This window comes from Symphodus melops (genome assembly GCF_947650265.1).
Source record: "Symphodus melops genome assembly, chromosome: 17".
Lineage (NCBI taxonomy): Eukaryota > Metazoa > Chordata > Actinopteri > Labriformes > Labridae > Symphodus > Symphodus melops.
Window position 1 is genome coordinate 16,469,102 of NC_136707.1, and position 63,949 is coordinate 16,533,050.

Consider the following 63,949-nt stretch of genomic DNA (forward strand, 5'->3'; position numbering starts at 1 on the left):
AGTTTATATTATTTGCCTGTGGTGGTTACTTTGTTGAGCAGTCAGCCCATGTCTTAAGCTTTATAGTTTAATGTCATCTTGATATGAGTTGTGGATATTATTCTTTCCACTCTTTACTTGTCTGCCACCGCACACAATAAATGCAATTGAATTTCAACTTCAAATGATTATTTTCTCTCAGGGCAGCTGGACTAAAGTACATTCAGTGCTGTTTCCTTGAGAGACAATTGCCAGTAGTACACGGCCTTAGAAAATGAAAATAATAAAAATGAAGAATCTGTCTGAAACTGGCTATAGAAAGAGTGTGTGTGTGTGTGTGTGTGTGTGTGTGTGTGTGTGTGTGTGTGTGTGTGTGCGCGTGTGTGTGTGTGTGTGTGTGTCTGTGTCTGTGTGTGTGTATGTGGAGGGCTGGTGTTAATGAAACAATGGGGTTATATTAAAAAGCTATTCTGGGTCCAGTGTAAGTCCAGAAACACTCTTAAAGGGAAACTCAGGGCTGTTTGTGAGAATTAAAGACTACCATATTGTTTCTCTGGGAAAGAAAAAAAGGCTTTTAGAATAAAACAATATGACATTTCAGTTGAGTTGAAACGCCTGTAATGGGATTCTTCTTTAAAGCAATTTCAGCACGTTGAAGCATGATTTAGAGGCTTCAGAAGAACACGAAAAAGCAAAAAATCCAGCTGCAGGTTTTTTTTTTTTTCCGTTCTTAGTTCGAGCACACCAACAAAAGAATCTTTGCTTTCGTTTTATCTCCAAAGAACCTTGACCAAATCCACAGGAAAGTATGCCCACACACTTTTAATAAATACCCAAGCTTTTGTTGACCTTCATGTGCCCAAAACCTTGACCAAAAAAAAAAAACAAGAACGCAGACCATTGGAATGTAACACTGGGTGACATTTTTCTGTTGAGGCACATTTTTTTCCCACTCTTCATGCAAGGCATTAATTATTCTGGTAACATCCGAGCAATTCACAACAGTACCAATAATTGAATATAAAATGACACTGGAAGGGAAATGAATGTTAATATGTTCCTTTTCTGTCTAAAGTAGTCCCTTAATGACAGAGAAAATGTGACGGTGACAAATCCTCATGCATTTATGATGTATTATGCATTTTAATTTATTTTAATGATCCCTGAATAGAAAAGTAATGGCAGGGGGGAAAGGTTGGTGGATGAAATGAACGCGGCCCACTGAGGGGAGCAGAGTGCTCCTTTGTGGTGTGGAGAGTTCTTCTCTCTTGAGTCAGCTGCACACTTCATTTCATGGGCATCTGATTTATTGGGACCAAGCTCGCCCAATGGCTCTGCACGTTATATCCATTCACATTGTGAGGAATAATTGAAATGCCATGCAGTTGTACTAACTCAGTATGTGTGGATGAGAGAGTTGTGCAGGCCGTGGAAAATGCAAATGCATGCTGCTTTCCTTCCATTTCGATTTGAAAGTTGGAGTGTTGAAAAGTGAGGACGCTGAAGAAATGTGTAGCTTAAAATGAGCTGGATTTCAGCTCACAGTCAATCACTGAAGGCATCAAACTGTGCATGCCAAGCAGAAAGAGCGTCAGAGGCCAGACAGGCTGCCGCTGGCCTACACTGAGGCTACACATCGGGCGTCAGGGATGCCGGGAAACGGATCCACTTTCTGCCATGAAATTGTAATCAACTGCTCTTTCCTGACAGTGAGCAATGTTCTGGCGGCCAATAGGACTGCGTGTGACTGCACGAGTGTGTCCAGCTTGTGTTTACACTCATGGAAGACAATGACAAGTAAGCAGCATGTGCAGAAATGTGGGGGTGTGAGATATAGCCATGCTCACACGTGTTTGAGTTCATATGTAAAACAGTGTTTCTCAGGCTATTGGTTCATATACTGTACATGAAGGGTCTCTGATTGTGTTTGTTTCTGTGGGGAGGTGCAGCTGTGTGGGTGGACAGTCCTTCTGTCCATGCTGTGAGTACATCAGCGTAAACAGTCACACACACTGGTTAATGTTGGAGTCTGGAGCTGCAGAGATCCCCACACATACTGAACAGCACGACCGTTCAGGAGTGACTCTGAGATGTGCTCACGATCAGCGGAGCGAGCAAACACTTTTTTTTTTACCAAAGTGTTTTTGCTCCAAACAAATCTTAACTCGCTGATAAGTCTGTATGCTTGGAGGCGAAGAGGCGGAGTTAGATTGGAAAGGATGTAATGCTGCATCAGGAAGGTAATGTTTCACTTTAGAGACGAGTTGAAGACCAGTGAGACCTCAAATGATGCAATAAGTAGATTTCAGAGCTTTAAAGCTTCTGATAATGACATCTGAGAGCTCTAATGGAAACTGCAGATAGGAATCAAGTGTCAGAATGACCGCATGGCTGTTCCCCATGTGATTCTGCATACACTCACTGTGGAACATATAAATTGTTTCAATTTTTCTCATTCGCTATGGCTCATTTATCAAGAAAGCATTTTTCAAAACATTAAGCTCAAACCTCTGAACAATTAGTTTGTCGTTCACAACAGATTAGAAATTCTCATTCATTCAAGCAGATTGTATTTTTTTTTGGTTTATGTGTGCAAAAGAGTAAGTGCAATTGTCTACAAGTCTAAAAAAAAGTGTTTTTTATGACTCACTGATCAACCCTGATAGCCTAACTTCTTTCTCAATTAAACTGTCAAACTCTTCAAAACCTCTAAACTTTCTTTCATCATTTGAGCCGTCACAAGCTAAATGATCAATTCAGTTTTCAAAATGGGTCAGACGTACAAAATATATTCCATAAATATCCATAACATTAGAGGTTTCTGTCTGCTAAATTAGCCAATGAGCTGCCAGCTGACTAATGAACATGGGAATACATGGGTGTCTGTATATGGCTTTACGCAAAAGACTAAAGGTGAATTCTCTTTAAACTGTTTATTTACCACTTTATTACACAAACACATACAGATCTTTTATGCTGCATATTTCAGAGTAAACTTTTACCCAATGTTGGAATCTGAATCTAAAAAGCTCAGTGAGATACAGAATAAAGGAGCATTCAGCGAGTTGAAAAAGAATTGGATAGTACAGTTAGCGCCTAAAGAGGAGATTTTGATAGAAGAAATGTCAGTCATGGTTGACTGACAAAAACATCAAAAAGCTGAATGTTGAAACATTTTGACCAGCACAGCTCACATGAAGACAAACAACTTTTCATTTTAGTGGAAGTGACCAATAAACTGACACAGGAACTACTGTGGGCTTTGAAGCAGAAATTAAATGTTCTGCGTGACTTACTACCTTAAAGAGTTTTGATGTATTTTTTATTTTTCATTTATTTTTTCATTTAACCAGGTTGGTCCCATTGAGATTAAGAACCTTTTTTTCCAAGGGAGAGCTGGCCCAATCAGTCAGCAGCAGAAAACACAAAGTTACAGAGACACAAAGGGACACAAATTACAAAACACTACATTTTGGATTTAAAATGTAAACATTCACAAGTCAAATCTGGGGGTCAGTAGTTCAAGTAGTCACGCTCAAAACATCAACATCTCATAGAATCTGCTTCCAGGTCTATCAGAATCTGCTGTACCATGAAACTGTTTGCACCGATTGCATTTACAGTTTAGAAAATGTTCAGACTGTTTAGAAAAAAAGAAGAGGGAAAAAACGATTGAGAAAAACTGCAAATGAGATGAGCAGTTAAACTACTAGGAAAAAAACTGCATTTCACAGGCACTTAAGGACAAACCTTTTTGTATCCACTTTAGTTATGTATTATTAAGAAATCCTATCAGGGAATGTGATCTTTAAAAAAAGGTATGTTATCGCTTCACAAGGGGTCAAAATAAATCCATAACAAGGTCAGAAAACAATCAAAAATAACATTCAGTCATGAGGCACTTCTCAAGATCTGCCTATTAATTTTGGGGTTTCTTATCCACTGTCTTCAGTATTTATATATCATCTTTTTTTAAACATTGTCTAAATGTACACTTTTTCATAGTGTTTAATGGAATGCTAATTTTTGGGTCAAAAATGGATCGGAAGAAGGAGCACTGGTTGGAGGTATTGTCCAAACGATGTCTTCACATGCACCATGCCAGCATAGAAAAAAACAAAGATGGCTGCACTTCAAAAGTGTCTGCTTTTGAATGGTGAGGAGGTGGATGTATGACAGGGGAGCTGATTCAATAGGAGAGATGAGGACAAGAGCTCTTTCTTGAGGAGTGTTTCAGGGTTTGTTTGTTTGTTTATGAAGATTTCCAGACTGTCATATATATCACATCAATGCCGTCCTTTTTTAATTATAAAAAAAAAAACAAAAAAAAACTCTCAGCCACATAGATGGTTCAAGTCAGGTTAATCTCCCTGCAAGGGGCCTGTGTCTGGGTTACATCTGCATGCTGGAGATGTTGACTAAATGTTAAGACGGATTCTTAGTATCTCTACGTTTCCATAAAAGAGACTTATTGTGAGTATACTGCTTCTAAAAATGTTTGTTAATGAGCCTCTTCTCATCTCACATCAGGTCAGGTGTGTTTCTCTGTGTCACACCTATAAGACCGCACAGAGACACACTGCTTTTTATTCCCATTATCTCAGTTATATACAGTTACACAGAGGATCGTCTGAGATGAAAAAAAGGAGCGTAACAATACCTGAGCTTATTTCAGGGGGATAAGGGTTCATGTTCGGGCTTGGAATTGAAATCCCTGCTGTAATATAATCTTGTTTGGCTGTTTAAGCAGGAGCACCGTTCAGGCTGAGTGGCTTCCTCTCCTCTCCTCTCCTGAAGCGAAAGGCAGACCAGTAGCTTTCTCCTGGGCTATCGAGATGTTCTCCTCTTTTATAGACTGTTTGTCACCGCGGGGAGTGGGCTGCTTTCTATGACTAATCCCGCTATAAACAGCTCTTGTGACATCCTCTATTTGGTTCCATTTTCTTGCTGGTACACTGAAATAAAGGCGTAATAAATCATGGCACCTGTGAATTCAGTGTTTTACATGTTTTGGGTTTTTTTTTCCATTGAAACCGTATATGTAAAAAGCACTATTCCTATTCACGTGAAGTAAAGAGAGAGGGGGTAGTTACATGTTCCGCTTTACAACACACATTCAGACAGAAGTGGAAAAAGACGTTCGTGTTCGTTTTATGTGCTTGTAAGTTGTGATAAAATGATGCTGCAGTTATCTGCATCAGAGCCAGTCCTTCTTCCTCTGTGTATTTGGGGAGAAAAAAAAAATCACAGGTTTCAGCAGCATTCACCAGCAACTGTGCGGGATGACTGAGTGGGTGGAGAAATGAAAGGCAGAATTCTAAATGTGTCTGACACAGCGTCAACTGAGCCTCTGTGGTTCTCTCTCTGGGAGAACTCTGGGTAGACTGGCTGCAGGTATATGAACATAATTCAGGGGTGCATGAAGCATTGCAGACAAATAAATGGGCATGAATTAAACCCTGTGGCTTGAAAGGACAAATTAACATAATGGTGTTTAAAAAAAGGATCCCATCGTTTATCACAATGTTTCATTATCCTTTGTCTTTGCATAAATGGTTTTCTGTGTTTACGTCCTTACAGACCAAAAAAAAACCTATTAATTTTCTGCTCGCCTGCAAAATGTGACAAACTATATCAGTGTTTAAAATGCAAGTTTTTCTTGACCGGTGTTTCAGAGTCTTGTTTTTTCCATCAGGGGAAACCTCCATCAGCAGCTCGACTCCTTCAGGCTCGCTGGGACCACAAGAATAACATTCAATCAAAATATTTCAACCTGATGGCGGCCAAAGTGGGGAAGAGGAGCTCTCTTCACCGCTTCTTGCCTCCTAGCACCTGATTCTGAAGGGTGACAGGCAGGGATGCAAAGGGCTCAGTACTGCCACACAGCCAATCTCCTGGGTACAAGAGTAAAAGCTCAATTTCTGCCTGATAAAAGCTCAATTGACCTGCTGATTCCTTCAGATTCTACCCAGCACAGAGGCTCCTATCCTGTCAAGTCATTCTTCTTTTTCTTATTTTTATAAATTTAGCATGGATGCCATCATGCCAGGCTTTGTATCCAGACTTCAAAGTAAAACCAGTTTTTTTTTTTTGTTAACCCCTCAGCTCGACATATTTCTTGGCTTGTTTCCCATGTCTTCAGGAGCCTGTTATCAACCTTTACAGCTGATAACTGACTGAGTTGGATGATTAATAATTATTCATCAGTGAGCAGAAATTATCCTCTTAGCAATTACCTGCTTAACATTCAGACAGGTCATATTCACGGCGTTCAGGGAGCTTACGCCCTTGGCTTCCTCCTGATAACACGCTGTAGTTGAAGTGAACAGATAAAGTGTGTGCTGAGGCGGGTTCATTAACACTCATTAGCCATTATGTACATCACCAAACACATTGTCATTGTGGGAAGAGGTTTTCTCTCCTAGTTTTGTTATTAATTAAAAAAAGATCTCAATTATTACTTTTACTGTTAATTTTGGGCATTTTTGCTTTTATTGTATAGGACAGCTGAGGAGAGACAGGAACTGTTTGGATGACCTGTAGCAAAAGATCAAGGTCAGATTCAAACCAACAGTCTCTGCACATGGGGAATGCAATATAACTATTGACATTAATTTGTCTTTGGCATATTAATGCCAAAATAAGTGTATTGAATTGAATCGTGCAGTCCAGTTTATGAGCAGGAGTTGGATTAGCAGATGTCTTATACATTGCTTATACAAGCAGATGTTTTTGACACGTTCTCCCCTTTGTTCACTTTTATTTCTCTGTTGATACCCACTCAAGCTCAGTCTAAAACGAGCAGAAACATTTTCACGGTTGGTTTCCGATGCAATGAAGCAAAGCATGAACTCGCAGTGAGTGCACTCATTGAATGAGAAGAATCACATCAGGTTTTACTTTTTTTTTTTTTTTTTTACATGAAAGATAATCACTGATGTTCCTCGATTCCTCTGGCTTTATATCTTCCAGCAATCTCTTCAATAAAAAGATTTTAAGTTGCAGTGCATCTTTTGGTTTTTAAGGAGTACAGAAATACTTTTTTAAATGATTAGTTTAATGCCAGAATCAAACAGATTTTTCAACAAAAACGGACTTAATTTAACTGATCATCCGGCTCGATTCAAACTTTCCTATTTATATTGTAACTACTCTTGACAGTAATTTAAATACCTTTTATTCTTAGTGCACATTGCTGACAGCGAGATGGCTCCAGAAACATTTTCAATTGAGGGACGTTATAGGTTATTGTTGACAATTCCCAAAATGTCACCTACAGATTTAATAGAGCCCGACCGATTCCACTGCTGGCCAGTAATGTTGGCTGATATTAGCATATCATGTCACTGTGTCATTACCAGCTAATTTTATTGCAGATATACCCCGATTGTACTAGATTTATTCACCAGAGCATTTCAGTGTGCTTTAAAGATTACAAAAAGTGTCATCATTGACCAGTGTCAAGTGGTAATGCATGTACATGTGCAGTTATTTTCTAGTTAAGTGTCCGTCTTATTATACTTTTTTTTTTTGACAAGAGCATGAGGGAACTCCTAATATCAAAGTCGGACATATTTGATCCTGTAGCAGTCAGGTTCTTGTTAAAACCATGATTGGTTTAAAAGACGAGTTTACAACAGTGTAAGTTTAAATAACATTTACTTGCTCACATCACACACATACAGACAACCATGGCGGTACAGATGTGAAGATAGCAGTTAGAAACCAATCAATTCAAATAGATGACTGTAGTACAGTACAGCTGCATCTCTTGGTCCATACACAACATGAGCAGTCTGCTGTGGCACCACTCTTTGTCACATCAGATTCAAACAAACGGGCAAAGAACAACGAAAACAAGAGGAGCAGCAAATTCATTCAAAACACCAGACCAGAGGCAGGTATGATTAAGAAAACGAAACACAGCTGGACTCGAGAAAACAATCAAGTCTTCAGCTCTTTACACAGCAAAGAACACAGAAATGGTAAATGTTGATGGATGCAAAGCACAGTTCAGGCTCAAGTGTAGCTGCACTTTCCTAGCAGAAGTCAGAGGTAATGGGTTTTCACAATCAAACTGTCAATCAGATAATTATATTAAAAGGAAAAAAAGAAAAAACAAAACAGGACAGTCATGTCACTGACCAATCACCTGCCACAAGCTTCCATTTATACCTAAACTCCCACCGGGACTGAAACCTTTGAACACAGTCCGTCTCTCACTCCAGCTGCTCTCTGCTCGCCTGGAGACAGTCAGGCCTCTTTGGATGAGAGAGAGATGCTTCATGTTCCTGTCTTCACCCCCTGCTGGCAGCTTGAGAGATAGCACACAGCACATTTCCAGCACCCCATCCAACCAACTCAACAATCCAGGTGTGGTGTTTGGACTTCCAAAAAAGACGTTCAAATGCACATTTTGAAAACTGAACTCACACAGACAATATTTAACACAAACGAGTAGTGAAAACGGCAGTGCAAACCGATGAGTTGTGACATGTGCCCTCCAAGTGCATCAATCGACAACTAATATAGTGAACAGACTCCATTAACATGGCGGAGGCTGTGGCTCAAAGGACAAACGGTGTTCAACAGGTAGGTCTTAAGACAAATATGCCAGAATTATAAGATAAAATCCACGACATAACAAATATGCAGGTACGTACAGCTGTCATTGGTGGATGGAAAGCTGCATGTGACCAATAAGAAGAGGCCTGAACCCTGTGGAAAGGAAAGGGGAACACACCATCACATTAAAACAAACTACTGAACCTTTTAACAGGAAATAAGGAAGGCTTTTATATTGGAAAAAAAAGAGCCTTCAAAGTAAAGCTTGTTTTTACACTACACAAGTCCCTTTGGCTGAAATTACAGACCGCATCACTGAAGTGAGTTGTCAAACACAGAGCAGCCTCAGGCTGCCACTAAAAACTGGCCAAACCATCTGTAGCTCTGCAGACACCACACACACACACACTGGAGTTAAAAAACGCTTAAAAGATAAGACTTCATTAGCTAATTAACCATTTTTTTCTCACTGTACAAGTTTCTCAACAAGAAATAAAAGTCTGATAAAAATTGGGAAAAGAGTAAAAACTTATTTTAACACACTAAATCATATACACAGAAAAAAAAAAAAAAACAACCACCAAGAATTCCCATGGAGTAACAAACTGTCCAGATAACAGGCCACACTCCCTAGCGCCCTCCAGGGGCCACTCACAGAAATACACGAGACAAATCCATAGACCACCAAAGCTAGACAGTTCACTGGAGGAGGCCGGAGGAGGTGTCGCTGTGTCTTGGCTGTTGAATGGCTCATGCATAGAGGATGCATTGGGCTGTCATCAGAATATACGCTTTCGCTTCAGGTAGGAGTCTGCGTAGTGGCCGCCAAGGCCCTGGGAGTGCTGGCCCACGTAGCTGCCTTCAGGACTTGGCTCTGGAGATGGAATCAGTCGGGAGAACACGCGCTTGTGGCTGCCAATGGGGGTCTGTTATTGGTTAAAAGTTAAAGATGAATTCAATAAACAGCATCTCAGTCTTAAAACAAAAGCATACATGTGAAATGCTGAAAATCGCAGAGGGGATAGTTTGTAAATTACCTTCCCAGCGTTCCCAAGACCTGGGGGGTAGTGGACAGCGTGGCTTACAGGAGGCATGCCAACCGCCTGAGGAAAAACGAGAAACTCTCAGTGACCCCGGACTCCTCTACAGAAGCTCATGCACTCGCCGCTCTACATCAATTATTGAGCGTGGGGTTATTCTTAGCCCTGACCCTCCACTTTTTATCTCTTCCATGCTGTTGAGATGGGTGTGCACTGACAAAGAATCAATAGTTTGAAACCAAAACAGAAGTTAATTGCGAGAAAAAGGGCTTACCCTGTTGAGCTGAGTGGCAGGAAGGCTGCTGCAGGCCTCGGGCCCTGAGCTGAAGTAAGACATGGGCGGGCTGGGAGGGTAACCGCAGTGGGAAAACTGCTCACTGAAGTCCTGGTGACGAGAGAGCTGCAGACACAACCAAACGAGAAATTAAATTTCACCCCCAAAAGCTGCGACGAGGACAGGAAGTGTGACAGTCAGGCCCCGTGTCCACCTAGTGTTTTTTTTTTCTGTGCAGAAAAGTGCTGGCTGTGCGCTAGAATAGTTGTCTATGGGTAACCCCTTGACTCCTCCTGACGAAAGTTAGTGATTGGTGTATCATATGCACGCAAAATTGCAATTTGGCATATGCATTGCACGACATTTCAATGTTGTGTTCTTCTTATTCGCCTTGTCCAGGATGTTGCTAATGGAGGTAGCCTGGTTCCAGTCATATTTCAGGCTTACTAAAATTAAATAAATATTAAACAGACGGTCAGACCAACTTCTCCTCTATTGTTTTTGGTTGCCCAAGGTGACGAGTACCGGCCTTTAACCTTGTGATTGGTAGGTTTAAAAAAAAACAAACAAAAAAAACACGGGCGCTGAGAAAAAACAAAACGCTAGGTGGACACGGGGTCCAAGTGAGTTTCAAGATCAGGACATTAGCAGTTCTTCTATCAAGAGACGTCACTGCTCATCTTCTCTGGGCTGGTTCTTTTACTTCCTGGTGGATTGGGACAGGACAGTGTGGTTGGTGTGGACGGAGGATGTGACGCGTGTGAAATCCACTCCCGTCTCATGATCAGATTCATCGTGGCACATAAGAAGCATTTTTAAGGTTCACTCATGCAGTCTGTGACAGTTCACTGAACGGTACCTGGTGGCCGAACCCTGCCAAGGCTCCAGTGTCGATGTTCTCCTGCTGTTCATACAAGTGAGCCAGAGGATCCTGGAGAGAAACGCCACACGGATATCAGATTAGTGAGCACCCTACAGCAGCAGTGAGTTCGCGCAGGCGTCATGAAGCTAACCTAATGAGGCTGACAGCTAATAAGATGTGCATAAACTTTTTTCTTTTTTTAATGGACAAATCAACAGGTTACCTGGTGAAGGGGAGGATATTCTGGGCTGTAGGAGTCCTGGTAGCGCAGGTTATAATTTGGCTGGATGCTCTGGTGGGTGTGCTGGTTAGACACATTACTGAGAGTGGGCCTCTTTCTGTAAGGGTGAGGTCTGCAGCTGCCTCCTGTGGGGGGTGGGCAGTCACACGTTATACACACACGCATTAACTTGATCCCCTACCTGGTACAGCAAATACAAAATGATTCCAAGCAGGAACATCAGAAAAGACTTTAAATTTTTATTTTTTTATTTTTTAAAACCTCACCTGAAGGAAAAGCATTGTTGACACTGAGAAAGGCACCGTGAGGATGGTTCACATCTTTGGGAGGATCTCCGAGAATGGATACCTGACGGTGCGGGGACACTTGTAAACGTTCACACACCAAGCTGAACCAAATTCAAGATGCAGAGAGTACGCCGCGCACGGTACCGAGGAAACTCACCCCCTGTGCTGTGAGGCCATCTGCCCCCATCATGCCACCCATCAGAGGCACGGAGATGCCCTGCAGGGTGGGAGAGGAAGTCTGTGGGAAGGTGCAAGCTGCTGTTGGGGACTCCTGCTCCCTCGCCAGGGCTCTGCCAAGCGGCATCGACTTTAAAGGATCCGTTTGAAGACCGAGACCTGAGAGCACGCCACCATGGGGGAATAAGACAGAAATGACAAATCAACAGAATCTTGCTCAGCTGCTTGGTGTTTACATTTAACATATCTCTGCGTAATCTAAAAATGTTTATTCATCTAATAAACGTATGCAAGTATAAAACAGTTCACGTCCGAAATAGGAGGTGAAAGCATGCTTTAAAAGGCAATGAGGACTACAGATGTTGCGCATCAAAAGCAAAGTGAAAACATGCTAAAGAGGCTAACGCTAGGCTCAGACGGATGGATGCCAAACCTTGGGGCAGGTCTCCGAGCAGATGGGCTCCCTGCTGGATAGGCAGAGCAGCCAGAGGATTCTCCCCAATGAGTCCTGCCTGCGGGCCAAAGGAGCGAGGGGAGAGTTCAGGGTCACACAGCCTGGGCTTCAAAACTTCTCGACTCAAAATTTAAGCACATTTAAGTCGCACCGGGACTCACTCACCGCGTGTTAAACTACGTCTGAACAGAACAAGAGCAACCACTGCATCACTCACAGAGAAAAAAAACACTCTTTCAGCCAGAGCTTACCTACCCAGGCATTGCAATTTTTTTAAATTAACCAATCAAATAAAAAAAGACCAGGATCCACTCACGTTGCTCCCGCCGCTCACACACACACACAGAGCCAAACAAAATCACCAATACCACTCACACAAGGAACAAGAGGGTTCTCTTTATTGTGCAGCACCTGAGCCCACAGAAGATGATTTCCCAGAAAGGCTTGCTAATGGTCAAGAAGGAAGGAAAGGAGTAGGAGAGGGTGAATCAAAAAAAAAAAAAAAAAAAAAAAAAAAAAAGTGCTCAGCTGTGAAAATGGGCTGCGCGTAAACACGCGTGCGTCAGGGACGAAGCAGAAAGAGGTGGCAGTACCTGCTGGGCCTTGGCCTGGTTCTGAAGGAGCAGCTGGAGCAGAGCAGCGGAGAGGGCGGGGTTGGCCAGCAGAGGCATGGTAGGGGCAGCGCCGAGCAGGCCTGCACGATGTTGGTGGGGAAAAAAATGAGATTACTCGTCTTTCTGCGAAAAAACAATTCTTTAGGAAAAATAGGGAGAAGAGGTTTTATCGTCTGTATAGATGGGGTGGGAGGTTACTGAGGGGTAGGTGTGTTTATCTTGTGTGGGAGGAAAAGTAAAATGTATGTAACATATGATTACGATGGCAATGTGATGCATTATTGTTAATAAAAATATTCAAAAAAGAAATAGGGAGAAGATTTTATTTTTTTTTAAAGATTTTTGGCGTTTTTATGCCTTTATTATAGAGGGAGGAAAGTGGATAGAGTCGGAAAGGTGGAGAGAGTGGGGAGAGACATGCGGGAAATAGGCCACAGGCCGGACGCGAACCCGGGCCGCCCGCGTGCGAGGACCGAGCCTCAATACGTGGGATTGCGCGCACTGCCGCTGCGCCACCGGCGACCCGATATTTTTATCACGATATCTGACCTAAATGATCTCAAGCTTACAAAACATTTCGAACACAAACAGGTGTAGCAGTTCTTCTAGCATTTACATTGCTGTCGAGTAGCATGACCGTAACTTTAGGAGACCAAACATGAAAGACAGTGCAAAATGAAAATCTCAAAAGGTTGATTAAGCACCAAAAAAAACAAAAGCATGAATTGTTTTGACATTGCACGTCCTGTGATGCGACTTTGGCGCATGCACGCTTTAGCAGCAACAATGACATTGAACTTATACGACGCAGCATGATTGACAATGTACATAATCCTTCATTAAAAGCATTAATCCAGCGGGGAAGTGACTCCTCACCTTGTTTGTGTCCCTGTGAGAGCGGGTTGAGCAGCATCTTCAGAGTGGCCGGGTTATTGAGGCCCGTCAGTATCTGCATGGCTGTGGGGTCAGGGAGGAGACCTTTCCCCCTATTCACAGCCTTGAAGAAAAAAAGGGACGAGAGAGAGCGAGGTATGAAGAACGAAAGAGAGGACAAGATGGAAGTGTGAATTCAGTGAATGAACTTGACTAAACACCATGGTTTGAGCAGCGATCAGAGCGGCCAACATGCTCCTTCCAGGGGGGCCGGGGGCACAGAAGGACACCCGGATGTGCGTCCCGCCCAGCAGCCGGCCGTCGGCGAGCCGCTGAGCGTCCTCGGCCATTTCGCTTGTGGCGAACTCCAACACGGCAAACCGCCGAAAACTTCCATCTTGTCCCTGCGCCAACTGTGGAGGGGAAAGAAAAAATTTGGTTCAGCTACCGAGAGAAACCGTGACGTAACTTTTTCCACTCACGCTCAGCGGAGGGACAGAACATGTTTGACACCTTTATCTCATCACACACGTACGGCTGGAAGTGCTCCGTCACAAAAGCTCCGGAACAACTGATCAAACTATGTTAAAGGGGAAAAGCTGTTAACATTGATCACACAGCATGTGGTTGGAAACATAGAGTGTCATTTAGTAGCCTCTCATATTTCTAAAATAAAACCCTGTGAGAGCAGGTTGAGCAGCATCTTCAGAGTGGCCGGGTTATTGAGGCCCGTCAGTATCTGCATGGCTGTGGGGTCAGGGAATTGGAATTTTCTGAATTGGAGTTTTATTATTTTGCTGACTTTGCAAGTTTTGAATTTTAACGCCCCTCACTGAGCGGTCAGTGGACGTGGCCCTCAGATTTACTCTGGCAGTGTTTTTCATTGGCCGGCCTGTTAAAACAAACTGTTTCCTGCTCAGCCCCACATGACCGTCAAACATCAGCGCCTTTCAGCCTGAAAGCAGCAGGAAAAAAAAAAGTACCACTGTGGTGGGCTAAAGGACGTCCCTTTCTCTCATTCCAGAAACAGCGGCTGAATGACACTACCCGGGAGAGCCAGCTGGTCATCGCCATAGAAACCAGTAATGCTCACGAGCGTAGATATTTTGAGTGGCCGTCGAAATCTGGGGTAAAGGTCAAAGGGACTGAAAGCTCCAAATAGGGAATACAATTTCACAAAAAAAAAAAAAAAACGGTTCGTTGCCACAAGTCGCCCTTTAGTGTCGCCTTCTCTGAACACAAATAGATAACCAATAAGTCATAGGAAGCTCAAAGAAAAAAGGGCCAAGCTAAAACCTCTTCTCATCTGGGTTAACCTGCCAGATATTTGATCTATAGCATCGTATGAATTGCTCAAACGTGAAGTTGATCTGCGAGCAGTATTAAATATCTTTTTACATGTCCAATCACTTACTAAAATGATGGACGGCTTAACGGATGTTGGTCATCTTTGTTTCAGAGTAATAATTTAAACAAAACAAAACTTTTAAAATGACTTCTTGAGTCCTTGATCTGTCTGCCAGCAAACTCCAGTGAAAGCGCGTCAGAAGTGAAGTGCAGCGAGACTGCGTAATGTCGAAATTCAAAATAAAATATTGGGTTTAGATTTACATTTGGATACTAGTCCGAGACTTTTTTTTTGTTGCTTCTACCACATCATTAAAAGTTTGTTTTTTTCCCCTCAGCTTGACTTGTGCTAAAAGTCTTCTTTGCGCCACTAGAAATGCACGCCAAGTCTATTTCCAGCATGGAGTGGTGCTTCTGGGTCACCTCTGAGTCTGGCTAAAGATTTGGAGTTTCAGATCCAATCAGGAAGGCGAATCATTAGGCCTGGAAGAAATACTGTTTTGGAGTAAGAGCATGTTGTGTTGTTTTATGTTTGTGTGAGGTGAAGATGACCTGGCAGAAGACTGGTGCGTGGATGTCAGCGAGGGCGTTGCGGAGGTCGATGGCTGTGAGCAGGCTCGGGGGCAGGCGGTCCACACACAGGCATTTGGAGTGCAGCAGCGGGTATGTGAGGGAGCCCACCTCGGTCCAGTGAACATAGAGCATGCGGGAGCCCAGCTGCTTCCCTAAAAGCTCAGACTTGGCCCTGGCTGCAGAGTCCTTCTTCATGTACTCCACAAAGCCGTAGCCTTTGGAGTGGCCTGTGGAGGCGCTATAAACCAGAAAGCAGCGCTCCAGGTTACCAAAGGGTCTCACCAACTCCTCGAACTGCTGCTGGGTGAACGCACAGGGCAAGTTGGCAATGCACAGCAGAGCGTCTGTTGGCTGCAGCTGCACAGAGATCTCCCTGTCCCGGAGCATATGCTGGTGGAACTCTTTGATGGCAGACTGTGCCTGTTCCCCATTGAGCAGAGTCACAAACGCTGAGGGTGCAGGGAGGGAGAGGGAGACAATGACAACAATTCAGGGGAAAGGGTTAGGGGGGGAAAAAAAAAAAAATCGTATTATCTTTCACAGCATGTCTCATGTGGTTGTGATATCATTTCTCCGTGAGTGCGTCTGATAAAAGGCAATGCCGGCACAGTGTCACATCACAACAGCTTTAAACAAATCCTGCTAATGGGGCAGCAATGGCTGTCACCAAGCCTGGAAAAAAAAAATAAAAAAAATTAAGAGGCATTCTAAGTGGCCGAGCTTCGTTTTTAAGAACAGAGAGCGCCACTGCTGTATGCTCAAACAAAAAGTGTAGATATATTTTTTAGTTAAATCGTATTTAAAGCCATTTTTGTCTACAAGCATGACAGACTGGTATACTTTTCTGCCCCGTAACCTCTGACCCCGTGTTGTAACGGCATGAGAGCGTTGCATCGTGCATGCTGCCTGTCCACACTGCATCAGTTGACCCATTACATTTAGAATTATTTTCTCCCAGATGTCAGTTTCCCCTTGCAAACAATATGACATCTAGCTTTTGTAGTGAAGGCTTTGCATTCAGGAGCAACACACTGCTCCCTTTCGATCACGCATGTGAATATCATTCATGCGCCATTATCCCTTCTATGGACAACTTGCTCTTTTTGACTGAGGTAAGAGAGTGTGAGTGCTGTTTAGAGCCCCCTCGTTCGCCTATTTGAGCTACAGGGAGGAAAATAGAAACATGATGACGGGGTAAAAAACTGTTTGCTGCGTCACTCGTGGGAAGTTCACACTCCAAATGTAAACAATAGAATCAGGCTGATTTTGTCACTGACGTTTGTGCCGCGTGCCGTAGCATAAACTGTGAGTCATAAAGTCCATTGAAAAGAACATTGGATTATGACTGGTTATCTGGTAGATAGACTCCAAGCATATTCTCAAATTTAGCATCGAGACACTTTTAGCTAAAATATGTGTAAACCATTCTGAATTGATGAGTCAAAGCTGATATTTTATACACATCTGCTCTTCTTTTGAGGACTAAAACAGGAAGCTGATTCACTTAGAACTCAATGAACAGGCAATTGTTCCTCTAAAGTCAGAAACATTGTGCTAACAAGGTTGACTCAACACCCTTGGGATCATTTAACAAAAACAAAATTAGTTTGTTTACACATTTTAATTGCAAAAAATGGTGTCTCAATTCATACAAACGACGACTTTGTGCTGTGACAAGTCCCAATATTCTTCCAGATAAGACAATTAACAATATGCTTACTTTTCATAAGACTCTGCAAAGTGTATGAACGGCATGTGATTAAGGTTTTCTTTTTGAACATGTCAAGTGTGGTGTCATCTTGAGAAGGAATAGACATGATTTTTTTTTTTGGAGCGGTGGCAAATTAAGCATCGTCATTGGCTTCAAAGTTTGGCACCTGTTTTTTTGAAAATCTTGTTTATTAAAAAATCATTTGAAAATTAACATCAAATAAATGAACAGAATATACAACCATTAAGACCAACCTGTTCCCTTGTATTTGTCAACAAAGCAGTACTTCAAGTCATAGTTGCCGAGCAGTTCATGAACCTCCTGTAAAAATGAAAAGCCGACAATTATATGGAGACAGAAAATGCATCATTTCACATTATATCACAATGTAAAGGGTATATAATCAATTAGTGTGTTATGGTTTTATTCAATTCTATGTCTTTAATATTATCTATTGCTAATCAAACAATTAACTAATTCGTGTCCACTGGGACACTAGCAACAAGTGCACCTGTGGGGGGGTTGGGAGTTGTATAACTGACTCATTGTTGTAGGAAAAATTGTTCTGCGCTGCTTTTGACCAGTCACGAACGAATGGCGATGCTGTCTAGCATTTTCTGAAACGTTTTGTCCCCCACACCTTCCACCTTTTGTTATAGTCCAACTCACATCTCGAATCCCCCTCCCCTCCCCCTCCCCACACACTGAACAATGGTACGGCCCGCAGGCCAGGCTCTCCCAACGAGTCAGGCACGTTCCAATGTGGCATCATGTGTAAATCAATGTTGACACGACCAGCTGAAACTAATAGAGCCCACAAAATTTGCACCTGTAATACATGTTTTTAAATTTAATCTTCATGCTGTTTAAAGTTTAGTGCCAATGCCTGAAAAGTGAAAAGAAAATCGAAAGATTTAGAGCTTTTTAAACCTACTACAAGGCCAGACTTGCAGGTCATCCAGGCCACAGAGACCATTATTGACAGTTATCTGACCACCTGGCACTCCAACACACTCCAGTGATTGTCAGTTCAAACACGTATTTTAACAATACACGTTTGTTTCAGTGAATGCCACTAAACATTGGGTTAGCTTCAAGTAAAAACAATTGAATTTAGAATTTACTGCAAATTAAATCAAGTTAAACAGCTGCCGAGTTTAATGGATAGCATGCTAACATTGGTAGCATGGCAGGCACACTGGGGCTAGGCTAGAGTTAGCCCAGCAAGCCTGTCAATCAATCAATCAATAATTTAGCTATTTAAACTTTAATGTAAACACGTCCTTACCTGATTACTAACGTCGGATGGGAGGTTTTTAATTATGATTTTTCGACGGTTATAAAACTCCCGGCGGGTTCTCTCTAAGCGACTCTGGATTTCTTCGGGGCTCACTGAGACCAGGTCCTCGTCCACCCGTCGCTGACACTCGCGTTCACAAGTCAAGTCCTCTCCATCGGCCTCGAGCTCGGGATGCCGGTGGCCTCCGGGCATCCAGTTCTCGTGGTCCTCAACGGGGTCGTAATTATCGTGAAGTGGACGAGTGTCGAAACTGAAGCCAGTATCTGTGTTTTCATCGCTGGCAGCGGTGCTCACAGACACGACGGCCGCCATCACTGAGTTAGGTGGAAGTTTTATCGCTCTGGACACACTGAGCTGGATTTGAGCAGTTTAAACAATACACACATGGCCCCAGCGCCGCTTCTCATTGGACGAGAGGAGGACGCATTCTCCACGACTACGACGTAACGGACAGCGTGGGCGGGGCTAAATCTGTTCTACTTGAAACTAGATTTAAACCTAAAAACCTTTTTACAGTCTATGATTTAAACCTATAAAGTAAATCTTTTACAGTCTATGATTTAAACCATTTTACAGTCTATGATTTAAACCTTTTTACAGTCTATGATTTAAACATATAAAGTAAATCTTTTACAGTCTATGATTTAAACCTTTTTACAGTCTATGATTTAAACTTTTGATTTCATGGATTCGTTGTCATCAGTTTTTGTGCGACTATAGAGGTGGCTGGAATAATTGTAAAGACACAGCAAAACCATTTTAAAACATTAAAAAAAATACAATTAAAAAGACACTGATATTAATAATTTTCTACTAAATGCATCCACCAACATTCCTGGTATAGTTAATATTTCTTTAAGTGTATAGTTGATTAAAACATGTAATTACTTGATTTGTTTAAAGGTTTTCTTTTTAATAATACAAAAGAAAGACAATTCTAGATCTGTTATGCATTATAGTTAGAGATAGAGATGCTTAGTTGTCGATAGGAGTCTTGAAGTGTTGCACATAGGATGTTTGGCAACACAAATCTGTACAGCCAACTCTGAACAACACTGTAAGACTCTGTTTAAGTATTAAATAATGCAAAGAAATAACATTTCAAAGGACTGTTATGTTGTTGTTTTGATATATATAAAATAAAACCAAATTAAACATGTGATTAAGAAACATATTTACAAAGATAAACATAAACATTTAAGACATTCCTACAAGCAGAGAAATTATTAATACATACGACTTTCAAAAGACAGGCTGACACTTAATCTTATATAATCCCCGGTAAACTCATCAACCAAGAAATTATTTACATAGAGTTCATCAACATCACATACGAGAGGAGAGTTGTGTGCTTTTATCAAAAAGGAACCTGCAGTTTAAGATAACTATTCAAATGAAGGCAGCAGGCAAACACATTATTAGCTACCCTATATTCATATATAGCTGCTACAGTGGTGATCACAAGAGACCAGGGAGTCCCGATCAGCAAATCTGAGCCGAAGAAAAGTCATATTTTTGACGAATACTCCCAAACTTCTCAATGAGGGATCCAAAGGATGGCCGTTGGGCAGGATCTGCGGCCCAACACTGCTCCATTAACACCTTCACCTGTTGGAAACCATTAAAAAAGGTCACACAACACGTAATGCAAAAGTGAATTTCACTGACGCGGCTTGTTATATTACCTCATGTGGGCAGTCTTTGGGACAAGTCAATCGCCGCTGTTTCTCCAAGAGCTTTATGAGTAGCATCACCGTCATCTGTCCATGTGTTTCCATCATTTCCATCATTTCAAAGAACTTCTACAATAAAACAACAAAAAAGGGTAAATAAACATTCAATCAATCAATCTTATAGCCTCAATTCAACAAGCGTAATCTCAAGTCACTTTACAAAAAACAGGTAAAGGACTTTACGCTTTGTTAACATTGCAAAAGAGCAGGTAAAAAGATTGTTAAGTTTACAAAAAGCAGGTAAAAGACCTTACTCGTTGCTATATTACAAGGGCCCAGCTTAATCCATCATTAAGCTGCACTTTAACAGGCAGATATCTTCAGCACACCCGGGCTCATGACGGAACAGCCGTCTGCTAAAGCTAAAGGCCATCCTCACATTGACCAACACACTGAGGCGAGGACTGTAGAAATACCCAACACATTTCCGATACAGATATGTGCAGTTTTGACGTACTGTTGGAGGGCTCTGGCGAGAATCACAGCGGGTAAAGATCTCATACAGCGTGACGCCAAACGACCAAATGTCCGAGGAAAAAGAAAATTTGCTCTCCTTCAAGCACTCAATGGCATACCTGTAGAGTACAGACAAAAACATGCAGTTAAATGGCAATAGTTATGGAGCGAAGCATTGCACAACACTGTCTTCTGCCTTGTGAGCTTACCAGAACACTGGACTGTCTCCATCCTCACGCACGCGGTAGTAGATCTCCCCTTCAGGGATGTATTTGGTCAAGCCAAAATCTCCAATCTTTACCAAACCGTCATTTTCTACTAGGACATTACGGGCAGCTAGGTCTCGATGGATGTATCGCTTCGAGTGCAAGTACTCCATTCCCTGGAGAAGAAACAACAGAGAGCTGAATTAGAGAGTCATTGTCCTCACAGCTTCACCCAGCTGCTGACATGGCTGTTGACCCCCCCCCCCCCCCCCCTTTAACCCAGACCTTTAAATACACGTTCCAAATTCTGTTCATTTGACGGATAGCCCCTTGAGATGGCCCATCTCGTTTTCAATACAAAAACACAATCAGTACAAGTGAATACAGACACAGTTACATACAATATACGCACATAAAGGCTCTTGCTCACCCTTCCGCCCACAGCAACCTCACAAAACCATCAAAGGTACATTATACATTATATACAATCAACAGGATAAATATATATTGTTAAGGTAGCAAGAGGGCGTTAGAAGCAGGAGCATGATTTTGTAAAACACAGAGTAGTGCTTTCTTAAAAAGGTAAAGTGAGTTTATTGTTCTTATGTTTATACTGAAGGTAAGATTGTTCCAGTCCGAAGGAGCTTCATACTTGAATGTCCATCTGCCCATTTCTTTGTTGGTTATGGGAAAAAGGAAAAAAAGGCTGCTGAGTATGTCTTAAAGAGTATGAGGGATTGTATGGTCTTAAATATTGTTTTAAAAAAAGAGGAAAATTGAAGTGGAAACATTTAGAAGATGAATTGGAGCCATGTCTGTTTGGAGCAACACCCGGAAATGTGGATGATAATCAACACTTTACTCACCTGACAGATCTGCTGAGCAAACATGAGACACTGCGGCACACCCAGTTTACGCTTGGGTAGATACTCTCGCAGACTCCCCAGAGGAAGGTACTCCATTATTAGCTGCACCACTTGTCCGCCTGTCAACAGAGAGCGCAGAATGTCTCAATCTTTTTAATTCTCATCCCTTTCTGAAGGCAACAGTGGCCTGTTGTCTGACCCGGTGCTGATCCGGCTGTGGTGCGCAGCATGCCGTGTGTTGAAAGCTCAAAATATTGACACACAATGGAAGCAGAGTTGCACTTTGGATAGATTTTCAATATCTACAGAGAAACTGCAGGGAGCGAAAATCAATTCCCTGAATCATCCTCCAGAGCGCTGCAAGCTGAGCAAGTATTGAGTGAGTACTCCTTTGCACACGTAAGCACGGCATGTCAATAAATATGTTTGAAGCAAATAGATGACAGCTGAGGACTCACCCAGTTCAGTACAACAGCCCTTGTACTTGACAATGTTGCTGTGATAAAGGGACTTCAGGATCTCGATCTCCTTCATCCAGCCGTCAAGCACCTGGCCGTTCTCTTGTTTCAGTGCCTTCACCGCCACACGCTCTCCCGTCCCGTCGTTGGCAGGGTCATACAGGTAAAGAGTCACCTTTCCAAAGTGACCCTGCAGAAATAACATGAGGATAAAGATTACTCTCCAGGATTCATTAAAAAAAAAAAATAATAATAATCAAACTTGTTATGTGTGAATCTCACCTCCCCTAAGACCCTCATCTTCTTTAGGTAGCGTTTATGGAACATGCTGGGGTCTGCATCAGGAAGAGTTTCACTTGGAGAGATATCAGGATCTGTGTGCAAGAGCAAAAAAGAAAAAAACATTGAAAAGCCACAAAATGCAATGACATCAGTCGAAAGAGTTCTGCGAAGCAAGTTCGGACTCACTTTTGATCATAATTTCCGTCAGCTTTCTGAGCACGGTGCGGAACGAAGGCCTCTCGACAGGCTCGTAGGTCAAACACATGCTGATGAAGCTGGCCAGCTCCTGGGAGGACGGCTCAGCTAGTCGGCCCTTTTGTTGATAAAAGCGCTCTTTCTGTTTGGGGGGGGTCAGATATTCAATTCAAAGTTGGAGAGACCAAACAGGCTGCTGCAGCTTGAGGTTGCTAGAAGGACATATAGTGCCTACCTCAGACAAGGTGCTGCCACTCATTGGGAGGTCGCCGTTGTTGCAGATTTCGAGCAGCGTGACACCGAAGCTCCACTGGTCTGAGGCATTGCCGACGGGTGTACCGCTGTCAATACACTCAGGGGCGATCCATGGAATACGGTCCAGACGCTCTGCAGTGTGCATAGAGCAGAAGTTAGCAAGCAGTTAGCTTTGTGTGAAAGGGAAGCATCTGAAGCTCTCCCTTTTTTCTTTTTTTTTTTAAGAAAATCTCAACTGAAAATATGCATTTGACAGGGTTCCTAAAACAACACTAAAATTACCTTGACTTGATAGAAAATGTTTACCCGATAAGCATCTGCATTTAATATTAGCAACCTTAAAAATAATCCAAACTTAACTGCATCAGCTCTGGGTTCTTATTTACTAATTGTTGTTTATAGACGAGAGATGACTGCTGACAGAAGATTTCGAAGCAGAGTTCGAACAGACTATGTTGAAACATTTTGAGAAAAAATTGTCAGACAACAGGAAATATGTCACCAGAAGTGGTCTTGCTGGATGTTTCCTGTTTCATATATCTGATGAAACTGAGGCAGAAGAGAACGAAAACTGCAAAAAAACAAAAAAACGACTAAAGTCTGCCTGAAGCTCGAGACTTTCACCTGGATTTACTGACCTTCTCGTGAGAGGACGCTCAGGACGATTCCCGGGTCACTCAACTTGACAAAGGGAGCGGTGCCCTCTTCCAGACCCCTTCTCGCCACCAGGATGTTCTTGGCACAGACGTTTCCATGAACCAGACGTTTGGTCTCCTACGATGATGACAATGACATTTGTGTTTTTATGATCTTGTTTGGTGACTCTGTCCATGACATTATGCATCAAGATAAAAATGAACTTTGACGTTTGATCTGAACATAAGTTTATTTAATATCATTTCTGCAAGCAACTCAAACTAAAGCCTTGTTATGCAACGCTGCACTACCCATTTCTGTTATTCTAAACGTGTCATCCCTTCATACTGTAGCTGCAGGCAGCTGACTGTGAATGTAAGGCCTCGTCTACACGCAGGCGGCTATGAAAACAGAGGCTACTCTTTTGTTTTTTGGCCGCTGGCGTTTTAGGTCACTGAAAACTCCTTCCTGTAGGAAAGATTTTCAGAAACTTCGTTTAAGGTGTTGATGTGCGGAAGGGGAAAACAGATTTTTGGACGTGTGACGTCACACTGTGCGCAGGTTTCACGTAACCAAACGAGTACTGGTGTTAACGTCTGCTAACTGTGTATGTACTGCATGTGTTGGCATTTTAAAAGTCCAGTGACTCTCCCACGATGTTGACGAGCAGAAACGCCTGAATGGACTACTTTGTAAGTGAAATGGTCATTTGAAGACATTTTTGAGAATGTGTACGGGATTATTTTTTAAATAGGAGGTTTGAGAAAAAAAACCTGCCTATATATGGACCAGGCATAAGACTATCAGGACACGCATTGTGCTATACTGTAATGACCTCAGTGTCAATTCATTTTAAAGACCTGGCTGCTGTCTCTCAAAATAAGTTGCGTAACAGAAAAAGCAGTACTTAAACTCACAAGATAATTGAGGGCAGTGGCAAGTTGTATTGCCACGATGAATTTCCACTTAGGAGTCACGGATGCCTTTTCCTTGCGTAGAAAAACATCCAAAGGCCCGTACTCCACAAACTCTTCCACCATGATATCTGTAAAGTAAACACAGGGCCAAATCTGAGATTTCCAGAGAGCGGTGTTGCTAACACTCAACATCCTGTTTAAAACAGAGCATGGTTTAGCATTTGGTCTGCGGTTCACTTGGTACCAGTTTCTGGTGTTTAACAACAATCACTGTTCGTGAGAGTGAGGAAGAAGTTGAAAAATGTGGAAGTTGGGGGCGCTTACTTTCAGATCCTTTGACCGACACGCCGTGTACAAACACCAGGTGACTGTGGGACACCTGGCTCATGAGACTCGCAGTTTCAAAAAACGCCTAAAGTAACAGGGACATGAGATAGAAGTGGTCAAATACATGAACACGGTTGACATGGTTGCTTTTCAACAATTCAAAGACGTGAAGGCTTACGAATGCAATATCTTTATGGCTTTGGTCGAGAATCTTCAGCACCACTTGAATGCCTTTGCGGTCAGCCGAGTTGTTGTTGAACTCGTCATCGTTGTCGTCATCTTCTCCCCCGCCTCGCACAAGCAGACGCCCTGAGTAGATGTTAGTTCTGGTCCCACGTCCCAAATGCTGTTGCTGTTTTATAGACACGAAGCCCAGAGGTGAGTCACAGAGGTGAGAACAGAACACTTGTCAGGTAAAGCAGACGGAGGGGGGCAAGCGCGTCTCATCGTCACCTGTACAAAGTCTCCGTCCTTGATCCAATAGAAGCGCAGCTGGGTCAGGTCCAGGGACAGGGATTCAGCGGTAACATTATGATCCATACCTTCTCTCACTACCAGGAGGTTGGAACGCTCTGCGTCATAAACGAGAACGACACATGTTTCACAACACAGAGTCAAAATACAGCGGCGGCAACACATGTCGTGAATAAGAAGCTGCACGAAACACAAACCTGCTTGTCTTGGAAAACAGCATTTCTTAACCATAAAGCTATCGGAACCAGACTTGAGTACAAAGGTCTTGAGGCTCTCTGTGAGTTCTCTCAAACTGGAGAACTCTTTGTCCCAGCCCTCCAGACAGAACATGGAACCCTTGAGCTGAATACGGAACTGCTTGTGGCTCAGCGTGGATCCGTTCTGTGAGCCAGAAGTATAAAAAAAAAAAAAAAAAAAAAACACAAACTGTAGCTGATCATTTTTTTGACATCACTGCACTGCAACACTTTACAGAGAGCGGCGTGGGTGTTATTTACCTCTTTCTTCTTCAGGACAGCTAGGATGATGCGCTGGTAGTCCAGAGCGCTCCAACGAACGAGGAAAGCTCCCTCTTCTGCTGCCTCCTTTTTCAGCTTCAGCAGCACAAAGTCATCACTGGAAACACACCAGAGTTTTTGATATCACACCCCGTGTTTCCCCAATAGCCTGCTTTTGTCTGTATGTGCATGTGTAAGAGGAGGGGGGGGGGGGGACTCACTGCAGAGGTCCGTGCAGTCCATTTGCTTCACTCAGCACTACCCTTGGGGGAGCCACTTCATGACAAAGATAGTGGTGGGCGTCTGCAGTCAGCCGGTAGTAACCATCCAGGAGGGAGATGAAAGAACGGGCCTCCTGGCTGGAGTTCATCTGAACCTCCTACATACACACACACAGAAACACCACTAGCTTACAATCAGAGCTCCCACCTACAGATGCATGCAAATTCAAAACATAATGTGCAAAACATACTGAAAGCTGAAGCCTTTATAGAGATAAACACATAGAATGGGAGAGTGTATGAGAATCTCAGCATATATGCCTTCTGTACAGTATGATTAGGCACTTCACACACGGTGGAATGACTGACGTACACTGTTACAATTGTCCTAATCCATCACAAGCACATTTACCAAACATGTTTATGCACTGGCGGCTTTCAGATAAAAGGATAAACAAGCACTCTCACCAAGCAGTGGTTGTCCTGAGTGCTAATGCACACATTAGCTCCAGCAATGGCTATGTGAGTTATTTCTGGGAAATCACAAAAGGGTGTCCATTTATTGGGAGCGTTTGCATTCTGCTCTGCTGGGCTGCACTGCTGCTTTGTTTTCCTCGTGTAGTTTGCAGAGTCATTCCTGAGGTAAGAGTTCGCCTGCGCCTAGGTAGGGAGACAGATTCGACGAAATGATTTCATCGGTAGCAGACGAGGCATGCGGCAAAAAGAAAGCAATCATAAAAATCAAAGTAGTGTTTTTTGGTTAACCTTTTTTCCGGACACCTTCCTCCACTTTATCCCTTTGGTGCCAGATACGTTTATTTCATGTGTGATGGGAGCTGGGAAGTTGTTTTTTGTGACACCCTGAGCATGGGTGGTGTTAGCGTAAGAGCCGCTTCCGTCCCCTTCCTCTCTCAGTTCCAGGCTACATACAGGGAAGGTCTCCGTGCCAAAGTGTGGCGCCAATTGTTCAAGAGTAGAAATGTATTTGTACATGATCTCCTGGGCACCCAGCCGGCCCTTATCCACAGTGTGCTGCTGGAAAGTCTGTACGAACTCCGCAAACACCCGCCGGATCCGGATTTTTGTCAGGAAGTTGTCTTTTGAAATGTGTTTCGCGAAGGACCGTGGAATGCAGCGCAGAAAACTGAAAAAAAGAAAACACTTTGTAAAAAAAACAGGATCCTAAAGTGAGGTAAGATAAAATAAGATAGGATAATCCAAAGGAGAAACTGGATAAGACTGTAGCAAAAAAAAAAAAAGGTTCACCAAACAACTTAAGCCACCAAGTTTTTTTTTTTTTTCCCAGTTGTTTTCAATGGCCTGGATTAAAAGAGCAGTGCCCTATAAGTTCTATAAGCGCTCTGTCGTTTTTTTTGTGCGGCCGCTCCGAGTGCTAAAGTTGAAAATCTTTTCACGTTTCAGAAACGCGCTCCTGACTTCACTGGCATTCTTTTCAAAATATATCCCATCTTGTACTCACATTCTCTCCGTGTCTGTTTGGGAAATAAACTCATTTAAAAAAAAAAAATAAAAAAAAAAACATGCAGTGAAACATTAACAGAGCTGTGTTGGTCATACAAACTGTTGTCATAGAGACAGGACGGAAGTGCAGCGCTTCTCTTCTCACGAAAAAACAAACGCATCACTTCCTGAACACACAGCCAGTGCTTTTCTGCTCAGAAAAAAATATGAGGTGGACACAAGTCCTAAAGAGCTAATTCCACACAAATACAATAAAATAAAATTAATTAAGAAAATGTATAAGAGGATGTATAAGAGGAGTGGTATCCTTAGCTGTCATAAGTATATCGTTTTAACTGTGTATACAACTGAGTAGAAAAAAAAATAGAAGTTCAAAGCTTTATGTGCCACATTCATTCCTTTAAAAAGGCTCACCTGGTTGTTTTTGCAACTTCTTGTAAGCTGCAGCCGGTTTGCATCGCCTGGTGTGAGAGGTGCAGCACAGCCATCCCCAAACTCTCGTTTTTGAAGCGACTTAGCTCCTCTTCCGACTTCACATCTTCCATCGGCACCACCTCATTCACAAATTCATACTTGGCCTTTTGGAGACACAAGAAGAGGACGGGTTAGGTAATTCACGATTATGTGCAGTCAGTCAATAATCTCACAGTATAATACACAGAACTCTGAACCCCCGACCTGTGAGAAGAGGTACTCTAAGGAGGGGATTTCGAGCAGTGGAGAGCTCCCATGGTCTGTTCCAGATTTCAGGGCATAACGAGACACATTGGGCTCCTTCTCGTTCAGGCCGTGCCAATTCTGAAAGTAAAACCTGGGTACAAGGAAAACAGACAACCAGTGTGAAATGCTTGGTGTGTTCCATGTGTCTGAAAAATGCAACGTTGGAGTCATTTAATTGTCATAGAATATTCTAAATTAAAACTTTGTTTGCCTTTTGGAAAAATGACTTGTGTACACAGTATTCATCATTTCTTTTGAAGCAAAGTCAGGTTCTTTTAATGCTTTTGTTCATTGGGTACCTGGGGGCGGTGGGCACAGCAGCTGGATCTATGTGAGCAGACAGGTAGACGACAAGCAAGCGAAGTGAAAGGCTCTTGTATTTTGACACAAGAAAGAAGGGCTGTTCTTTGCTTACTTACTTGCTGAAAATGTCGAATTAAGCTAAGGAAATGTTATTCACATTAAGACAAAGACCTGGGAAACACTGTCTTTATAGTGAGATAAAGCTGTGCCAGTGGGTTTTATTCTTAGTTTAGTTTGAGGGGCAATTCATCACAGCATCCAGTGTTAGTATTAAAAACTGACTGACCTCATGCGGTAATGAAGTACGAGGCTGGAGTTGTCCTCTGGACTGAAAACGTGGTTTGGACTGTACCAGCAGCATGATTGTGGATTGTAGAGAGCAAACAACACATGGCACAGAGGAGTTATCCCTGTGGAGTAAACACTCAGGTTATACACACAAGCCAAAAGCAGGCTATAACAACACATGAAAAGGACTTCAAACATTGTTTGGTCAATGTCAGCCTCACCTACGGCTTCTGCAGCTGAGATGCACAGCTGCTCTGCAGTGACTGGCCCACTGTTGTGGAGCAGATATTTTTCCCCTTCCTTTGACCAGAAAAGGAACACATGGATGCCCTGTCCGAGGAGAGGCTCACCTGGGCCTCCATGTGTCCCTGGCCTTGAATGCTTGGACCAACCATTCCTGGACATGGTGGAACAGTCAAATGACTGAAACACAAAGAAAACAAAAACATCAATGACGTCACTTTGTAAGACTGGATCTGTTGCATCTGTTGCAATGACAATCAAGTCCTATAGGCTGCTTAAAATCAAAGGTAAGGCAACAGCGACTTTTAAAGCAACATCAAGTGTTTTTTTAATATAAAAACAAAAACACTAAGTTGGTAAATTACATAATTAGACAAAAGACGTGACACGTTTAAATTAATTAAAATATGAAGTCAAGTTCACTTATAATGTAATGGCTTCCAATGTAATGGCTTGGTTTACATTCACTGCTCTGTCTCTACATAAAACATACTTGCGATTTTATATCAATAAAAGTGAATTAAACACGTGATTACGTCATCGACTGACCGAGAAATATAATTACTCGTACGTTTCCCTGTGAGCCGGATACCATGACGAGGAAACAAGTCAACAATATTAAAGACATCCGTGAATTATTATTCAGTAAGGCACCTTACCGTTTAGCAGCGGGCTTTTCGATTTATTACATGGAGACCGAGAGAACACACGGAGAGTTTCCCACAGCTCTTCGTTTCATTATCTGCTCTGCGTATTTCCCCTTCGCCGCCCACACTCTTGAACTGCGTGAGAGACGACAGACAGGCCTGATACCAACATGAACGGATACTCCCCTCTTACCTCCAGCCGCCAGCACGTAGGCTACATGCGTTTGCTGACCTTTCAAAATAAACGTCAGAGTAAACTGTCAAATTAAAGTGAGACTTTTTTGTTTGCAGTTAATTATCTCCCACTCGGTTTGAGTATTGAAGCACTTCAGCATAGCTACCCATTTATTATAAAATTAAAAACACACGGTACAAGTAGGCAATATTAGAAAACCTGACACTTAAAGTTTTGGTGTGAATAACTAACGTTTAAAATACAGGACAATGAATCCCTCGTTTCTTATTTTGTGAGTAAAAATTTGAAAATTTCAACTTCCATCTTGTACCGTTTATGGCATTTACTGACATGTAGGATAACCCGAAAGTGAAATACTGTCCAAACAGTTGATGTTTAAAGTGGCTCTCTATTCTTCATAGTGAGAAGGTCGAGTCCATAATCAAATATATCAGATGAAAGCTTTGGGAATGAGTTTATTTTTAAGCAGTCCATGTTGTGTTTCATTTGCTTTTTCCAAGAGAAACATCCTGTGCGCTCTTAAACTCTTTCTCGTCTTGTTTAACAAGTTCACTTTAAAAATAAAAGCTTAGAAACACACTTTCGTCATGTGCCTTATCGCCTTATGGCAGTCTGGAGAGAAATCACTGTTAAGGCCTGCACAGAGCCTTTCAATCCTTTAATAAGGTTTCTAATTAGATTATGGAGAGAATGAGTAGTGTTAATAAACCCCTTATCCCTATCAGGGTCATTATAAGGACTCTTGTGTACGCCCATATGCACATTTTTAAGGTAATAACTTTATTATGCTTACGTTCTGCTTATTCTGACTTCTTTTGACCAGTCAGGTTGGAGCAGCATGGAGTAGTATTTATAGCTCAAATTGGACTTCATTTTGTGTCACAATTCTTCCGTCAGCATGCAAGCAGATGAGGAAGTATTGGCTTCAACATCTCTCATTGGTTTTTCACACCAGAAGTCACAATAGATTGTTTTCCCTCTTTGGACTTGCATAGAGACCTCATTAACCTCAGTTGTGGGATGTGACATGTTCACCATTCTCACTTACTGCCAACCAGGGCTGTGTCAGTTTAGAGTCTTTTCACTCTACATACTGTTAAGTGCAGAATTTCTTATTCCAACCATCCCATAATCAAACGCGTTACTTTTAGCTCTAATGGAAGAGAGCTGTGACATGGACTGGATAAAAAAAATAAAAAAAACAATCCTAAAGCTTTTGGGTGACACTACAGTCAGGATGCAGCACTGGGGTCCTTGCTTAGTTGTGTAGAGGCAGGAGACGTGTTTAGGTGGAACATTTCAAAATTGGAAGCATGCAATGGCAATTTAAAAACTAAACCTCCAAATACGTAATGTTAACAATAATCCATGTTTATCAAGATCATTCATGTATCTCAGAAAGAACCAACAAGGCCTGCCGGGTTGCATGCCAAATGAACAAAAAGCTTGTGATTCACAAACATTTGAACGCCAACCTGATGATTTGTGTGGAATGACACCAACACGGCGAGTATAAAGACATTACCACAGCACTTTGATCTTCCGTAATTGAATATTATTCAACAATTAGTTGAGCAAGTTTGTAGAAAATGTCCAGGAAATAACCGTCTTTAAAAAATGGAGCCCTCAAAGTCGAACACAACCCTTAAATTTGGAAAGAAAAAAAAAAAAAGTAGATGCACAATCGGACAATGTAAAGAATGTATTTCTACTTAAACGATAGCGTAAATGAAGCCTGCAGACATGTGTGCACATGAACTCCAAAGCAAATGAACAGGTGTGTACAAATTAGATGTAAAGATGCATCTTCAGTGATGTCCGTACAAATAAAAGACCTAAAAACACAAACGGCCATTTCATCCAAATAGCGGTTCTTGACCGGACGTACTTGTGAACATTAAACCCTTAAGCCGCCATTAAATACTTCAAAGACGTTATTTCATTGTTCCTTAATTGGCAAACTAGTCACACAGGGTGGAGTTGCAATACAGTGGGAAAGTACATGTGCAGAAGCAATTTATATTGATAGGATCAATGTTGGTCATTCCTTCTTAGTTTCTTCCTGCTCCTGTTTCACTTCTTCGTAGGTGGCATCGTCCTCTTTTTCCTCCCCATCGTCCATCTTGGAGTTGGGAACCCAGAGACCCGAGTCTATGCACCTCTTCATGTGAATCTTCGCCTCCTAAAAGGGAGTAAAGAAATCGCATTTAAAACCAGAGGACGTAACATGTCGACACGTTGTACGAGAGGTTCTCGGAAAAATGAAGAAACCTACCGTGGGGTCCATTTTGCTAATAACGTCTTGTAACATTCCGATGTCCTTATCGTCAAAGCATTTCTGCATCTCCTGCGACCAGAGCACATTTTGTCAAGCGATTTGAAAAAAAGAAGAAAAGAGAAGTGATGCGAGCGCCATCGAACGGAAAGGACTTACGGCTGGCAGGGTCTCGTACACCTCCACAGGATCCAGTCCCCCGGGTCCGATGCGCTTTTGTCGCTCCTCTTCCTCATATTCCTTCATGGCCTTTTCTATGCGGATCTTGGCTCTGCCCCGAACCCGCTCCTTGAAGGACTCCAGCTCGTCATTAAAGGCATCCTGGTACAGCTGATCTGCTGTCTGCGTAAGTGAGCATACACAGTCAACATCTTCATTAGTGACAACACTGAGCAGGCCATTTGTCCTCACTGCTCGAGGGTATCTTTGGTATTTTTTTTCTTGTTTGGACAGTCATTCGTTTGCTAACATCTAGTTGTGTACTTCTTACGGTGCACTCTAGCAGCCTTTTTTCATATGGCCTGGGTGTGATTTTAAGCACAGCAGTGTGGTGAGAGGTTTAAAATGTTCGAGGAGCTGGGAATGACGCCACACCCGAGTTGAGCGCGTTCCAGTTGCAAGTCGGGAAAAGTAACACGGACACCTCCAGGAGTAGCTTCGTTTTGTTCGCTAATACCAGACGATCACGAGACACTACGCCATCGTTTGTGCATAAAAATAAAATGACATGTCCGCAGAAAGAAAGAAAAGAACAGACAGATGACTCAGTAATTTTGTGGGAAACTGTGCATTCAGTCCATTTGGACTTGTTTGCCTTCTTTGGATCATAAGGAAACAGAAAGTGGAAAAGGGACTATTGAGTCAAATCTTTGGATCAAACGGGACTGTAAGTGATTTCTTTTTCGAAATTAGTCACCTTGATCTTGGCAAAGAATTGACGAAAGCAGCCTCTGGGATCCACCTTGAGGCTTTTCGCCAACTCCAGAATGAACTGCATGACGATGGTCTGATGAGCCACCTGCTCCATCAACGCGTGTTTCTGTACAAAAAGACAAAAAAAACAAAAAAACAATTATTATTACCACTATTGTTACTACTTTCCACTGTTGTCTCTTTTGTTATTTTAAGGAGCAGTATATAATTAATATCTCTTTATATTTTTTTCAATTTGCTAGATTTATTTATTTTTTCTCCTCCCTCTTCTGTCTTACGGCCCCAAACACAAAGACACACGTTCACACAAAACACACACACAGCCCTTCAACACCCTCAAAATACATTATCATTAGTTCCTGCTTGTTTCCGTTTTGTCTCGTTTATTCTGTCTTAAATGTTAACCCATAATTCTCACACCCTCACATTTATCTGTCACTTATACTGTACTGTCTTACATCACTAATTAAAAAAGGGGGGGAGAGCATCAAAACAAGAACACAATGACTTTGTAAAGAAAACAAGCTGTGGTAAATGAAGATTATTCTAATATGATATCCTATAACAGTAACTTTTGTTCTTTTCCATTTTAAACGTGTATTGCGTGATATATGGCTGCCCTTCCAGCAAAACGTAGACTCCCTTTCTGTTGGGCAGTATTTACCTCCTCGACCTCGAGGTCAATGCACATGATGACCAGGTAGTTTGCGGTCTCTTCACATACTAGATGAGGGTTGTCAGAGAGGTACTTCTGGCTGTCATCCCAACGTCGCATCATACCTGCGGCACAGCCAGCCGTTAAGGACAAACACAGATGACCATGTGCCATTCATAACAGGAAGTGAATAACGAGGGTAGTAATCCTCACCAAAGTGTTTGATCTGCTTCTCATTTTTCTCCACAAAGGTTTTATGCTTCTGCTCCTTCTGTTCTTCCGTCTCTTCAGCAGTTTCAGGATTAATGTTGACGATGCTCTGAGAAGAAGAGACAGTGGTAGAGAATTACAACATGTTTCAGTAAAGGGGATCCCACATTGTTTGTCCTATCACATATAATGGATATCACAAAAAACAATCACATACTAAATACTTCAGATCAAGTCATTTGGACATTTTGAGAACAATCAATATGGATGCAGAAAAACAACTCAAGGCTCTCAATTAAAAAGGTAAGTGTCGGTAATTTCCTCCAGATACACTTTTTACATTTTTTGGTTGAAGTTGTCTTTATGTCCTGACACTTAAGATCTAATGTGCTCTGAAAAAAAGGAACAAATTAAATCCATCATCTGTAGCAGGTGTAAGTCTGTCAAAACTTTGAACAATGACGGATCACGGTTCGTTTTTTTATAAACCAATCAAGCCCCTCTACTCCATGCACGAGCCCACACTCAAAGCAAGGGCTGCAATCCGCTTCTGGACCACTGGTGCATGAGGGCGCGGCTTTTGAGGGGGCACAGAGGGGAGTGGGTGAGTGAAGACAGAGAAAGGAGAGGACGCTACTTTCAAAATTTTTGAAAATTACCGACCTTGCCTTTTAGTTACTGAGTCTGCATTTTTTTTACATCCTTTTCACAACCAATTTGCAGCTGTACAATTAAATATACTAGCAGCACTACCATCAAGGCACATCACTTTAAAAACAAAAAATATATATATGTATATATATATATATATACACACTAATTATACTAATATATTAATTCATTTTGAAATTCTGGTTCGCACTCCTGAATCACACACTTGCTCAAGGGCACCTCAGCAGTGCTCAAGCACAAAATCCAACAGATCCTACAGACTGAGCTACTACCACACTTAACGAAAGCAACAGCACATGAAACTAGCGACAAATGACACCCCCAAAACCCAATTGCCTGAAGCACCTTCCAATCAGATACAATGATTTGATGATACTTGTTACCAGGATGAATTTATTCAAATTGACTGCAGGTCCAGAACAGATTGAGCTGGCCCTGTTATCGGCCTCACCTTGCTGAATCCTTCCTTGCTGAGTGTGTCCACATTCCATGGCATCTTCTTCTCTTCTCTGTTGAACTCCTCCATCTTCTTCTCCAGCTCCCTTTCCTCCTTCCTCAGTTTCTTCTCCTCAACCTGGGCTTTGACCAGGTCTGCTTTGGCATCATCCGTCGATGAGATGGTCAGCTCTTGCACCTTCTTCTGTGCCTCTGCCAGCTTACGCTTGGATTCACGGAGGGACTTGTTCATTTCTTCACCCTTTTTCTGAAAATCCTCCATCCGCTCCACACGTGCCTGAAGTACACATAATTAAAACATCAGTCACAAGCAAATACACAATAGTTTTACAGCCGCCATGATCCTGCAAGCATTCATCAAAACATATCTTTCAGGTTTCAGATTGACAAGGAACATTAATAATTAGGTTGATCTTACATAATAATTATATTCTATGTATCCTGCTCCTATCAGGGGCTAATAACAAAACATTTAACAAGTCTAAAGTATAACCTCCTCTAATATAATAACAACAAGGTAAATATTCACTAACTGTATGGAGATCTGTACCTGGTGTCTCCATCTGAAGAGGCTGGGTGTGTCGATGTTTGGGTGAGTATCGTCTTCATCGTCAGACACTTCAATGTGGTCCCAAACACTGTAGTCTATCCTGGACATGGTGACAACCCGACTACGCCAGCAGTGTTAGCTTGGAAAATGACTCGGCTAAGTTAGTGAGCTAAACGAAGCTAACCTACTTAATCAAAAAAAGACACAGACCACAAGAAGGTTGTACTTTTCAGAAAGGTGTACTTGCGTTGTATTCAGCTGTTTGTGGCGTTTGGGCCAAAAGACTGAAACAAACCCACCTGGCAAGAGCTAGCAAGGAGCTGCTACAGAATTCTAGAAGAATTGCTACTGCAAATTTCCGTTTAACGTCAGTACGTCATTGCGTCATCAACACGTACAGCAACGGATTGGAGGGAAAGGAGTTCATCATTATAGAAACAAATCACAACGTAGTAGGAACCGAATATTTATTTTTCTTTTTAAATTTACCCAAAATTCAATTTAAATAAAGTCAATTTATTCTTTTTGATGATACACGTTTATTAACATACATTACAGTATATATATATCCGATTGTAGGTTTTCTGTTTTAGAAAAAACTCCATCGCAATTGATTTGATGTATGCAAATAAAGTAAAATATTCTTTTCTATTTTTTATTATCTTCATCAATTTCATTCATTTTGTAGTTTTATTCATAATTATTTTTGGCAGGATTCATATGCTAATTCCATTTTCCAGTTATCCTTAAATGCAGATGTGAGTCAAATTAAACGTATGATCAAATCATATCAAATCAAATCAAATGAACTTTATTTATCCACTGCAACTTTGTTGCAGGGAAAGCGCCAGTACAGAAACAAAGTCCTATATATGAAAAGGAATTTGCCCTTGAATCACTCCAGGTTGCAATAATAAAAATAGAAAAAAACTCGAAGTACACTCCTGCCCATTCATTCAAGTCAGCGATGTGAAATGTCAATTCAATTCAATTCAAATCATTTATTTCAAACCCTAAAACAGACAGACACAACAACAAAAACAACAAGGTTTGAAAGGGGGATGGCTGAAGCAACGCTTATAGATTTCCAACCCCAGTCAACATAAATACAACGTAAAAACAACAAGAAACACAAAATCACTCTCCACAACCCCTCAACCATACAATTATCTTGTTTGTAAGCTAGTTAACCTATTTTTTCCTCTTTGTGATACATTTCAAACACACCTAATCTGAACTTCCTTTTAAATTGGTGAACATTATTATTGAGTTTGACCTCAGCATTTAAACTATTCTATAAGATAACCCCACCAACTGAGATGCACATACTTTTGCGAGTCGATCTGGCTATTGGCTGTTGCAATTTTTGGGTACCTCTTAAATCATAACGTCTACTCCCTTCCCTCTCGTGAAATAAGTTTTGGATTGACCTTGGAAGAAGATTATTTTTTGCTTCATAAAAAAGTTGTGCAGTTTTAAATTTCACTAAATCAAAAAATGTTAATGCTGATGCCTTTAGAAAGAGAGGATTTGTATGGTCATTGAACTTAACACCAAAAACTGTTCTTATGGCTCTTTTTTGTAGTATGTACACGTTGGTCTTATATGTATTGCCCCAGACTTCAACACAGTAGCTCATATAAGGCAAAACAAGAGAATAATATAAAATAAGAAGAGACTGTTGGTTGAGTATGTATCTAGATCGCCTAATGACACCCACACTCTTTGCTATCTTTGATCGTACATGTCCAATGTGAGGTTTCCAGCAGATTTTGTCGTCGATGATCACACCGAGAAATGGTCTATCAAAATATGGCTATTGAAAAGATTTCTCAAGTCACCCATATTATTACGATTAACACAATGTGTTGTTTATGTATCAGTTTATGTAGCCTAGATCATTTCTTTTAGACTTATACAGAATATTATATAAGAAGAGAACTTCTCTGAATAGGACCCATGTATTTATTTATTTCACGACAAATGTATAAGAAAATTGCCAAAAACTCGGGCACAATAAAATGTAGATGATCAGATATACATGGTGCTGGAGTGAATGTGCTGGCACTTGATTTTTTGTTTGTGCATTTTCTCCACATATACTGTTTTGAAAAGCATATTGAATATTTAATGTCATGCTCGAAGGTGATCCCCAAATGACCAACTGGAGACAAGAATTTTGTCTCCAGTGACCACACAGTTACCACATTGCCTGACACAAGCTTCTCATAATTATCTGTTGGGGAAACAGTTTGAGATATTTGTATCATTGCAGTTAGGGTCATCTGTAACCTCTAACTTTGTCTCGGTCAAACTATAACCTGCAAATGTCAAATATGTACGCAACCAGGAGAAGTTATGGAGGGTCTACATTCTCTTGGTTTTTCTGATAGGGATTATAGGTGTCTGGATGAGTACACTGCTGAGACATATGAGTTTTATGTTTAAGCGAACACAAACCAGGTGTTTATTGCAATGGTGAACCTTGCTTAGCTTCTAAGCTTCAAAAAGGGAGAAGCCTTCAGAAGCAGCAGAAACATACTGTAAGTTAAAACAGTCATAAATGGTTTAGCAAAGCAGGGAAGCATTTTCTGGTGAACTTCAACAGCTAAAGACTCTGATTCTGACTGGATCTGTTTCTGAAAATTAAAAAATACAAACATAAACACCCACTCAATCAATAATGTACTTCTGGCAAACAGCCTGAAAGACTTATTTTCTTACTGAATAAGAAAAATGATAGTTTTTAAATCTATCTTCTGTATCTTTCAATAACAAGCTTGAGTCATTTCAAGCCTAAACAAAACAGCAGGTAGAATGTCAATCAAGTCTGCCCACACAGTTGGAGTCCAATGATCCTATGTCTCTAAGCAGCCCAAAAAGAACCTTGCCTGTGTGTTCATTATGGTTGTGCTGGGCTTTTTTTTTTGCACAGAAGTATCATTGCTGACATGCACCAACATGTGCCACATACTTGATAACAGGGTGTGGACTAAATGATATGAAAAGGCAAGGGAGGTTTGCGTTTGAAAGAATCTCCCTCTAATAAATACCCTTTTTGACAGCATGTTAGTTTCCAACATTCATTTGTGAGCCATATGGGGTGAAACAATTTGACTTCTTAAACACAGTTATCAATAATATCTACCTTTACTGTTAAGGTAAAATTAAAACAATTTGACAGCAGTAAAAACACCCTTAATGTCATTGTTTTGTCTAACATACATGTTTAACTTTGACAACAAGGACCATATATACACAATATAATATTTATTTGTATTTATCGTTTTTGTTTTTTTTACAGGTACGAAGAATGTACATTGGCACTTTTTTTTTCAAAAGTTGATTTAAGGGCATCTTGGAACATTGAAACACTACATGTTATGTCTGTTTATTTTTTGTGTTTTTTTTTTTTTTTTAACTGCCTTTGTTTCCACCTTGTGCGCCCAGGTTCCCACGGAGACAGGCACTGTTGGTCTTGGATGAGTCATGGGGAAATTCTGATGTGTGCCAAGAGTTGATTGTTGAATTAATAATGATTACGGATGGTATTTATAGGATTCTTTTGATGATCTAGAGCACAAGGACAGTGTTTCATGGTCATGTTTATAAACGATTATTGAATATATCCCAACAGTTCCAGGCAAGAAGCTCTTTCCATTGTGAGCTTAAATATACATTTAAATCCTCTTGACTGTTACATGTCTACTGAAAAATAATACATATGCCAGTAGATGTTTTTACTCAAACAACAGGTGGTGTTAATAGCAAAAATACTCTCCTTGATCTCTGAAACAGTCAGTTTAAACACTTGTTCTGAGGTTATCCCTGGCTCAGATCAAACATGTTCAGACCACACTGTGAAAGATTAGAATCTTAACTGTATGTAAGGGATAATACATTGACAGATGTACTTCATATATGTGTGAGAGCTCCAGAGATCTCTTTGATTCGATGTCAAAACAACCAAGTCGAATTCAAAGAGTACATTGAGAAGAGAAAATAGTTAAGTGCACTAGCTCATTAGATGGAAACACTGACACAAAGTTTTTTATTGATCTATCTTCACATGGAGTTATGCATTAGTCTTGTTCTTCGGGGGGTTTGAGGAGTCCCTGAATCCGGAGCAGCAGATGGACTTTCCAGCCTGAGTCTCACAGCACCGTCTCATCTCTCTGATCACATCCTCACACATGCTCTCCACGTATTTGTTAGCTGCAGAAAGAGAATCAAATCGGATCAATGTTTCAACTTTCCTTCAGTCGCACAAAACGATACCAAGGACGTTTTTATTTACCTTGTAAACACGTTTGAATTGCACATGCTTGCTTCTGACATGGATCTTTCTGTGGCATACCTGAAGAGAAACACTTCGTAACGCACACGTAAAATGTTTTTCACTCGTAGTTTGGAAACAAATACCAGACAATGAGTCACTTAGTACCTGAAAATAGACAGGTCTTCACATTTATGTGTCAAGGAAGCTGGGAAGGTCCAGGTAAGGTCATTTGCTCATGTTAGCTGCCAAATGCTACTTCCTCTTAATGAATACCCAACGCCAGGCAATGTTGTGATCACGTGACGTCCATCAGCAAATCGTAGCGTCTCTAAAGGGAAAAAAGGGAAACAGCGACACCTGGTGGTCCCAAGTCAGTGTGTCATCTACTACAGTAGTGAAAACGGACATATTCGACTGACATTGACTTTAGGCTGCATAAAACACATGATATGAATTTATATTAAGATTATATGACACATTTATGATACAATTATTATACAGTAGGTTTTAATAGCGCTTGTTAAGGATGTTTTAAAGCCCCAACATATACATATCATTATGAAAACTGCTCTGCTTTAATGTGGAAGTATTACATTTCCCTGCAGTGCTGTCGGTTAAAGGGATACTTCACCCATTTACATGAAGCTTTGTATCATTAGAAACATGGTAGTAGTGTTGAATGGTCGTGAATCCAACCCTCATTTTGCCCTGAGACGAGAAAAATTAGTTTTTCTTTGCTTGAAAGTTTTCTTCATGTGATGCAAAAAGCGTCATATTGCATCACATGAAGAAAACTCCCCTTAAGGCCCTTTGTCAAATTAAAAAGGAGGTTTAGCAGTCACACATGGCAGCTATTTAACTGCACTATACAAAGCTGTACTCGTTTATATCTGCATAGGCATAAAGTATTTAAGAACAAAACACAGTGTTGATTTGAACTTTATTCAGAAAGATAGGTAAATGTTCATATTTACAGTAATATGTTGATCTTTAAACATTTGGTATTACCTTTGCAGTATTACATTAATTTGTAAGCAAGGATTGCTATGTAAAGGAGCTACATGTTTGCAAAGTCACAAGATCATTTTGTTAATACAATAGTTAGCCTAGCAAAAAAATAAAATAAAATAGACACAGGATATCACATGGAGAGGACAAAAAGTGAACATCCTCCACTTCCATGTCTCACAGACCACATTCAAGAGAAAATACAGACAAATTAATTGACTGTTATCACACAAAGTATTAAGATCTTTTCTTTTCAAGAGAGTTACTTCTGTCTGATGCTTTCTTAAATATGCTCTCTATCGCTTCATAAATATCGGTTGAGTCATAAATGCATTTTCATTTCCGTATCCTAAACTGCAGCAGTAAAGTCTCCTTGGTTGAATTGTATATCCAACGTGGTCATCTTGTCCCATCCCAACATCCTGTTTCAAGCACCTATGGATAAACAAAGAAGATGGTGATTAGGATTTACTGTGAATAGACGACTGGAATATTTGCCCCTCCTAGGTCTCTTCTACCTTTGGTTGCGGCCTTGATAATGAACTGCTTGCTCCTCTTTTCCAGTGTATTGGAGGCAGTGCAGGTGTAAGTCCCTGGGATCAGGGAGGAGGAGGTAAGAACTGCTTCATCCTCCATCCTCTCTGGTATGGGATGTGAGGACTGCCAGCTATACACAAGTGCAGGGTTTCCAGTGGCAGTGCAGTTTAATGTAAGTTCAGCACCCTCTATAAGGTCCAATACTTCTGGTTCAGGATTGAGAAACGCTGGGGGAACTAGAAAAAAAGATGAAAAGGATTAGATGTAACATATTCAACAAATGACAGCTCTTGTAAAAGACTGATCTATGACTTACAGTACACAGAGGCATTTAAAGGCTCTGAGGTCACAGTAGGAGGTGGTTTAGGTCCCTCTGGTCCGAGCTCCAACTCTGCCACACATCGGTACTGTGCTCCATTCTCAGCCTTGGTAGGTGTGACCAAGAGGATAGAGGAGACTTGGACAGGGGAGGTGGATGTGAGGTCAGAGAAAGAGTGGTTGTAAACTTCAGTCTGTCCTCTGTACCACCTCAGGGTTAGATACTGAACTGGAGCAATGTTTTGAACCTCGCAGAGCAGCTGGTATTCTTTTCCTTCCACCATGGGGCCAGTGTGGTTCACAGGCCTGATGGAGACACTGTCTGGGGTTTCTAAATGGAGAAGACGCAAAGCTCAATTTTCATTCATACAGCTTTCCCTCGGTCACCCATCGTCTAAACTAAAACAGGACTCACTGTAGAGGACGAGGTTGAGTTTCTCCTCACACTGTCTCGGTGCTGTGAAAAACACTCCATAACAGATGGGCTCCTCTATCCAATCGATGAGACTGTCCACCTTCCACTGGACAGACAAGTCCTGTTGAGTGTGTGCAGCACTGATGGCCGATTCCCAACCCAGGACACGGACGGGGCGAGCGGCCTCGCAGGTGACTGACACCGGCTCCCCAAAGCCCACCACCACCCTGGAGGGCTTGAGGATTAGGGAACAACCTTCACCTGACACTGAGACATACAGCCAAAGTCTTCATCAATGTAATATCACCACTACTCTATTCTTTCCATTTGGAGCACTTAAATGCATAAGTAGGCAGTATGTACCTATTATGTAACCCAGTTACAACACACAAAGTAAACTTATCAAGCAAAGGTTAATATGTATGTGTACAATAACACGTTTTTGGCAATCTTGCTAATAATGTTGTTTTGTTGAAGCAACAGAACATGAACACTACTAAGTCTTGTTTATAATCTGTACAAAGCAGTACAAAGTTTAACTGGAAGTTTGTTGGAATTTCTACTTGGTGCTTATTTGTGGGCTACTAGAAAACTTAATGAACAATTTACCAGCGTTTTTATTCTGTCATGTAAAGCGTCTATTCTCTGCACTATAGTTGTGTTTGACAGTTTATTCATTTGCGGTTTAACCTCGGCCTACTCCTTTCCTAAAACCGCAACAAAAACGACCTACGCGTATGTCACTGCATATTTTTATTTTCACCGACCAAATGACATGGACTGACACTAAGCATTTATTATTCTCGACATTTTCGTTTTTCCGAGTATGCTACTGCAATAAATGCAATAAAAATCGCAAAATAAGTGCCATAAAAACCCAGTGTACTTCAAGCCTTACCTGAGCAAAACATGCAAAAGCTCAGAATCCATGAGAGAAATGTGGTCCCCATGTTACTTTCTGCACTGATCCGTCGATAAAGCGGCGAGGGAAAGAAACATCCAACTTGAGCAAACTTGGCAACTCTGCAGGGAACTATGTTGGAACAAAAGGGCCCCCTTCAATCCCAGCTGACTTTGGGGGTGGGGGGTAGAAAGGAAAGAGGGAAATTTAACAGGTGTCAGGCCTGAGAAAAACACGGCCTATTCCTTTTGCACTGCATTGAACTTAGACACATTTTAGTAGGACTTGAAATGTACCACTAGCAAAAAAAAAAAGGACACAATGAAACAGCACAGGAAAAAGTTCGAATAATAGAAAGGCTACAATGAGTTTAAACTATATATATATATAAATATAGTTTGCGGGGTGAAAAACGTGGATGACGTTTTATCAGTAGGCCTTAACCTTCAGTACATTTTAAATAATGGTATCCCATACATTTTATTACAAGAAATAGTTCAACTTCAAATAACTTTTGTTTCCCGTACATCTGCTACAATGACCTTTGACCCAGGTAAATCCCTTTTATACAGATTAATGTGATTAAAGCTATACAAAAACAAAACAAAACATAGGTTTGATGCTTTGTTAGGCTCGCTATCATTCCAGCCAAAGGCGTGGTCAGTTGATGTTTTAAATCAACACTCCTCATCTTCTTGACAAACCATGACTTGTTTGGAACATAAACCGGTTTTTACTTTTGCTGCTTGACTCCTACTGCTTCTGGACTTCATGCTTTTGTGAGTCCCAGCAGGAAGGAGTGTTGTCGTTGTGCCGCATGTAGCTTTTTAGACTCACACTGTGACCAGAATGCTACAGCCTAGCTGCTCTGAACACAACTCGACAAGTGAACATGTAATCAGATGCTTCTGATGGATTTCTAGACATCCCTGCGGAGAATCGTGTGCAAATTACAACACTTGCTTCCTTCAATTGTAATATTCTGCTCCTGCTTCAAGCCCTCAAGAGCAATATGTTAAGCCTGTGTGCCTATATTAGGCACATTTGTTTAAACATCATGACAAATTGAGCAATATCAGCTTTGCCAGGTTGTTATAGCAACACTTTTTGAGCGTACACAAACAGAAATATTTTACAGGAATGACAGAAACTGAACTCAAAGATGACGGTTTGGAAATAAAAGGTTTATATTGGCTGCTGTAGGCAGGACAACAAATGTTCTCCTTTACATTGAGTTAGTTCAGTAGGCTACTAATTAGTATTGCAGTCTCGGCGGTGTATCATGTAAGCCACATTGAATAAGTGAAAAAGAAAGCGAGAGGGGGTGGGGGTAACAAAAGTTGGCAGTGAGACAAAACAGTCATGAAAGACTCTGGTTTGACTTTGCCTCAATCAGTATTCTGCCTCAGGATGACAGAGAAACTGGCCTACTTTAGCATCTGATGTATATAAACAAGCTGCTAATGAACACATCACTTTTAAGTCACTTTATCTGACACAGAAGTTTTAATGCATTTCCCAGCAAAGGATTATCAACATAAATCAGCCTTCCTAACACATCAGCTAGTGGTTCATTTTTTTTGGTACATTCAACAAAGCAACTGATTGTCTCCATTTATTAATCTGTTGGCCAGCCCTAGAAGTGACACGGTTAACGTTTCAGTGCAAAAATATTCTAACATTCAAGAGTTGTACTCATACGTATAAAAATATATGTGTGCATACACCAACAAGTGAATAAGTCACACTATAAACATTGTGCCCCATTTCACAGAAGTATTCACTGTAGCTAGTTTTGCTGATTCTGAAAAGATTGTCAGAAAAAATACAAAAATGTACCCAAGCATATTTCCGCCGCTTTTCAAGCAGAAGTACCATTAAATCTTACCTGACCAATGACTGATCAGCAAGTTTTTAAAAATAAATCTCATACCAGAGACATACTGCTATCCCTGACGTCTCATCTATTCACCCTTTGGCCACAAGGGGGAAAACACTTAGTCAGCTGACAAACCCAGTGTCCAAAGTGGCCCTTAAAAGTGTTCAAATTCATGTGTCCAATCATTTTCTGTCCGTGTTGTGCAGGCTCCGTCTCATGTTGTATGTTTGATACCAGCTTCTTAGTGATATATATATATATATATATATATATCATCCCCTATAAGTCACTTTGCTTTTGGACAGTGGGTTTATCAGGACTTTTTGATATTGAAACATATTCCTGATGTGTGTGGACACAAGTGTGATTAGAGTGGCTCATACTTTAAAACATTGTATAGAAATACACAAGGCATAAAATAACGTTTAAAAACAGCTCAAAAAAAGCTCTAAAAAAAGCTCAGTAGCACCCCAGAAATGTCATTGGTTCAAAAGTAATTCAATGCAGTCATCGTGTTTACATGCACCCAACCAGATTAGACACAGAGTAACTGTTCAAGAGACAAAATTCTTAAAGCCAGGTAAAGGTATTATTTGTTGCTATAATCTTTTTGTTAAGCGGAGTTTCAAGCATTCTTAAAGCTACAGCAACCAAGCACGACTTGAAGGCCAGCCAAGCCCACCAACTGAGCATGCAGAAAGTACTATGCCCATCTAGGTACAGTACCATGCTTTCTTGTGTTTTTATATGTGAGAAAAACAAACATTAGTAAATAACATTGCCCCTGTTATACCATGCAAAGTTGAATTTGAAAAAAGAAAAAAAAACAGTCTCATACAGGACCGGATGAGGTAGGTAGACCTTTGATATAGCTGCCTTTGCTGAAAGCAAATGAGCCTTCAGGTGTCATGAAAAAGAGTCCGCCGACAAATAGCAGGGCTCCCAGGGACACAAATCCTCCAACCAGGGCTGCAAAGGTTGTGCGATTCCCTGTGGGAGGAGGGATTTTTTGTTAAATTCTCACTCTCAGCTCATCTGTTCTGGTCTTGCAACAGAAGAGTTTTTCTGCTTGTGATAAACGACACATCCTAAAATAAAGACTAAAAGGAAAAAGACAGCCATTAAAATCCCAGCAGTGGTCCCGGGGTGACTACCTGATGGAAAACAACAGCATGGTGAATCACAGAATGATTTGCACTGCAAGACATTTAATAAAGGGGAACACTATGAGAAATGTTGTGGCTTTAGTAATCTTACCTTTAGCCTTGATGACACTGAAATATTTGCTTGTGTTGCCCTGGGTATTAGAAGCCGTGCATTTATAAGTTCCCGGAAGCTCGAAGGACGGAGTCAAAAAGGGTTGATTCTCATTTTGGTTCCCGTTTGTCTGTTGTATGCTGTCTGGGAAATGCCAGCTGTAACTGGGTGAAGGGTTTCCCATCGCAGTGCAATTCAAAGTCATTTTACTACCAGCTGCAATTTCAAGCGTCTCATTTGCAGAATCCATGAAAAAGGGTGGGTCTGAGGATTTACATGAAATTCAAATACAGACAGACAGAGAAAAAAAACAGAGAGGAAGAATTAAACGGAGTCAAAGAATGGTTAACAAATATCTAATGGTAACTCACCAACTGTGATGGTTAAATAAAGATTGTAGGGAGGAAAAAACTTACACAGGACAATCAATTTGTGTGGCTTGGATTGGACTGTGTAAACACGTGTTTTCTGTATATCCAGCTTTGCATCACACCTGATGTCTGTCCCATTATCATCATAAATGACTTTCATAGAGTGGGAATATGACACGTTATTTGGAATTACATCTGGACTGACAGGGGATGTCAGTGTATTAAGGAGCTCATTTCCCTGGTACCAGCTCACAGAGAGATTCTTCAATGGTGCTACATTTAGAATGTCACACTGGAAACGATATGTTTGGCCCGACACCAGTGGGCCTTTTGGATCCTCTTCATGAACAGACACACTGTCTGGTAGTTCTGTAAAAGACAAAAGGGACAAATTGATAATAAAAAAAATTGAACTCTAAAATCTATTGTAAGTAATGGTTGAATAAGGGTGATGATTTGGAGGAGGACAATTCAAAAACATCAGCATGTAAAAGATAAATCCCAACACTAACTCAATGCCACCACACAGATCATGAAATCACAATGATTCGAAGGGGACTGTTCAAAAACAATCCCCTGTAAAAGGGGTACTTACTATACACTGTGATCGGTAGGAATTCAGAACACTGTTCACCATCTTTCGTATTTAAGAAGCATTGTGGATTTATTGTCCAGTGCATGACAGGGTCCATTTTTAAGGGAACAGAGGTGACTCCGTGTGTAAGGGGTGTGCCTCCTATTGTAGACTCCCAGCCCATTCCTTCTGTCTGGTTAGATAATGAAGTGCACTTGGCAGTGAAGGAATCTCCAAATCTAACCACAGCTGTGGCGGGACTCAACTCAACTGGACAGTAGGAACTCACAGGATGTCCTAGAAGAGCACAGTCAGCATTACAACCAACTAACAGCATAAAACAAAGCAGTCCTGGCTTGTCATTCGAGCTATCTCACAGATAACAGAATAACAATATGCATGTTTAAACTACCAAACTGCATTTGCAACAATATTTCGGAAATATGTCTCTCTTAAAACGCGACATTGAAAATAATTCCAAAAGCATGGAGGTGGGAAACTAAAGTGTTTTAAGCCAGGGATTCCCAAACTTTTCAGCCAGCGACCCCCAATATGATGGTGCTAAAGACTGCGGTACCCCCATTGTCCCTGTAGATGCTTAAACATTTACCATTACGCACAGCCAAGCTCAGTATTAGGCCTCACCAAACACAGGCAGTATGACACACAATAGGCAAAAGAAAATGATCGGCTGAAATAAGCACATTTTTTTCGCATTTTCAATGTTTAACTGTTTTGGTCAAGAATATCCCGATCCCCATTTTGAGAATCACTGTTTTAAACCAGTTATTTAACATAACTAATCCTCGTGTGTGTTCTCTTTTTTATTAAATTGGGAATATTTTAATCAAGTGTAAACTGACTACTAAAGGCATCATGAGATGGGACACTCAAACATGCCGGGTGAAAATGTGAAAAACACTGATTAAAAAAAAAAAAAAAAAAACAACAACAAATAATCAATAGGTCAGATCAGACAGACGAGCAATGGGCGTAGGCCACTCTTAGAAGTAAACCATGTCCCTTTGACTTTATCAAGACTCAATGAAAAAACTAACTTGTAACGTGACTGCATGTCTGCGCTTAAGTGAAGTCGAAAAGAGCTCCGTTGAGAGAAACGTGAATGTCGGCTGCGTTACCTGAGCGCGTTATCAAGCAGATCAGAACCAAGAACAACATTGTGCAACCGATGTGCCAGGAAGCTTGCTCTTCAAAGTCAGATTCAAGAGGGTCCAGTTGAAAAAGGTGTTGGCAAAAAGTGTCTGTCGCGCGTGCCTTCTCTTTCCTTTTCATTCACCTAAACAGAAAGTCCCGAAAAGTAAATCTATCCAGTGATGCATTTACGTTTAGGCTACGTAAAGTCCTGTTGTGTACACGTCCAGCGTGTAAGAAGCGGGCATGGCCACACGTTTTTAGGGCTGGGTTACAGTTATTATGTCCTAAAAGTATAAGACAACATTTGGGATAATCCTTGTTTGTTTTCCTTTAGTATTTGAGTAGTAAGGTGGATGGAGACAGTAACTTGTTTGTGAAGAATAGAATTAAGAGTGGAAAAGTGAGTTTCATGGCAAAAAGAAAATGCAAGCTCATCCATCCCGCACTTTGACCCCTTAAAAAGGCTCAATTAGTAATTTAAGTATCAGAAAACTCCCTATCTACTATTGAAAAGATGTTGTAGTTATTATTTCCGACTGCACCAAAATGCCGCATGTTGTATCTGAAAGGGGGCCATGTACAGCACCCTCTACAGGGTGTTAGAGGGTGCTGTGAGTTTTAGGAATTCCTCTTGTTAGTTTGTCAAAGATGAAACATGAGTGCAGGATGGTCAAATGTCCGGCCTTAATGTAAACTCTAAAATGAGTGTTGTATAAGACTATTTACGTTTATAAAGTAAATTTCCTCCATCCAGAAAGACAAAAATAAAGGTTGAGGTCTAAGTATAAGCAATCACTTTAAAATCAATGTTTTTATTATTAAAATACAGTTTTACGCAGGTCACAAATATTTACAGCCATATTCACAAATGTCTATCACTACCTCATGTGCCTCTTTTGCGGGTCGGACGTAGACTTCCAATCATTTGCTACATTTAAAAATGCACCGCAGTCCCTTTTCCATATGCCTTTTTTTTCTACAAATAAATATATCTTTCATTTACACAACATATTATCCTGAACATACAGTCCTGAAGGGTGCAGCGCCTGCAGTCAGTCATATAAAAGCACACATTTTTGGTACAAGACAGTGTCTCCCATGAGGCCAGATCCTGGCACAGCATGGCACTGCAGAGGGTCAGGCACAGAGAATGCCACCAGCTCAAAAACAAGTGCAGAGTGACTTTCAAAGAATAGTGATGGAAAAACAAACCCAGTGAAAGAATAGTACAAGCAAAACGTGTTCACACAATTTGGCTAAGCGGGTCTAGTTTTCACAGATTCAATATCACACCTTTAGAAACATAGTGCACTTCCTGTTAGCATGACTGTTAAAACCACAGCGGTCTTAGATTATCCCTTGCATGGTTTGGTTTGTAAAATAATAACATACAATATAGCATACATATATCTGACTTAAAGTACATTAAAAGAGGACATCAACACAGCAACAAATTCCCATTGGGCTCCTCAACAACCTCAAAACAGTTGCCTGTTTTTTTCCTGACAAAATTTTCAGTCTTTGCTCCTCGTCTTCTGTCCATCCAGTGAAAACAGGTGAAATCCAGTAGTAAATATAAAGCTGTGCATCTCAAGCCAATGTTGCAAGGCAGTAAAAAAAAAACCAACAACAACAACGTATATAATGTGGCAAAACAGAGTGTGATGTTTGGAGGAATACATTTCCAAAAGGCCAGCGTGAGCCCGCCTTCTGAGTGGCTTCTTTTTTTTAAAACACTGAAGTTGCTGTTGGCGTAGAGATGCAGCTCATTCAGAGTGGTCAACTTTTACATTTCTGTGCAAGCACAGATGTGCTGCTAGGGCAGTTTAGTCATAGGAAACTGCATGTCCCAGCCATTGTGAGCTACGTTTCCATTGTGGGTGTTCAGTTTGGGGTTTTTCAGATTGTAGCGTCGCATCTTGGTGTTCTTGTAGTAGATGGAGTAGATGAAGACGAATATGATGGAGATGGCAACTACCGTGACTGCCACGAATCCAGCGATGAGGGGAAGGTAGTCCTCTGTCATGAAACAGGAAGCATGATAGTGTTTAGGAACAAGTTCTAGAGAGCTCCGTCTCACCAGGCTTCACTTCATGTTCACTAGTGCTTTGTGAATGTTTAGATTCATCTGCATTCATTTTCAGTTGAAGCTGCGCTTTGGTACTTGATTTTTTTTTTTTAAATAAACAATCACCATAATCTATTTATGATTTCTCACCAACCCTTAGACATGATCAATTTTTTTTTCTTTTCAGGAAGATATGCAGTTGTTCTCAAAATGAATGAATGAAACGTGTTACCTTTTAAAATCACTTCAACCTCAAAGGAGGTGGAGGCGACCTCATTGGTGGCCGTGCAGTTGTAGAGGCCCGCTTCAGACACTATTAACATGTCTCCAGACACATGGGGCACTTTGTCTGCGTAGACCCACACAATCTGTGGAGGAGGGTTGCCATCAGCTTCACAAACGAGCTCCTCAGGATAACCTCTGAACACTGGGACTTTCTTCGCCAGTTTTGTCGTGTTGATGACAGGCATATCTGTTGAAAGACAAACAGAGCAGTGCGAGGTCAAAAATGTGTCATTATGATGTCCCAAATTCAAAGAAGGTTTTACTTTCCACTTTTTTTCTGTCTGTAATAACAACATAACAAAAAGCATACAATAATACTGAGAACGCAGGAATATGTGAGAGGCATGAACTCTCAGTTAAAGTTAAAGCAAATGTAAATGTGATCTTACGGTGGACAGAGATGTTGAGCGGGCTGGAAACCTTCGGAGGAAGCTCAGATCCTACAGGGACAAGGTCCAGCTGCGCTTCACATCTGAGCTCAGCTCCATTGTGTGTTCTGTTCAGGGCGACGCTGATAGTCGACGACACATTCACAGGCGATCGGATGACACCGACATCACAGTCTGTGTTGTTCTCGAGCAGGCAGCCCGTCACTCTCATTGACTCTGAGGAACATGAGCACAGACCTGGTCAAGAGTTTTGCCACAAAACAAAAAAAAACAATCTGTTGATTTGTAAAGTACCTTTAAAGGAGTCAAAGTCTGATACAGATAGAGCTCATTTAATTAGAAACAAGGGTTGTTTTTTTTTACATCAGCCTTTATGCTTGAAGGAGCAATACGTAACTTTGACACAAAGTGTTTCAAATTGGAAACGCAGTCCAAAAAAATTGCCATGTTGCAGACAACAGCTTCAGTGTTTAGCCGGTCCTTCATCGATCTTGAAACCTTTCTGCGCTCCAACCTCTCTCTCCATTTTTCAAAAGCATCTCCAATATCATCCAACTTCCACCAAGTTTCTGCTCGTTAGAAAATCCAGAGGCTTTTTAGGCCGCGTAGAATGAGTTATGTGTAAACCAGTTAGCTTGCCCGCTTCCATCCCTGCAACACTTTATAATCGCCTACCTTTTCCGGGCAAAAACATATACAGACCAATCCAAACTGAAAGTGAAACTTAGAAGGACATACTGGCTGAATTGTTGTCAGAGCATATATAGCGTGTTTCCTTTATGTCTGATGACATATAGTAAGGTCATTGGACGATTTCATACACTCCTTTAGTGTTACCTTTCACAAACCTTTCATACAGAGGGCTTTAAGACCAACATCTTATCAATCAAGGAAATTAGGGATCATACAGATAAATGAAATAATCCTTTTAAACTCTGTAGCACTTTGAGATTTTAAAAATGTAATTTTATTTGTAAAAATGCTTTACAAATAAAATTTATTATTATTATAGGAAGTATATTAAATGTTCAAACTTCAAATGAGCAACTCAATCCACACATGATCATCTCCATTCATGGAGTTACTTTCGATCAACTCCTGTACAAGTTTCACTATCACTGATAGGTATCCTTGGGCTTATAAGAAGTTGGGACATGCGTGAAGAAATGCCTCCTACCTTTCAGTGGTTCAATGGTTGCATTCCCTATGTACCATCGCACTGCCAGGTTTCCTGCTGGGGCAACGTTGGTGATATCACACTGCAGCTGGAACTCTCTCGCCTCCACCACAGAGCTTACGTTACCCACTGTGAGGATGGAGACGCTGTCCGGGGTTTCTGAATTGATTGAAGATTTGAAATCAGGAGAGTTAAAAAAAACTTGAGAAACACATTCAGAGACGGTGACAGAGCAAGTTGTGAGGGAGGTCAAGATACATACTGTAAAGAGTGAAGTTTAAACGTTTCTGGCACGATCCTATGCCCTCAAAGGTGGCGGTACAAACAGGCCTGGGATCCCAGTCTTTATGGGTGTCAGCAGACCAACTGGTGGATGTCTTGATGCCCTGCTCATCCTGCCAGTATATTTCTTTAACATTGCCTGAAAGGTTGGATATTGCCTTGCATGTTGCATTCAGATTTCTTCCTTGGTATTCTATCATCATCCTGTCTGGAGTGATTTCAATAGGGCATTCTTGCTTGGCACCTGTGGAACACAGAGTGGGAGCGGGACTGTTATTCCAGTCCAAGTCTGCACATATTCATTATCTTAACACAACATTTCCACCTCCAGTGCTGTGGTGAAATACTTTTGAACAAAAGCGAGGGAGGCAAGAGGAAAGGGCTCAGGAAGGATACACCCCTCCCTTAAAGAAGTCAACACTTGCTGACTACTATTCTTTGTGCTTGACTCTGTTATATTCAATCAATATCTCTGTTATACTTTATCAATATCTCTGTAATGTGTGTTCCATTATGTAGGTTTATAACAGTTTACTACAGAATAGTGCTTTAAGTCAAGTAATTCAGAGAAACTGGGTTGTATCAAAAATACAAGACATTCATACATGCATACAAAAGCATTATTATCACCATTTAGAAACACGTTAAATTACCAAAGTAATTGTATTTACTAACTAACAAAAACACTTGTAACTAAAAGGCTTATGTCATTCATTAACAATGTTGACCTCTCAGCCATTTCTAACATTAATATTAAGTTTTCTGAAGTTAACTCGTCACCATCATACAGCATTCTACACAAACAGACATAAACAATGAAACTTTTTGTTCCCTAAAGGTCTATGGAGAATATCCTTTCTCTTTCAACAGGAGATATAACATTATGATCACTTACTCGGTCCCGTCCCGTTAGAAACGGACAGCAGCTCTAAAGTTAAGAAGACTGTCACAAGACGAAGAGACTTAATTTCATCCATTGGAAAAAGAAAAAAAAAAGTCTCCGAGGATTTTCCTACAACTGCCGACCTTCTTCTATAACACTTAACTTCTGCCTTCCCCTCGCTGCTGCATGGGACGAACCAGCGGCCAAATGTTGATAGTTTAGGGAGAAGGCTAAGCTAAGCTATGGCTGCAAGCACAGCTCCCAGCTCTGCATATACGAAGAGGAAACTCGGGGAAAAAAAGCCCCCCCACCCACGTCACCCTCGGAAAACTTAGACTCGACATGGGAACTAGTAGAAGACGCGCGCGCGCGCACGCGCACAGAGACACACAAGGCATTTGCACCACTGTCTATAAATGTCTCTAACTTGCTGTGCAAGCTCGCTCCAAGTGTGCTTGGACGCCAGAGGATTGTTGTTGCATTAAGAAAAATGAAATAATTCAAAATGCTGACATAGAATTTCAAAACAATAACATAACTGCATAAGGCAGGTGTAAAATCATTGTTGTAAACTATTGGCAGGATGCTAAAGAAGATAGCAGCTGTGTGAGACGGTAAATCAGGATTATAACTAAGATAAACCAAAACTAGCCCTCATTTTTTTAAATCATGTTATCATCTTAATATAATCTGTGAGTTGAGCAAGGCTCTCTGGCTGGACTGTCAGCTGCATACCCCTGGATTTACCTGAAAGTCAGAAACCTTTGTGTTGGCAAGTAAGGACCTTTTTTTTTGACTCAATAGGTTGTGGTCATTTATCATAGTCTTTTCGAGCTGCAAATAACACAATAGCATTTTCCAAAAGAGCCATACTCATGGCCTTTTTTGTCCTTGACACAGTCACAATGATGTTACCAACATGCTAATGCTTTACTGGTATGATATAGTAGATTGATCACCTTTTACTGTGACTCTTGCTCTTTCTGAGACATTTCCCATGTCATTCCAGGCATGACAAGTATAGAGGCCCATGTTGAATGCAGTAGCATTATGGATGAGCAGACGGGACACTCCATCCTCATAGTCCTCCACCACATTGTCGGTACGATAATAATCCCAGAAATATTTTGGTCGTGGGTTGCCCGTTGAGGAGCACTTCAACCACACAGTGGAACCAACGTCGACTTCAGAGTCTTCAAGCTCAACAATCGGTGATGGTGGATCTAGAGGACAACATAGGTCAAATAAATAATGAGTAGATACAGAATCAATAATTCTAAACTGGGTATTTAAGATTATTGTCAAAATAACTTACACAGGACAGTGATCTCCACTGAGCGGTTGACACTCGAAAGCTTGTTTGAGGCTGTGACAATGTACTGCCCTGCTTTCCTTCTTGTTAGGGTGTCTGAAAAATCCACCTCCTCGCCATCTTTGTACCAGATGATCTCAGGTTCAGGAAAGCCCTCAGCAGTACAGGTGAGATTGAGAGGAGAATACTCCAGTGCAGTGTAAGTGCTTGGACATGACAACTTTGGTCCATCTAAAAACAACAAGAAAACAATTTTTAAGCTTTTAACGTACGCTGGGAAAACTATACACCACTAGTGATGAAACGAATCATAGTATTTTTTACCCAAGTTGTGTTGTCAATTTCGAGATACTTGTACTATTCTATAGTTCTATTTCATGGTACTTTTAACTTTTCAAATTAAATGTGCTTTAAAATGAATTTAAAAAATGAATACATCTTTTTTTTATAGGGGGAATCTGTGCTTCACCTGACCAGTGCATCAAGGGACAGTCGACAGATAATCATGGCATGAAGGCAAACTTCTGGAACTTATGGTCAATTTAGCTATTTTAAAATTATGCAAACAGAATGACGTTTTGACACAGAAGGAGCCATTCTCAGAGTCAACAGAGAGCAATGTATGAAGTATGTATGAATGTATGGTCACTTTTAATAGTCTGCCCTCATGTGATTGGCGTTTCATTGGTGGGGTGTATTATGTACGTAACTCATAGTTGTATTATTTGGGCTAAACAATACCACAAATTATTTGGGCTGTAGAAATAACTTGTGAATACTTGTTTTGCTGAAAATACTTCTTTTGAAGGCCAAATCACTTTTAAACCTGAAGAGAAAGAAAAGCAAGTTTCTGGTGCTCACTACAAAGTATCTTAAAGTATCTGGTGTTGGCAAATCTCTATTGGCCTTTCAGTGACTTCTGTACTATTATAATAGAGTCACTTGATTTAAAAGTTTTGAAGGTAAACTATGTGCACTTTTTTCCACAGAAGCTTGATTTGTGCTGAGCTATGTGTACATTTAAATCCTATAATAAAAGTAAAAAATCACATATAATAAACCCAAAAAATGAAAGAACACAGGTGAAACCCAACCCAAAGAGTTTTAGGTTTTAAAAAAAGTCTAGAATGAGACACTCACACAGGACAAGAACTTGGAGTTCCACTTTGATAGAGGAAGAGCCTTCAGCTTCTACTATGTACAGTCCTGCATGATCTTGGGTCAGAGAGCGGGTTGGATCTACTGGCTGTCCGTCTCTCAGCCATTTGACGAAGGGGGCTGGATTTCCTGCCACCGGGCATTTCTCCTCTAAAGTTTCCCCTACCAAGAACTCATTACCAGAACATTGCAGCTCGGGTCCAACTAAACCAAATCAAAAACAATAAAACACAGATGAAAAGCAGCAATGAAACAACTGTTGCAAGAACCAAAGTAAAAGTCCGCGTTTTCCTCTTTGACACATGAATGTTTAACAGAGAAGATCATTTACAGCAGAGATGCAGCTGGAACAACTATAGAGTTACATTACAGTATAGTAAAATATTGGCTATTTCATTGATCTGAAATGTAGAATGCAAAACACAACAGTGAGAAACATCACACCTAACTTGTACTGTAGATCTCAACCTATCATCCTAATTCGGCTTGTTTTATTTATTTTGTTTAATGGGAGGAGCAAATTCGCAATTTTCAAGGTACAGAAAATCTCCTTAGTCATCAATTCTTCCTGCTGACATCATTAATTGATAATTAAAAATATACCAGCAAATCAATTATCTCTGTCTAATCTCTAAATCAGAGATTAATTCCACTTAAGTGTAGAAAATCATAAAATGAACCAGTTTAAATAACCTAAATATGCCTTTTAGTTGATTTCAAACAGGTATGTTTACATGGTTGGTGTATACTTACATTGGACTGTGATATTATAGTCCTGTGAAGTCACATTAAATTTGAGCTCTTCTCGACCCAGGTCCATATGGGCCTCACATCTGAAATGGACTCCACTGTCTTGTCTTGTTGCGTTAAAGCTGAGGATGGATGTCTGATTGACTGGCTCTTTACTGGAAATGTTAAAGGTCTCTGTCTGAAGGAGGTCATCTCCTTTGTACCACCTTGCAGTGAGATTTTGAACAGGTGCTACATTGGGGATGTCACATGTGAAGTCATATTCCTTGAATTCCTTCAACACACTCTCGAAATCGCTGATTGTGATTGCTTCTGGGAATGCTGGAGTGGGGGGGGGGGGGGGGGGAGAATATTATCAGACCAAGTCCAAATATTATGCTGTTCAGTTTTAAGACAAAAAGCTAAACTTACTGTAAAGGACAACCTCTGGGGCAATGAAGCACTGTTTAGTGGAACTATTTTCCATGGGGTTGAAGAAACAGTAGGGAGAGATGGACCAGTCGGTCAGCCTGTCCACAGTCCAGGTGAGATGGGTGACATTCTGGAGGGCTTTTGCTCCTTTTGTTGCCTCCCAGCCAATTCCTTCAAACAGGGTCTCTGATGTGCTGCAGTTGATTGAGACTGGGTCTCCATACTTCACAACAACACTTGGTGGGTTCAACTCAATGGGACAGGACGCATGTGCACCTATGCACAAGAGCATGGGAAAGCAGTTATTTGTACATGAAGTAATTGCTACATTAGAAATGTTTATCACAACTTTTTATTGAGGTGATTACAAGTATACACTGCCCACCCAATACCAAAGACTGAAAGCTAACTGCTTTTAGCTAAAGCCAATTTTTTATTTTATTTTTTAAAAATGTGCACTTTATACATGACCAATTCATTAATGAGATGAGCTGGTTCACAGGCTCTCTTCTTTAACACTGTTGTTGTAATTATAGCTGTATCTCGTATTTATGCTTCTTATCGTATTCCTATTTTTATTCCTCTTGATATATTTCTACTTCTATATTGTGTGTAAGAGTAACTGTGACCCCCTGTGGATCAGTGAAGTATTTCTGATTCTGAAAGCTGGAGTTAATAAAAAGAATGAAAATGTCTGACTTTCTCTAACTAAACCATCCCTGATAAGTAAATCCATCCTGATTTTGCTTATGTAATGATTAGTAGAAGCTTTATGAGCAACATTCCCAACCAAACAGTATTTCATTTCAGAAAGAATAGGCTATTGTGATGTGTGCATAAAGAGAAGCACTTTCACTTTTTGTTTATAGCACAATGAATGCACAAGAAGCCAAAGCACATCAGTAAAGAGTGAAAAAGGAGTGAAGAAGTCACTTTTTTTGCGTTTCACTTTTTCTTTCTCACTTAAAATAAAACAGTTCAGGTAATTTTTTTGCAATTAATGTGGCCTACAGATGAATTGATTCCAGAAATATAGACATTAATAAGACATGGTTAAAGATGAACTGTTGAATTTACAAAGCAAAGTGATCAAAAACGTCAGATTTTTAAGAATGGCAGGTTTACCATAAAGGTTACAAATCTTTTTCAAAAGCCCCCTGGTGGGAAATATGGGATGAACCCTTTCTTCTAAATAGTTATTAACATCCCATTTAGGTTAACTGAGGTGCTTCTTGTAGCATAAATCAGCTGCCTGTCTCTTTTCTGCCCATGCTGTACTGCTCTCTTCTGGTTTAAACACAGTTCTGTATCTTAATGTGCCATCTAACCATTTTACCTGCTGCTCTTTCATTGTTGTTGAAGAGCACCATATGTCTGACTGAGAAGAAGCAGGAGCTCATACAGCCTTTGCAAACTTCTGGGTATTTAACACAGAGCTGATTTAAATGGAATAAATACTTTGGAAAATGTCATAGAAAAATGTACATCAAAAAAGATAGATCATAATGGAGATGAAATATAAGAAAGTGAAAAGCACCTACCTGCCGCACTGAGAAGTAACCCCACAAAGAGTTGAACAATAGATGTACTTTCACTCATTTGATTTCTTTCCTCATCTGACCAGAACAATGTCTTTCTTGTCTTTTATTTCAGCTCTGCTCGGATTCTCTGTCGCTCTGTTCTGATCCGCAGGAAGCCAATGAAGTGCAGCCAACAGCCAACTGGTACACACTGGCTCCCTCTCTCTCTTTCTCTCTCTCTCTCTCTCTGTATCTCTCTATTACCCCTCGCTCTCTTGCTCTCTCTCTCTCTCTCTCTCTCTCTCTCTCTCTCTCTCTCTCTCTCTCTCTCTCTCTCTCTCTCTCTCTCTCTGTGTGAGCACAGCCTCTAATTTGTATTTTTTGATGATTGAATGGTTGAGGTTGTTGAACCACTGAGTTTAAATGATATATTGAAATTGTATTTTTTTTTATCTAAACACATACATGCAGATAACACTGAACCATTTTGATGCATGCACATAATCTTTTCTTTTAGGAATAAAAGTTGTATATTTTTATGGATTGTTACTGATTCTGGTGTGGGCCCATTTGCTCTAATTACAAATATAAACTTATTCCAATCATTTCCTTTTTGAGACCCCCTACTGCCCCAAAAACAGAAGCATACTGCACATATAGAAGTCAAACATTTCTTACAGAATGGAAAGATTCAGAATAACACCAGGACATGTAAAAAGAGAGGGAAGTCATCCTTTTACTCAATAAAGGTTTGTATGTATTACTCCTAAATGTACAGGGGTTGTATTTTTACTCCACATTCAGTACGAATACTTAAATACATCAAGCTAAAAGACTGTACCATAAAACTAAATACATTTCATGTTAGTGATCATTCTCCTTTGCTCAATCAGGCTGAGCTGTCCAAATTTTTTTCGAATGCATTCTGCGAGGTTTCATTATGCCCACATTTGCTAAGGTCAGCGCATAGATTAACATCCAAACACCCACATTTCTAGACAGACTGAGATCTTCCATCGCATATTATTAGACCGAGTGTTTTAACATAAAAACAAACAAACAAACAGAAAACATTGTTATAACTTCTGTTCACTTTCAGATTTCAGAAATGTTACAGAAAGTATGCTCTGTTATTATCACAGTAGTGATTGATGCATTGGTTGATTTTAGGGATGGAAAAAACCAAAGAGAAGCACTGAAAAACAACAAAATATGGAGGACAACATGATCACTTAATTCATCAAGATCTTAAGATATTCAAAGAAAAAGAAAACGCACAAAAATGCGTTCTAAAGAAAAACAGACACAAGGCAAACCTAAAAACAAATCACATTTATGAAACAAACTCTTTACTTTAATAAGTCCATAATAATTCATCAAACGTGTCGGCTTCATACTGAGGAACAGTTTTCTATCAGTTATAGCCTCTTCTGCTAAAGCCAGACGATTATAACAATAGTGGAATTTCCACATAACACAGCATTTAGTCACATCCTGTTTTTAGTCATTTCAGGTTTGATAAGTACAGGATTTTCCAGGATATACTGGAGGTGAATTCCTTGAAATAGGGAAAGATTCCCCTCATGCCTCTTTAAAATTTGCTGAACTGGTGCTGATGGTGAATCTCCTTTGGATTTCTTTGGAGAGCTTAAGCTTAAATTTATCAGGAAGTCACAGAGTGTGAAAGGGGAATCACATCTTCCCTGAGTTCCTGTGATCCAGCAAAAAAAAAAGATTAATAGAAGCAGAGGCTTTTGTTTGTAGTTTAAAAGTTAAGTGAGAATGCTGAGAATAAACAGCTGCACTCAGCGCATTGTCTTTAATCCAGTTAGGGTGAAAGGTTATATCAGCAGTCCATCAGATGGGAGCAGAAGGAGATGATAGAAGAAGATAGGCAACAAGAGAGGCCCTGAGAGACAAACAGGGGGGCTTCGGTTAAAACAACAAGCATTGAGATTCCAGTCATGTCTCTGAAGCACTCCCTATTCACAAAAAAACTCAAAGCAAAGGAGACCACTCATGCACTAGTCTTCACTCTCCACTCTGACTACAGGAGGTCTATGCTCACAGTCATATCAGTCTCAGAGGGTTACTATTACGGTTCATTAAGTTGTTGTTACTGGTCACCTACCAATAGTTTGGCTCTTATCTCTTGTCTGTATTTCCATGCAACAATATCACAGGAAGTGAAAACAAAGACTTCTGACAAACTCAAATAAAACATCCCACATTCCCTCTTTGCGTAACGTTATTAAGCCTGCAGTGTGATCACAATCGGTATTATTTCCCCCCACAATTCCTTTTCATGTCCAAATTTGGATAAATTGTGTTCAGATGTTTACAAAAGCAAGTCATGAAATGACTAATGGTGTGGAAAGTGACCGCTCTGGTACAGGAAGTTTTACCCTTCCCTTATGATTAAGAGCGTTTTTGACGTTGTTTTAATGACAAATAATGCAGCTCCATTAGAGGCATAGGTCTACGTCATTGTAGCGACAACAATATGAACACGTAAGCCTTTTAAACAGCTTCTCTTAAAATCAACCAAGTCAGCCTTTTGTTAGTCAGAAAGGAGAAGTTGTAATCCCTGATTAAATTATCAGGATACTGGAAATGGTGAAATGATATATTAACAAGAAAGGCAAAATCAACACATCAGCAAAATTCCTTAGAAAAGTATGTATGATACTCATTCTTCTTCAGTAGATGAGGTTATTTATTTCTCACTACAAACCTTTTCCTGTGACAAAGAGGAAATGGGAGTAAGAGTTTGACTGTGACCATGACCAGGAAAAAAACACTTCATGTGAAAGAACGAGTATACATCCAGCACCATCTGGGGACTAATGACTTGTTGAGACACTGATAGTGTGACCTCGACCTCCAAGTAAAGAGCTATACGTCAGCTTTGGAGTCCAGATGCTTCTTTTCTCAGCCACTTGGCATCTGTGGGTGGATTTTTAATTTACAACTGGTAGAAATCAGAGTCAAGAATGGGAGACATTCACAGAACAACAATTTAAGTGTTGTCCATTAACTAACTGAAACCAAGCTTACTGTAATGTGATCATGGAAAATGCATGAATCAAACAGAGGTCCTTCTGTGTCCACGCATTCCATGTGTCTCTGCTTTCATTTTGAAACCATTGCCTTTATCTTGTGCATGAGAAGTGGTGCCAACGTAAAGATGGCCTGACAGAGTCTGCAGACAGGATTTCTGTTATGGGTATATGGTTCTGTCCTTAGCAAACCACATCATGTTTTATCTAACGGAATGATTAATGTAATGTTCTCCAAGGAGGATCTCTTACTCATCCTCTGATGATAACCCACCAGCCTATTTTGTCAGACCTCAGAGGAATTATTGAGGGAAAAAAACACTTCTGAAACTACTGTTAAATGTTCCAGATCCAATGTGCGGTAACCCAAAGGAAGTCATTCGTCTTTGCATTTAGTTTGAAGTTAATCTCAACATGCTCTCCTTGATTTCTAGGCAGACCGCACACTGCACAAATTCCCAACTGAGAGTTAGGACTACATACCAAAACATTGTGTAAATTGGATTCCCCTGCCAAGGATTGAATTCTTCCCTCGATCATTAAGCCGAGCACAGGTCAGTCCTGGAATGCACATGTGCTCATGGGAAGGATGCTGTAAATGTGTAGTGAATCTGATGTCATGGAAAGTCTCCAAGAATGGTAAAAAGAAAAGTAGGACTATTCCAAATGTTAGACTTTATGAGCGCTCATATCGGTGTTCAAAAGTGTGAATAGTGTAAAGGCTGAGATCACTACACACACCTAACAAAAACATGATTCATGTTTTTTTTTCTTCTTCTCAGTAACATGCTATAAAGAGGATTTTTGCTAAATAAAGGACAGAATATAAGAAACACTGTCGCTGAACACCAAAGTCAGAGGACATGTTGTCAAGTGTTATGACTGAATGAAGCAGATAGTGTCAGTTTATATTATTGCTTGGTTTCGCTACATGAAAAGCGAGGACATCTGCAAAGGTTGTTAAGATCCGTCCTCCGGGTATCATGATTGTCGACACAATTTTAAAGGTCATTGCGTCTAATCTGGAGCAAAGTGTTGGGATGTTGGGAAGTTGATATTTCCCAGTGCTCTAACTGTAATTAACTGTACTTTTTTTTTTTAACTTACTCTGCTGGATCTTTATGCACGGCTCTAAAAAATCTTGCCCAGTCAATAAAACTTAAACATAATGACACGTGATAAATGAAGAAAAAGCTTCACATAATTTATGTAGGAACCACAGGAAATGTCCTATTTACAGTCACCAAGTCTATGGAGCAGACAAAAGACAGGAAGAATGTTATGATCAGTTGGAAAGGTGGAGCCATGCAGAGGAGACTGGAAGCCTCTTTTTCCTGATCTCATTTCTTATCTGATGACCTCCTGTTCTGCTTTCTGGATACCACATGCATCCCCTGTCCTCTCTGACACTCAGTTCCTGATTGCATTATATCTGTTTACTTAGAATAATCACACTGTGAGCATGTTCCCTCATATCCGCTCACCTTCACCTTCGCTTAATTAATGAAACAATGCAGCTCGTACTGTAGCTCGACTGACTGACTCACTGTGAAGTGAGTGGACGATTGCTGGCTTAAATCCTTATCTTGTCTTAAGCTTCCTCCTTCTTTTTTTTTTAATTGACCCCAGTCCTTCCTTCCCATGGCCATACTTTCTGTCGACTGCTTTCTCCCGTCCTCCTTTCAAATGTAACAGCTCTCTTCAGTTGGAAATGAAGGAGTGTTTGTCCTCAGGGCTATTGAAAGACTGAAGGCCTCCTTTCACAGCGATTACTTTGTTTTGTTATATTGTTTAGTGTAGGGAGGCTCACTCCTGTCCAGCTGAGTCATAAGAGAAGGTCTCTCCAAGAACAAACTGCCCCTTCCAGACTTTTTCATTACTGTGTACTGACAACAATTAGATTCATCCAGAAACTTTAAGCTTGCGGGGGAGGATGAGTCAGAGGATCTGCCACACAAAGCCCCCTAAGGACAGCTGTTAAGTTTTGAAGAGATAAAGCCAAACGCATTTGACATTTGCACCATGCATCCCAGCTTCCAAAGAAAATCATGAATCACTCAACAGTTTTTAAAGGGAAGTTGTTTACGCTCAAGATGTCTTCATCAGGACAGAGGTTTTCTGACAGCGTGATTCAGGTCCACAAACACAGGGAGGGTCTCATCACCGTGTCTGATCGTCCATCGGGAGGATCATTGCTTTGCAACATAAAGCTTGACGTCATTGACATATGGGAATGTTTATAGAAGCTGCATGTTGGGGAGAAGACAAAGAGTTCCTGCTGAATCTGTTGGGTTTCTTTAATTAGCTTGTTCATTTTACATCTCATAGAGAGAGAGAAAAAAAAACTCATTATCTGATTATTTTGGTTTGCAATAGCACATGTATAATTGGTGTCATTAGTAGAGAGTAAGACAACTGCTGTATGTTGGGTTGTGCTGTGTGAAGAGAGTGTGAAACATGATGTCATGCAATTGAGGGAGTAATAAACTGTAAATATGTTTCCAGTTGAAC

The 63,949-nt window shown here is 40.8% G+C and overlaps 7 protein-coding genes across 8 annotated transcripts; all 7 read right to left on the bottom strand.

Moving 5' to 3' along the window:
- Positions 1-7,623: 7,623 nt before the first annotated feature.
- Positions 7,624-18,699, bottom strand: raver1 (ribonucleoprotein, PTB-binding 1). Its single transcript, XM_079367275.1, has 14 exons — positions 18,286-18,699; positions 17,252-17,318; positions 15,266-15,735; positions 13,588-13,779; positions 13,370-13,490; positions 12,473-12,573; positions 11,859-11,937; positions 11,406-11,584; positions 11,228-11,309; positions 10,944-11,086; positions 10,718-10,789; positions 9,859-9,984; positions 9,582-9,647; positions 7,624-9,470 (listed from the first exon to the last, which is right to left on the bottom strand). Exons 1-14 carry the CDS (start codon positions 18,607-18,609, stop codon positions 9,324-9,326), a joined length of 2,169 nt encoding a protein of 722 aa, XP_079223401.1. The 5' UTR covers positions 18,610-18,699; the 3' UTR covers positions 7,624-9,323.
- Positions 18,700-19,189: 490 nt separating this feature from the next.
- On the bottom strand, positions 19,190-29,791 carry tyk2 (tyrosine kinase 2). Its single transcript, XM_079365673.1, has 24 exons — positions 29,516-29,791; positions 28,835-29,036; positions 28,612-28,735; positions 27,981-28,113; positions 27,717-27,880; positions 26,586-26,964; positions 26,289-26,480; positions 25,821-25,978; positions 25,600-25,717; positions 25,300-25,483; positions 25,082-25,200; positions 24,807-24,980; positions 24,626-24,713; positions 24,302-24,429; positions 23,387-23,522; positions 22,729-22,880; positions 22,485-22,635; positions 22,299-22,390; positions 22,017-22,206; positions 21,559-21,677; positions 20,696-20,868; positions 20,488-20,605; positions 19,983-20,099; positions 19,190-19,905 (listed from the first exon to the last, which is right to left on the bottom strand). The coding sequence occupies exons 2-24, from the start codon at positions 29,016-29,018 to the stop codon at positions 19,780-19,782; spliced, it is 3,519 nt and encodes a 1,172-aa protein (XP_079221799.1). The 5' UTR covers positions 29,019-29,036; positions 29,516-29,791; the 3' UTR covers positions 19,190-19,779.
- Positions 29,792-31,049: 1,258 nt separating this feature from the next.
- On the bottom strand, positions 31,050-35,836 carry LOC306837845 (hsp90 co-chaperone Cdc37). Its single transcript, XM_079365674.1, has 8 exons — positions 35,451-35,836; positions 34,896-35,177; positions 33,776-33,881; positions 33,572-33,687; positions 32,891-33,013; positions 32,134-32,316; positions 31,975-32,046; positions 31,050-31,881 (listed from the first exon to the last, which is right to left on the bottom strand). The coding sequence occupies exons 1-8, from the start codon at positions 35,556-35,558 to the stop codon at positions 31,741-31,743; spliced, it is 1,131 nt and encodes a 376-aa protein (XP_079221800.1). The 5' UTR covers positions 35,559-35,836; the 3' UTR covers positions 31,050-31,740.
- A 3,637-nt stretch (positions 35,837-39,473) lies between these two features.
- On the bottom strand, positions 39,474-40,039 carry cmc4 (C-x(9)-C motif containing 4 homolog). The gene is made up of 3 exons (XM_079367191.1): positions 39,895-40,039; positions 39,748-39,807; positions 39,474-39,665 (listed from the first exon to the last, which is right to left on the bottom strand). Exons 2-3 carry the CDS (start codon positions 39,803-39,805, stop codon positions 39,526-39,528), a joined length of 198 nt encoding a protein of 65 aa, XP_079223317.1. The 5' UTR covers positions 39,806-39,807; positions 39,895-40,039; the 3' UTR covers positions 39,474-39,525.
- A 613-nt stretch (positions 40,040-40,652) lies between these two features.
- Positions 40,653-43,110, bottom strand: LOC306838084 (vascular cell adhesion protein 1-like). Its single transcript, XM_079366035.1, has 5 exons — positions 42,906-43,110; positions 42,008-42,274; positions 41,591-41,923; positions 41,256-41,510; positions 40,653-41,172 (listed from the first exon to the last, which is right to left on the bottom strand). Exons 1-5 carry the CDS (start codon positions 42,955-42,957, stop codon positions 41,165-41,167), a joined length of 915 nt encoding a protein of 304 aa, XP_079222161.1. The 5' UTR covers positions 42,958-43,110; the 3' UTR covers positions 40,653-41,164.
- Positions 43,111-44,071: 961 nt separating this feature from the next.
- Positions 44,072-48,361, bottom strand: LOC306838083 (vascular cell adhesion protein 1-like). Of its 2 annotated transcripts, none has more exons than XM_079366033.1 (5): positions 48,129-48,361; positions 47,011-47,286; positions 46,461-46,784; positions 46,045-46,308; positions 44,072-45,777 (listed from the first exon to the last, which is right to left on the bottom strand). In XM_079366033.1, exons 1-5 carry the CDS (start codon positions 48,280-48,282, stop codon positions 45,620-45,622), a joined length of 1,176 nt encoding a protein of 391 aa, XP_079222159.1. In that variant the 5' UTR covers positions 48,283-48,361; the 3' UTR covers positions 44,072-45,619. The 2 variants fall into 2 exon arrangements, with proteins under 2 accessions (XP_079222159.1, XP_079222160.1); XM_079366034.1 differs by lacking the exon at positions 48,129-48,361 and adding an exon at positions 48,048-48,068.
- Positions 48,362-48,936: 575 nt separating this feature from the next.
- LOC306838081 (hemicentin-1-like) lies at positions 48,937-58,580 on the bottom strand. The gene is made up of 11 exons (XM_079366031.1): positions 58,401-58,580; positions 56,860-57,135; positions 56,452-56,769; positions 55,681-55,902; positions 54,544-54,771; positions 54,188-54,451; positions 52,326-52,589; positions 52,064-52,222; positions 50,887-51,102; positions 50,445-50,684; positions 48,937-50,163 (listed from the first exon to the last, which is right to left on the bottom strand). Exons 1-11 carry the CDS (start codon positions 58,456-58,458, stop codon positions 49,961-49,963), a joined length of 2,448 nt encoding a protein of 815 aa, XP_079222157.1. The 5' UTR covers positions 58,459-58,580; the 3' UTR covers positions 48,937-49,960.
- Between the last annotated feature and the right edge of the window lie 5,369 nt (positions 58,581-63,949).

Excerpts from the sequence above, each read along its gene's own strand:
- raver1 (XM_079367275.1), bottom strand. The coding sequence starts at position 18,609 with ATGGCGGCCGTCGTGTCTGTGAGCACCGCTGCCAGCGATGAAAACACA. Across the intron at positions 15,736-17,251 it reads TGACAAATACAAGGGAACAG|CGTTTGTGACTCTGCTCAAT; the intron begins GTTGGTCTTAAT and ends CTGCACCCTCAG. Across the intron at positions 10,790-10,943 it reads AATATCCTCCCCTTCACCAG|GATCCTCTGGCTCACTTGTA; the intron begins GTAACCTGTTGA and ends GTTTCTCTCCAG.
- tyk2 (XM_079365673.1), bottom strand. The coding sequence starts at position 29,018 with ATGTCCAGGAATGGTTGGTCCAAGCATTCAAGGCCAGGGACACATGGA. Across the intron at positions 25,718-25,820 it reads GGACTGCACGGACCTCTGCA|TGATGACTTTGTGCTGCTGA; the intron begins GTGAGTCCCCCC and ends GTGTGTTTCCAG. Across the intron at positions 20,100-20,487 it reads CTCGCCAGAGCCCTCCAACA|AAGTTCTTTGAAATGATGGA; the intron begins GTACGTCAAAAC and ends GTTTTATTGTAG.
- LOC306837845 (XM_079365674.1), bottom strand. The coding sequence starts at position 35,558 with ATGTCCAGGATAGACTACAGTGTTTGGGACCACATTGAAGTGTCTGAC. Across the intron at positions 33,688-33,775 it reads GAAGCAGATCAAACACTTTG|GTATGATGCGACGTTGGGAT; the intron begins GTGAGGATTACT and ends GCTGTGCCGCAG. Across the intron at positions 33,014-33,571 it reads TTGACCTCGAGGTCGAGGAG|AAACACGCGTTGATGGAGCA; the intron begins GTAAATACTGCC and ends CTTTTTGTACAG.
- cmc4 (XM_079367191.1), bottom strand. The coding sequence starts at position 39,805 with ATGCCACAGAAAGATCCATGTCAGAAGCAAGCATGTGCAATTCAAACG. Across the intron at positions 39,666-39,747 it reads AATTCAAACGTGTTTACAAG|CTAACAAATACGTGGAGAGC; the intron begins GTAAATAAAAAC and ends CTCTTTCTGCAG.
- LOC306838084 (XM_079366035.1), bottom strand. The coding sequence starts at position 42,957 with ATGGGGACCACATTTCTCTCATGGATTCTGAGCTTTTGCATGTTTTGC. Across the intron at positions 42,275-42,905 it reads CTTTTGCATGTTTTGCTCAG|TGTCAGGTGAAGGTTGTTCC; the intron begins GTAAGGCTTGAA and ends TGTATGTCTCAG. Across the intron at positions 41,511-41,590 it reads TTTAAATGCCTCTGTGTACT|TTCCCCCAGCGTTTCTCAAT; the intron begins GTAAGTCATAGA and ends CTTTTTTTCTAG.
- LOC306838083 (XM_079366033.1), bottom strand. The coding sequence starts at position 48,282 with ATGAAAAGGAAAGAGAAGGCACGCGCGACAGACACTTTTTGCCAACAC. Across the intron at positions 46,785-47,010 it reads CCTACCGATCACAGTGTATA|AACTACCAGACAGTGTGTCT; the intron begins GTAAGTACCCCT and ends TGTCTTTTACAG. Across the intron at positions 46,309-46,460 it reads ACACAAATTGATTGTCCTGT|ACCCACCCTTTTTCATGGAT; the intron begins GTAAGTTTTTTC and ends GTAAATCCTCAG.
- LOC306838081 (XM_079366031.1), bottom strand. The coding sequence starts at position 58,458 with ATGAGTGAAAGTACATCTATTGTTCAACTCTTTGTGGGGTTACTTCTC. Across the intron at positions 54,452-54,543 it reads AGTGGAGATCACTGTCCTGT|ATCCACCATCACCGATTGTT; the intron begins GTAAGTTATTTT and ends GTTGTCCTCTAG. Across the intron at positions 50,685-50,886 it reads GCTCAACATCTCTGTCCACC|ATATGCCTGTCATCAACACG; the intron begins GTAAGATCACAT and ends GTCTTTCAACAG.